Below are 72,089 nucleotides of genomic sequence, written 5' to 3' on the forward strand. Positions count from 1 at the left end.
GCACTCACATTATATACAGTGCGTCCCAGAAGAAACGAAGCCGGGAGTTATCTATGTTTTATCATAACTTCATCACAATTATAATTGATAAATGACACATATTTGTAAAGCTTAGATCCTCCTCTTTCATTTGATGCAACTTGTATAATGCACATTTCACGCATGAGTGATTAAAATGAATTTGAAGAGAGGAAACCAAAAATTCATTTGGCGGACGGTATCTGAATTTCAAAGAGAAAATCACATTTCTAGAAAGTTGAGGTTCTGCCCTTACATATGACACCTCAGTCAGGAAAAATGAGCTAGGAATAAAAAAAGTTCTGTTTGTTTAAAGTGGTGCTTGCATTTCCATAATTTTATTTAACGAATTCGTTTTCACTGGGTGCCTGCCGTAGCAACAAACGGAATTAACAAAAGATTTAACACCGTTTCGTTGACAATCAGCCGTAGACGAAAAAAGGTGATTTTCTCTTGGAAATTCAGATACCGTCCGCCAAATGAATTTTTGGTTTCCTCTCTTTAAATTCAATTTAATCACTTATGCGTGAAATATGAATAATATGAGTTGCATTAAATGAAAGAGGAGGATCTAAGCTTTTCACATATCATTTATTAATTATAAATGTGTCTAAGTTATGATAAAACATCGATATTTCTCGGTTTCGTTTTTTCTGGGACGCACTGTATATGCATACAATGCAAAAGAATGACATGCAAGAAGACGAGATTATGACAATTGATAGGCACCGTTGCACTGTGTAAATAAAATGATATGAATGTGAATAACAGCAAAGCTTTCATTGGGTGTCTGTTTCGTAAAAAGTCATATAAGTGACAAAGTCCAATATCCGTTATAATTATACTATTAACATTTCTGCACTTGTCAATGTGCTGTGAATTTTTTTTTGGCACTTGTAATTGATAGCAAGTCTAATGTAGATAGGGCCTAAAATATTGTTTAGCATTACTCATGGGGTACGAATGACCTTGCTTTTCAATGGACGTGTTAACAAATTGTATGCATCATTTTTTTAACAAAGGTTTCTCATTATGACTCTGAAGCTCACCAGAGGGTTTCCCTACACGCAAAACAATCGTCAGAACATTACACATAACGACAAAGTATGATGTGAAAGCAGTACCTACATCCAGATTCATGTTAAAGATAAAAATACACTCGCTTCATTTGAGCATCGTGTGGCTTTCAAATAAAAGTTTTTAAAACACCGTTTTCCGATATCATTTTGCTATTTTTACGATTCTTCCTTTAGATGACAATCTAAAAACATACTTAGTGAAAATATTGAATGAATCGAGTGGCGGGTCTCTCAATCATGTTCATTGCGGAACTTTTGGAAGGATAATACTTTATATTACCTTAGGACTGAGATTATCTGAATCTGGATTTGAATTAAATAGACAATTGGAAATTATTATACACAAACCAGGGGCGGCAGAGCTTCTTTCAAAGGGTGGGGAGCACCAAACACAGCACTTTCTGGAAAAATAAAAAAGGGGCACATACAAAGAGAATGTCAAGGTGAAATATTCAATTGTTAGACATTAGTATATATCCCTGCATTAGTATTACATTATCCGAGATGACTTCAATGTGTTTGTCTCTCTCTGTTCATGTTACAAGATACTGCTTAAGCATCATACCTTGCAGTTGGGTGTGATGGTCTGAATATTTATTTGTGAGCCAGTGAAGCGAGTAAACAATACCTCGCAGTGTAACAGAAAATGCAAACAATTAAATATAAAGTGGAAAATTAATCCTGATAAGGTCTTAAGCACAATCGAATGATGAGAGGCTGACAAGATCTTCATATGAAACATAGTTATATCAATTTTTAATTCATCGAGCGAGATTTGGGTAAAATAAAAGAACAAGTTACTCTTACCCGCTTTAAATTAGAAGCACATTTTATGTTGAAAGTAAAAGGGGCACATATTCAAAGGGAAAAGCAAAAGGGAACATTATCAGAAGTGAAAATGGGGCACTTCTCGCACCTGATGAGGGGCACACGCCAGAGATAAAGAAGCCATTTGAACTAAAAAAAAAAGGGCACTTATTACAAAGAAAAGGGGACAAGAGTGTTGGGGGTGTCGTTAACTAGTCTACTCAAGACATTTTATTGTTCACTTGGAATGTAATTAAATTGCAATATCTCTTTGCAGAAGTAATACTTATAGCTCGTATTTGAATATAGTATATATTCGCGTGAAACACCTTACATCAAGAGCAACGCACGTTTTGGTGATTGGCACATTTCAAATATACTGTAAGGAATCGAAAACACAACCAAATAAGTAAGTAAAGCATGAAAAGCTAGGGCTCCATGATTTTCCAGCAGGGTGAGCAGAAATTTAAAAAATAAATATGACTACCAAACTCCTCTTCATATATTAGAATGAAAATGGACGGAATAAACATGACTACCGAACTATTCTTCACATATCAGAATAAAAATAATCAAAACAAACATGACTACTAAAATTACTCCTCAGATACCAGAATGAAAATGAACAAAATGAACATGACTACTCAACTACACTTTATAGTAACGAGTGCTTAGTCAACGCTAAGAAACTACTCTTTATACAAAGGATATTTTGGACTAAATAAAGATGTATTTTGAATAACATGAAACAATTTTTTTTCAGATGAACAATTATAACTGTCAGCTAGAACGTTTATCAAAAGTTTGCAAACTGTATTTACAAGCCCGACTTATATGTTCTTACAATACTATCTCGATAAAAAGCATAACTCAATAAAAGAATTCAAAGATAAGGCAATATGCTGAATTCAATATTTCAGTCCATGAAATTGTCCTCACCGATTCAAAAGATTGGGTCATAATCCTTTATCTTTTAACAATGTTAAATCTGAGGTGCACGTGCACATTGTAAAACAACCCATAAAGCAAAGATAGGGTGGGGGAGAAAGAGGAGATCTACTACATACTTAGCTTTAAAACCTCAGTTTATATAGAAGAAAATAGAAGTAAAATATACTGCTTCATTCCGCTTCATTCATATCAGAAAATTATATCACCTTCTGTTCTCCTCCTGTTTGCCTCTCACACCTCCTCTCACAAACTTAGTTAAACACCCTAAACTACATAGTGTCCCCACATACACCCGCTTCTTTCTTACACATTTTCATCTCACTTCCGTGTTTAAAATCTCAAATTTTCCATACTCAATCAAAGCGACACAAAATATCATCTCACCCAAGCTAGACGACTGCTGCTGTTCTAACCTTGGTAATATACATTAAATACGGAGAGACTCCTTCGATAATGAAAGCATACACTCCTAATTTGTGCTTCAGACGTAATCAAGATGGCACCGAGTAGCATATCGTACAACTTCAAACTATTGTGCATTTGGCAGTGATTTGCATCTGCAGTTCCAAAGGCAACTCACATTATATAAATGCATACAATGCAAAAGAACGGCAAGCTAGAAAAAAAGGAATATAAAAATCGATAGGCATCGTTGCACTTTATAAATAAAATTGTATGAATGTCAATAACAGCAGGCGTCCATTGGGTCTCTGGCTCATAAAAAAGTCTTATCAGTGGCAAAATAGAATATCTGATAAATATGCTACTAAAATCGTTACATTTGTCAATTGGCTGTGAAAAAAAATATTATAGCATTTAGGAACTTGTAATTGATAGCAAGTCCAATGCCAAACAGGTCCGAAAGTAATTTTTTTTAGCATCATGGGATGCGAAGGATCTTGTTTTTCAATGGAAATGTCAACAAATTGCATGCATGCTTTTTTAAACAAAAATTTATCTTGACGACTAAAAAGCTCGCCAAAGGGTTGCCGACATGCAAATGAATCGTCAGAACATTACACACAAAGACAAAGTATGATGTGGAAGCAGTACCTACATCCAGATTCATGTAAAGATAGAAACAATGACGAAGATGACCCTATTGACTAGAATTGGTGGTGGTGGTGGGGGGGGGGGGATTTAACGTCTCAATATTTAGTTTTTCCTGAATTGTGTATACATTTAACGCTTAGAGACTTTGGTGATGGTGCTTTTTAAGCACCATTTTTATTATGTTTTTATTTTTATTGTTGGGGGTCCTCTTTTCACGAAGTATCCTATGATAGCGCTTAGAGACTTCGGTGGAAGCGCTTTATAAGTAACGTTTTTATTATTATTATTCTTATTATTATTATTATGATTCTGGTGCACCCTCCCAAATAAAGATGTTCCACCACCACTGAGAAACATTTATTTAATAAGTACTTCCATATTCAAGAGTTTTCATTATAGGAAATAAATCAGCCTATAGCTAGTATGTTTGTCGAAATTATTTAAGCTATATCATCGGAAATACACTCGCTTCATTTGAACATCATGTGACTTTCAAATAAAAGTTTTTAAAACACCGTTTTCGATACCATTTTGCTATTTTTACGATTCTTCCTTCAGATAACAATCTAAAAACTTACTAAGTGGAAATATTGGAATGAATCGAGTGGCAGGTCTCTCAATCATGTTCATTGCAGAAATTTCGGAAGGATAATACTTTTTATTACATGGGGACTAATATTATCTGAATCTGGATTTGAATCAAGTAGACAATTGGAAATTATTATACACAAACCAGGGGCGGCAGAGCTTCTTTCAAAGGGTGGGGGAGCACCAAACACAGCACTTTCTGGAAAAAGAAAAAAGGGGCGCCTAAAAAGAGAATGTCAAATCGAAATTATTCAATTGTTAGACATTGGTATATACCCCTACATTATTATTCAATTCAATTCAATTCAAATGAACATTATTTTCTTCCAAACAATACAATATAAGTAGGAACATAAATTTAATTAAAGAACTTGTATTACAAGGTAGAAGGCGCGAAACCCGAAAAGCAAAGCTTGTAGTGGGTACGCCCGAATACTTTTATCCGAGATTATTTCAATGTTTTTTGTCTCTCTTGTCATGGTCCAAGATACTGCTTTAGCATCATGTCTTACAGTTGGGTGTGATGGTCTGAATATGTATTTGAAAGCCAGTGAAGCGATGGAGCAATAAGTCGCAGTGCAACAAAGAATGCAAACAATTAAATATAAAGTGGAAAAACAATCATGATAAGGTCTTAAGCACAATCTTATCATGAGAGGCTGACAAGATCTTTATATGAAACATAATTATATGAATTTTAAATTCATCGGGCGAGCTTTGGGTAAAATTAAATATAAGTTGCTCTTACTCGCTTTAAATTAGGAGCACATTCTATGTTGAAAGTAAGAGGGGGCACATATTTAAAGGGAAAAGCACACTTATTAGAACATAAAAAGAGAACATGTAAAATCAAAAGGGAACATTATCAGAGGTGAAAATAGGGCACTTCTCGCACCTGATGAGGGGCACACGCCAGAGATAAAGAAGCCACTAGAACGTAAAAGGAGCACCTATTACATAGGAAAAGGGGCAAGAGTGCTGGGGGTGTCGTTAACTAGTCTACTCAAGACCTTTTACTTTTCACTTGGAATGTACTTAAATTGCAATATCTCTTTGTAGAAGTAGTACTTGGAGCTCTTATTTGAATATAGTATATAGCCATGTTTAAACACCTTACATTAAGAACTACGCATGTTTTGGTGATTGGCACATTTCAAATTTACTGTAAGGAATCGAGAACACGATCAATTTATTAAGTAAATCAAGACAAACCAGGGTTCCATGAATTTCCAACAGGGTTAGCAGAAATTCAAAAAATTAAACATGACTACCAAACTATTCTTCAGATATTAGAATGAAAATGAATGGAATAAACATTACTACCGAACTATTCTTCACAGGCCAGAATAAAACAAACATGACTACAAATTTACTCCTCAGATACCAGAATGAAAATGAACAAAATGAACATGACTACCAAACTACTCTTTATAGAAACGAGTGCTTTGTCAACGCTTAGGAACTACTCTATTTACTAGGGACATTTTGGACTAGATAAAGAAACATATTGGATAATATGAAACAATTTTTTTTTCTGACAAACAATTACAACTGTTAGCTAGAACGTTCATCAAAAGTTTGCAAACTGTATTTACAAGCCCGATTCACATGTTCTTACAATATTATCTCGATAAAAAAACATAAATCAATAAAAGACTTTTAAGATAAGGCAATATGATTAATTCAATATTTCGGTCCTTGAAATTGTCCACACCACTTCAAAAGATTGGGTCATAACCCTTTATCTTTAAACAATGTTAAATCTGAGATGCACGACCCTACGTGTGATCAGTGTATGTAATATGGTATAATATTGAAGCCCTAAACAAAAAGTCGCGCTTCAAAATGATCAAGAAGTGCCTCAAAAAAGAAAAATTCTTTGAGTGACCGGTTTTATCATACTGTTTTTTTCCAATAGACTGTGTTGTTATGAAAACCGATTGGCAAACGCCAACTTAGTTTTCGATTTCCAATCATAAATATCTTAATAATCAGACAGGCGATCGGATTGTAGAAATCATGGAGTTCCTGTTTGCATTAAAGGTGGTACCCCCCCCCGCTCAGTGTTATTTAGGGTACGCATATGCGTGTTCCCAGCACCCCCCCCCCCCCCCCCCCGTTTCAGCATACGTCAACTTAGGTCTCGATTTCCAATCATAAATATCTTAATAATCAGACAGGCGATCGGCTTGTAAGAGTCATGGGGTTCCTGACTGACCTAAAGATTTATAATTATCATTGCGGCATGAGCTAAATCCAGGAATTATCAAGTTCCCTTTAAGTTCTAGCTATACCTTTACACGTTACTAACATATTGATAACACCTGTTTTGAACCCAAGGCAACTTATGCCCCTCCAAAACCCGTCTTGGAATCTTGAAAAATGGAAGAAAATTCGTCATTTTTTAAAGTAATCAATGTCTTACTGACATCAAGCTCCTTTATTTTTGTTTGTATATGCAACACAAGGTTACCTCACTGTTATACTGCTGTAATGAGGACCTCTCGACTATCAGCTAACGATGTAAAGTGTAAGAGAGGTGGCAAGAGAGGTTCGTATTCCAGCTCGATGGCAATACACATGGATCGGTGCACAAATTCAACAATGTTTCAAAAGATAAGGAATTGTATGAATGATCACCTCACTCGTTCAAAGGTGAAGCTTTGTGGTGAAGTGTTTTTCAATACGGTGGTTAGTGTAAAACCTAGCTTAAATCCCACAATAGTTCATTAAAGGGCCAAATGACATCGAAAAAAGGTGTATTTATGTTGGTGTGCAGTCCTGCATACATCTCATATGTTGATATGTAAACTTCCGAATTTGTTTCATAGATTTTTTTTATTTTTTGTTTATATTTGTTTTTCAAACTTATTAAGCTCCACCCGAAAGCCTCCAGATCTCATTCCCCTTGTTACATCATCTGTCAGTAATCAATGAGCAAGTGACCTGTAACTTTGCCAAAGTTAACCACTTGTTACAATACCACAAACACTAGCAACAATATAAGTTGCTATGTCAGACAAAGTTTGGCAAAGTTATATGAAGAGTATTTAATAAACTCTGAATTTAATTGAATTGGTATTTACGAAAAGGAATTGGAATTTCGGGAAATATATTCAATGAATACCCAAAAAAAAGTATTTGCCATGATGTCATTAATACGTAAACACATTGACATCTAAATAATCAGAAATACATATATACACACGAAAGGAAAGAGAGAGAGAGAGAGAGAGAGAGAGAAACCATTAGAGATATAAAGCAGGGGGGGGTGGGGGGTTATATAGAAGAAAATAAAAGTAAAATTACTGCTTCATTCCGCTTATTCACATCAGACAATTATATCACCTTCTCTTCTCCTCCGGTCTGCCTCTAACACTTCCTCTCACAAACTCAGTAATACAACCCAAAATACATTAGTATACCCACATACACTCGTTTCTTCTTCTTTACATTTTGATCTCACTTCTGTGTTTAAACCCCACATTTTCCATACTCCATGAAAGCGAAACGCAATATAACCTCACCCAAGCTAGACGTCAGCTGTTATTCTAACCTTCGTAATATAAATTCCAAAATAACGTTGACAACATAGAGACTCCTTCAATAATGAAAATGTACACTCCTAATTTGTGCTTCAGACGCAATCAAGATGGCACCGAGTTACATTTCGTCCAGCTTCAAACTACTGCGCATTTTGCAGTGATATGCATCTACAATTTCAAAAGGAACTCACACTGCTTGCATGCATACAGTGCTAAAGAATGGCAAGCAAGAAGAAAAGAAAATGACAATTGATAGGCACCGTTGCACTGTGTAAACAAAATGATTTGAATGTGAATAACAGCAGGCTTCCATTGGGTCCCTGCTTCATAAAAAGTCCTATCAGTGACAAAGTACAATATATGTTAATATTATATGATACTAAAAGCCTCGCATTTGTCCATTGGCTGTGAACAAATTTGTTTTGCACCTGTAAGTTATAACAAGTCTAATAAAGAAAAGGCCTCCAAAAACTGTTAGCATAAGTCATGGGGTGCGAATGATCTTCATTTTCAATGGACGTGTTAACAGATTATATGCATACTTTTGTAAACAATAAGTTCTTTTGATGACTGAAAAGCTCGCCAGAAGGTTGCCTGACATGAAAATGAATCGTCTTTACATTACACACAACGATATAGTATGATGTGGAAGCCGTAACTACATCCAGATTCATGTAAGAATAGAAACAATGACGGAGATGATCCTTGCATGATAACGTATTAAAAAGAATTTGGGCCAGGGTTCAATTTCACGAAATGTAGTTTGTCCTGTTTTGTGTTCACCACTTTGTGGGGGGGGGGGGGGTTCTAGCTGTTTTCTCGAATGGTCCTTATGCTGGTGCCCCCTCCCCTTTTAAAGATACTCCCCCACCCCTGAGGTACATTTATTTTACCAGCATTTTCATATTCACTGTTCGCTTCAATGGACTTCAAGTGACTTTCAAATAAAAGTATACAAAACACAGTTTTCGAAAAATATTCTACTATTTTTACGACTTTTCTTTCGGAGGGCAATTTACACACTTTGGAACCGTAGCGGAGCCCGGGGCAAAGTGGATCAAACAAATTTTGAACAACCATAACAGGATTACAAATTAAAGTAAAGCAAAACATTTGGTCGATATTTTTACCATTGGACTACCACTAACAATGTTTCTCAAATAATCAGTTTTATTGAGTACTATGAACTTGAAAAAAAGAAGAAAAAAAATCCACTTTGTAACACTATGGAAATATTAAAAATCCATTCTGCCCCGGACCTTCGGGGCAAAGTGGAACACCATGTAACACATCCCACTATGCCCCATCCACTTTACCCCGAACAAGTGAAATTTTACAGACATGCATTACTTCACGTGGGCCAGTGAGCGATGCTACGATGTATAAAGTTAAGCTGAAGCCCATCCATCAATAATATGGCTTTCGTGATAATTCGGCAGAAACACAGTAATTTAGCAGATAATATACTTATATTAATTATCGGTTTTTAAGTATGAAAAACCGATATTTTCCGTAAAAAGTACACATAGCTGACGTGTTCGCGCAACTCGGGTAAAAAAAACAATGCATCATCGAGGCTGTTCACACCGGCAGAGATAGCGCGCGCTAGACCGCGCTATCTCTGCGGTTTTGAAGGTACAACGTCGTTTCGATCCGCCCAACAGCGAGCCACGGCGAGCCAAAACGGCGTGTCACTGGAGCACCTCTTGGGGGTGGTCCACGAGAGATAGCGCGGTCTAGCGCGCGCTAGAAAAAAGGGGGTGCTGCGATAGACCGCGCTATCTCATTTCGGTGTGAACAGCCTCATCGTTGCAGTGTTATTGGCACATGAACTTAGATAGATGGCAGCATAAACAAACATTTACCGGGCGTTTTGACTTTGCCCCGCGTTCCACCTTGCCACGGGTTCCCCTACATGGAGTGAAAATATTGATTGAATCGAGTGGCAGGTCTCTCAATCATGTTCATTGCGGAAATCCCGGAAGCATAATACTTTCTATAACCTGGGGACAAAGATCTTCTAAATCTTGATTTTCGAATCAAGTAGACAATTGGAAATTCTTGAACACAGACCAGGAGCGGCAGAGCCTCTATCAAAGTATGGGGGAGCACCCACAAAAAGGGTACTTTCTGGAAGAAGGAAAAAGAGGAGCACTTACAAAGCGAAATGTCAAACCGAAATTATTTAATTATTAGCCATTGGTATATTATTATTACTTTATCAGAGATGTTGTCAATGTTTTTTTGCTCTCTCTTTACATTTCCAAGATACTGCACTTTGCAGTTGGGTGTAATGTTGGGAATATTTATTTGCGAGCCAGCGAAGCAAGTGAACAAAATGTTTAAGATTTGTGAGGTCGCAGTGCAACGAAAATGACAAAACATTACATAAAAAGTGGACAAACAACCCTGATGGAGTTTTCAGCACAATCTAATCATAAGAGGCTGAACTTAATCTTGAATATGAAACATAATTATATATCAATTTATATTCGAACGGGCTTTGGGTAAAATGAAATAATACGTTGCTCTTACTCGCTTTAAATTAGGAGCACGTTTCATGTTGAAAGTAAAAAGGGGCACATAGTCAAAGGGAAAAGCACACTTATTAGAACAAAAAAGAGCACATGTCAAATCAAAAGGGAACATTATCAGAGGTAAAATTAGGGCACTTCTCGCACCTGATGAGGGGCACACGCCACAGATAAAGAAGTCACTAGAACGTAAAAGGGGCACTTATTACAAAGGAAAAGGGGCAAAAGTGTTGGGGGTGTCGTTAACTAGTCTACTAAAGACCTTTTACTGTTCACTTGGAATGAACTTAAATTGCAATATCTCTTTGTAGAAGTAATACTTGAAGCTCTTATTTGAATATAGTATATAGTCGCGTGAAACACCTTACATCAGTAGTAATGCATGTTTTGGTGATTGGCGCATTTTAAATTTACTGTAAGGAATCAAAAACACGATCAATTCATTAGGTAAATCATGACAAACTAGGGCTCCATGAATTTCCAATAGGGTTAGCTGAAAATTAAACAAATAAACTTGACTACCAAACTACTCTTCAGATATTAGAATGAAAATGAACGGAATAAACATGACTACAAAATTACTCCTCAGATACCAGAATGAAAATGAACAAAATGAACATGACTACCAAACTACTCTTCACATACCAGAATGAAAATAAACAAAAAACAAACATGACTACAAAATCACTCCTCAGATACCAGAATGAAAATGAACAAAATGAACATAACTACCAAACTACTCTTCATGGTAACGAGTGCTTTGTCAACGCTTAGGAACTACTCTTTTTACAAGGGACAATTTGGACTAAATAAAGAAATATTTCGAATTAAAACGAAACAATTCTTTTTTTCTGACAAACAATTACAACTGTCAGCTAGAACGTTTATCGAAAGTTTGCAAACTGTATTTGCAAGCATAAATCAATAAACGAATTCAAAGATAAGGCAATATGATGAATACAATATTTCGGTCCATGAAATTGTCCATACTACTTCAAAGAATGTTAAATCTGAGATACACGGCCCTACTTGTTATCAGTGTATGTAATATGGTATGATATTGAAGCCCTAAAAAAAAATCGCGCTCCAAAATGATCAAGAAGTTCCTCAAAAATGTAAAAAATCTTTGAGCGACGGGTGGTTACCATAATCGGTTTTCCCAATAGACTGTAGTGTCATGAAAAACGTTTGGCAAACGCCAAATTAGGTTTCGATTTCCAATCGTAAATATCTTAATAATCAGTCAGGCGATCGGCTTGTAAAAGTCCTGGGGTTCCTGACTGACCTAAAGGTTTATAATTATCATTGCAGCATGAGCTAAATCAAGGATTGTTTACCTTTAGGTTCTAGCTATACCTTTACACGTTACTGACATTATATTGATAAAAACCTGTTTTGAACCCAGAGCAACATATGCCCCTCCAAAACCCGTTTTGGAATCTTGTGAGAACTTTGAAAAATGGAGGAAATTCGCCAAATTTTAAAGTAATCAATATCTTACTGACATCAAGCTCCTATATTTTATTTTCTGTATAAATGCAACTCAAGGTTACCTCACTGTTTCACTGCTATGATGAGGACCTCTCAACTATCAGCTAACGATGTAAAGTGTAATGCTATGGTCACATTACCCAAAAGTAGTCTGCTCGGCGGCCGAGCGGCGAGTTTTTAACCAATTCTGCCCGGCGGCTGCCCGGCCACCGAGCGGCGGCCGCCCAGGCACCGCTCGTTTTTAGGGCATCGCTCGGTCGCCGCTGAAGTTTTAGCGCGGAGTTAAAATTTGGGCGGCGCCTGCTCACTTTTCACTCGCCGCCCAAAATACGCTCGGTGCCTGGGCGGTCGCCGCCCGGGCACCGACCTAATCGCTGGGCGATGCCTAATTCCAGCAGCGACCGAGCAGGCTACTGATCGGTCGGTCGCTGCTCTGATTTGTGACCATAGCTTTAGAGAGGTGACAAGAGAGGTTCGTATTCCAGCTCGATCCGCAATACACATGGATCGGTGCACAAATTCAACAATGTTTCAAAAGAGAAGTCATTGTATGAATGATCACCTCACTTGTTCAAAGTTGAAGCTTTGTGGTGAATTGTTTTTGTCATTACGGTGTTTGGTGTGTAAAACCTAGCTTAAAGCCCACAATAGTACATTAAGTGACGTTCATGATATGGGCCGAACTACTCCAGACTCACGTCAAGTTTCTAAAACTTATCGTCTTTATTTAGCATTACGTTAAAAATAATGAAATACGGGTTTTTCCTCATTAACAGTGGAACATCGCCATTGTTTATACATATATTTGTGTCTATTAACAATATATTAACATATATTCAAAAGAAGGAAGGATGCGTAGCAGTCTGTACATACAAATATTGAAAACTGTACGGTCAAGAGAACAACAAGTTTGAATAGAAAAGTTTGTATTTTAAATCCAGTAGAATGATACAAAATGAAAGAGATGAATAATTACTAGGATATTAGCATGGAAGTTATGTGTGTTTGCTCGTGCTTGTGTACGTAGAGAGATGGAGTAAAGAAACATTAGTTTAAAAATAATAGAATTGTGAGAACGGAAAGGACGTGTAGAGAGTTCAAGAGATAAGTAATTAGAGTGACTTTTTGTCTTTCTGTCCTTTTTTTTTTCTTTTCTTTTCACATTCAAAATTTGAAATAAAATGCGAATTCGAAAAAATAAGTATAGTGTGCGGGGCGAACGCGAATCCTAGTAGAGAAGTTATCTTTCACAATACATTCCAGTATAGAGAATTAAACCTTAGCACTGTCATTATTCACCATGCCTTTCCAACTATCCAGTACTACAGCACATCCCCTAACCACTGTGTCATACCTTCATAGCTTACCCGAGTATTACAACATTCTAACAGGGTGTTAAATCATGCCGAGCGTTATGATATGGAGGTCAAAAGTGATCGTTTTCTTTTCATCTATTCAATATGATAAGCTGTGCATATCAGAATCTCTCATTGTTCGCTTTCAGGTAGGCACGCAATGGAATTTCATATGAACGGGTTTCCCATGCAAATTTAGATGATATGAGTGCACAAATTAAACGGAAGACAGATACAAATCTCATTTATGTTATCATGACTACTGCGTGAGAACACCTTTTTTGTGCCTGTGAAACTGTTTATTGAGCAATATTAAACGTGACGTCAATGCAAGCTTTTTACAAATGTGAAGAGTCATGTGATGTGTTAGATCTCAGCGCTGTTTTATATATTTTGCTTACATTATACAAAAAAGGTATTCTGATGCATATTCCCCCCCCCCCTCCCTCCCCCAAACAGAAAAGGTGTTAACTTAATAAACATGTCTGTATGCAAGCTGGACTTTTAGGTTTACCTTTATACCTCCTTATCACCACTATTTCTTTCGTCTACTCTCGCATTCAACGGTTTGCCCACTTTTTTTCCTCAGAGAGTAAGAGGGAGGGAGGGAAAGAGAGAGATAATGTTTGTGTCAGAGGGAGACAAATAGAGAGAGAGAGAGAGAGAGAGAGAGGATGAGCTTGATCTTGGATATGTCGGGTTGGACTCCCTAATTAATATTCCAAATAGATTTCCCAGACAAATGTTTGGCGGGTATTTATTTAAATATATTTTATTTGTATATGTGTAATTATTGAACAATTTTGTATAGTGCTAATCAACCTCATCCTTACAACGAGTGAGGAGCTTGGTAATTATGAGCTTTTTAAATTTTTAGTTCCCTTTGCATTTTCTTACTGCACTTTATAGGTCAGGAGATAATTATAGTTGTACTTGCTCTTTCCTACTTTCTTTCATGTTTCCTGTTCATTACTTGCATTCTCTAATGTCCACTCTCTCTCTCTCTCTCTCTCTCTCTCTCTCTCTCTCTCACTCTCCCTCCCCGCCTGTTCAGATACTGTCGCTTAGTTAATCTAGTCGATTACCCAATTATAACTCTACTTCATAGCATATTTATAGCTGCACACATTACAATTGCTCTATTTTTGTTCCCTCCCCTTCCTCTTATCACTCTCTCTCTCTCTCTCTCTCTCTCTCTCTTCTTGTACTACCTTTTTTTCTCCGCGCCTCTCTCTCTGTTTCTACTACATACCAATCTCTCGATCAATTGGTTTCATATGCCATGCAACTTTCTTTCTCTCATTTACAACTTAAATACGCATCAAAAGACAAATATTGAAGAATGGATACACTAACTCTTATTTTTAAAGAAAGAAATAAACACCCATATCTCTAATTTGCCAGAATAGAATACGAAATGGAAAAAAATGAAGGCAATACATAACTAAGCCTATTTTTTTCATTTCAACAATTTTCGCCTTAAATAGAAAAAAGTTAAACATTGAAAATTGATTTAGTCCATGGCAAAAATGACAGAAAACAACGTTAGTTTGATAATATACATCACCATCCAAAAGACGTGACTAAGTTTCGCGAAACCTAGCTCCTATCAGAATCAGTTTGCAGATGAAGACAGAGAGCACGGACATTACCACCAGACCAACTCACATCACTAATATTGATGACACTTAAAGGTAGAGACCAGTATTGGAAATGCCCGAATTTCAACAAACGAATGGAAGCTCTTTATTACCAATCATGTGAAAGAATATGTTTTGACTTATACATGATGATAAAAAATTTGCCGGAAAACCACCTACTAATTGATATATTTGGTAAATTAGTTTATCTATTGGACTGTGAGAGAGAAACGCACATGTCGCGCACGTGTGCTTAGTCCCATATATATCTTTCTGTGTACAGTGCTTGTAATTTTACGAAGACTGGACCAAATTTCTTATCATTTTGATGATTCCAGAACCTTGCAGTACACACCAATACTATATGCTAGATGATCAACCTTTTCTGATCGATTCAACAACGTTTCTTGCACAATGCAATCGCATGACCATAACTGGTCTTTATCTTTAACAATAGGCCTACACATTTGACAAGTATTCACACAACGAAATAAATGTATTACTTCAATACATTACAGGACGTCTATACAAAAATTAATTTTGTTCACATAATATATTGAGAAAACAAAATACATGTAGTTCTTACAACATTTCGGGAGTATCAAAATACAAACGCTCATGAAGCAGCTCATATCTTTAGAAGACAAACAACAAGTTATATTTATCGTCTACTTATAGACGCTGTCCAAGATCTCAAACATATTGGATGTATTGCAATAGCAACAAATAATATATACATGAAAATAAAATCCACTTTGCAAAGTGAATGACTCAGCAAGAGCTGAGAAATAGAAGTAACCTCCTCGTTTGCAGTTGCTAGTAATATATAATTTACCAAACATTATCTTATATTTATTCATTGATTATTATTATAGCCATTACCAGAATAAATGTCAGATTTCAATGAATGAATTCATTTTGAATTAGAACATTATAATACTGTACATCGTACGAGAAGCAATACCTCTAGTGCCACCTCAGGTCAGCTGTGGCATACGGTCTCGTAACTAGCTGCACTGTTAGCAATGGCAATGACCGTGAGATGGCGCTGTGTAATAAACAGTGCGCTATGTCAGCTAAGTCATTCATGTTAAGTATCACGTTAAGGATCGTTCACATATCAAGCAGCAAAACATTTGCGTTTTTTCATGGTGACGTAGAGTGTAAAACGCTAATCATTTCCGTAATTTATAAACAGAGCTCACTGAATGCACGCAGGTACTTTGTTGCACGCATTTGCCATGCATAATTGACACGTATCAAATCGCGGCTGCTTTTTTGCGGTGGCTTACCGCGCCATATCTGAACAAGCCTTTACCTGTTGAATAACTGAAATGCACATGCATAGTACATCCCACACTTTATATATTGGCATACGAGTATACTAGTCCGGCAGCCAAATCCAGATTATTGGCCTAACCTTGTTTTAGGGTCTATAGTTTTTTTTTCAATGGATTTTGATTGCTTAGACCTTCTATTTCAAGAATCCGATTGCTGACACTCTGTCAGCCTTGAGCAATTTAAGATATATGACGTCATACAAAATGGCCGCCAAAGTACATGATTTTTCTTTAAAAATGAATAATAAATATATAATAAGGATTTTTTCTACAATTTTTGGCAGCCAAATGTCTGTATCTCTCTAGGACCATCACTAAAAAAATGTTTCGTGATGTTCCATGGCCGTAGATGACCAGCTTATTTGCATATTTTGAAATAGCGCCCTCTATAAACATATTAATTTGAATAAAATATGTGTGCCAGCCAAATGCCAATTTCTTAAATCTATGTCACGTTGAAATCATATTAAATGCTTTTTTGGGGCAACAATTGCAGTTGTGCTGCATTAATCTTTCATCGTGTTTGGTACAAATTTAGATAGGGTAGGTGTGTGGAATGGAAGACCCTTAAGCACATTTGCATAATTTACATAAACATGAACAATGTTACACATATAGACATTTTTGTATTCTCTTTAGTATTGTTTTCTCTTTATTTGGTAACGAAATTGTGGTCATGATGTAACTGATTAATAAGATAACAATAATTAATTAAGTCATCACCAAAGGTCTCTCATTACCTACATGTGTAGGTAATAAGGGACAGTTACAAATCAAGACATTTTAAATACAATTTGAATGAAAATGGGATTGTTATAGTTCGTTCAAACACTTTTTGAAAGAGATACATGCAGCCAATGAACTTACTGTAATTTTGAAACGATTTTAAAACAATCTGGCCCAAAATATTTCTGTAGTTTTTTGTTTACAGTAATAAAGGTGCTCTCAATTATGTTAAAATACTTTTAGAATAATGTTCTGGCAATATGACTTTTACATTGATCAAACTCACAGCATAGAAACAACTTCTTAAAATTAAATGCATTCAAATTAGAATGGTGTCACATACAACCAAATATGTTTCATGATAGTGCCTTTCAACATGAAATGGACAACTGTGGAGAAGTAGGCCCCCATCTTGGACCTGGTGTCCCCTATTACCTACACACATTTCTGATCAGACACCATTCATAATGTCAATTACAACACCCATTCACAACACACAATGGCCATAAGCTTTCTGCGATGGTTGGCACATTTCATAAATTTCCTTTTAAAACTAATTTTTAAGAGCCACCCCTAAATATCTGCATACACCACAACATTCAGTGAAAATTGTGTTTTTATATCAGAGCAAAATTTTACGATAAAAATTGCTTATCTTGGTCAATTTTGCCAATTTTCTCGGAGAGAGAACGCATTGTAGTCTTCGAAATGAATTGGATATATGCAGTAGTGTTGTCGAAGGCCACATATGTCGCTATATCAATATTGGAGTTAACACGGACAGTGATGGGTTCAAGCTTGGTCTCCAATTCCCTATACCTACCCTACATATGTCAAGAAAAAATGGCTATGAAAGAATTAATTTTTCATCAAATCGGTGAGAAGTGGTTTTACGGCACACATTATTATTCAATTGATAGGCTTTATTTAGGCCAGCATTGCTCCAACGTCAGTGAGTGTGGATAAAGCAGTTGACATCTATACTAGACAGATGCATGATTTTCAAAAGAAATTACCTGGTGGATTCGATGACACAATTTCCAAGAAAGTTCAAACCGTGGCAGCCATGAAGAAGTCAATGTTGGGGTACGGAAGTCTATGAAAAGTTGATCTACTCCAGAGTAATAGGACTGCAGACAAGTTGAAGAGAGGTCAATGTCAAGGACATTTTGTCATAAGAGCTTTCACCAGTCCCAACAGCACTTTTTGATGATTCTGGAAACGAGCACTCCCATTTAAAAGACGGACTTATAGAATTTGACAAAAGTTGAGATGTCAGCCAGGCATGAGACACTGGAACAACCTTGTACAGTCATTGATGGTTGTGCTCTGCTGTGGATGAAAATCTGATGATATTTGCTTGGTGTTCGACAGATCCGAGAGTATCTAGAGGTCATGACGGGTCGAGAGTCTTCCAACTGAGTCCCGCGTCACTGCTGCCCTCCAAGAAACTATCTCTTACTGTTCGTCGTCGTTGTCATATAGATCATGGATCACCCTTGTGACCCGTTTGATGAGTCCTTTTGATCGGCATCTGTCTCCTGCAATCCGGTAGAGTGTCTTCAGTATTTAGAGGGTGGCTAGTGATTTCCCTAAGGTCGTCAGTTCATCTGAGCTTGAGTCTTCCTTTGTTACGTGTTCCTTCAAAGGTACCTTGAATGATAATTTGTCAAGGTTGTCTCCTGATGATCTTATGCTAACGTGACCAAACTATTGTAGCTTGTACTTGTCAATCCAGGTAGCAAGTGGCGGTTGATCTCCGATGATGGACATTAATTGTGTCCATTGGTGTTGTAATCTCTTCATGATATCCCAAGTAGCTTCCTCCAACACCACATTTCAAAGGCAGATATTGCCGAGCTTCCACCCTCATTGACAATCATTGACCCAAGAACATTATATAAACTTGTTCACTTGATCAACTTCTTCTCCATCAACCACTATGCTCTGTTGCATGTAGTTATTTCCACCAATCATGATCTTGGTCTTTTTCACATTGAGGTAGGGTCCAAATTATTCACTTGCATCCTTCACTCTTTTTTAAGGAGTTCTAGTAGTTCTTCTGATGTTCTTGTTATAAGTGTTGTCAGTGGCATACTGAGCAAAAACACTTAGAGGGGCAGAAAAACAATCTGCATCACCACCACTCATACATGTTAGATGCCGGCCCCGCGGAACTTTTTTTTAAAGCGGGGTGGGGGGGGGGGTTAAGTATTTACGATCAGGAAGAGAGGAGCGCAAATTGGCGTGGTGTTCAAGGGGCACAGCCCCTGGAAGCTCAAGGGTTTCAGGCATTTATTAACTGTAAAATGAACATATTTTGATACCTCATTTCACCTCGGGTCACTTTCTTTCTTTCTAGTTCTCTTTAACATACTTTATACAAAAAGTGAGGGGGGCTCGAGTCCCCTGAGCCCCGCTGTTCTGCGGAACCTGACATGTAGGCTTTTAAAGAAGCATATTTTTTGCTTGACTGTGAATTTAGGATTTGTCATTTTCCAACATACGCTTAACAAATAATAATTTACTAAAAAGTGAGAAAAAACCCAGGAAAATCATGTCATTTCAGCAACATTTGTAAATTACTGGTATCGAATATATAGAAAAAACAGTTTGAATTTTGTTTGGGGGTCCAACTGTCCCCAACCCCCCCCCCCCCCCCCCCAACCCTTCCCCATCAATACGCCAGAGAGTGTTGTATTGTCGTATCTTAGGTTGGTGATCGTTCGTCCACCAACAGAAACTTGACAATAAAATGTCTTTCTCATGATGAATTCAGCATAGATGTTGAAAAGTTATGGTGATAGGATACAGCCTTGACGGACAACTTGACCAATAGTGAAACTTTCAGTGTAGCCATTCTCTGTTCTTACTGTTGCTTTTTGGTATTGGTAGAGCGACTGAATGAGTTGAATTATATGTGCTGGAAAGCCCATCTAGCTCATAATCTTCCATAGGCGTTGATGTTGTACGCAGTCAAAAGGTTTGGAAAGATCAATAAAGCTAGGGAGAGAAGTTGTTGAAACGTGTCTCTAGTGTTGCTAACTTCAATATCTTTTCATGATAACAAACTACAGTTGATCGACGTCATAATTATATGCGCGAGTCTGCAGGATGATTGTTTGCTCAGAAATAGGCAAAAGCACAAGCAGGCCTTTACCGTCAAGATGAGGTTCCTGTTGAAGTGATTCCAGGCAGTGATGTCATGCCAAGGAAAGGTCTGTCTACAACATAGTTATGATGAAGCAGGCCTCATCATAGTACAGCAAGCGATTTGAATTGATGCTAATGAGAAGATGTATATTAGGGTCCTAGTGGATGACACAGACGTCTACGTACTACTTTTGCATCATTATCTACATGACGGAGTTATAAAACGCCAATGACCATGGAGACGCCCCTTCACAAATCGAACTGTTATTGATGTTCCTGCCAATGTAGACAAGTTAGGAGATAGCATTCCATCGATGTTGGCAGGACATGCGTTGACGGGATGCGACACTCTTGGGGCATAATTTGGCATTGGATAGGGTACAATGCTGAAAGTGATAAAGCAGAAGTTTCGACTCCCTTAGGACTCAGTTGGCAATGTTGATGCAGCATGGTCATATGTCATCACTCAACCTACTCAATGCTTTGCTTCATGTTATGGACAGTCAACAACCAACTGAATTTCAGAGGCTCGTATCAACGTGTGGCTATCAAGGGTCCGAAGACTAGGAGCTCCAAATACCCCCAAACCTTGCCTCACTACCTCAAACTACTGAAGCGTTTGTAGAAAATGTTAAGAGAGCTCATTTGCAAACATGCGTGTGGAATCACGCATTACAGTCACGACCTCACTTTGCAGAATTAAGTGTTAAATGACACCCTCTTCCGCATGGAATATTTTAGGGTTCCCAACACTTTAGAGGGCTTTTAAACAAATATCAAGATTTTGAAGCAAACTTATAAACGGATATAGTCCTGTATCGTATTGGTAGTTCGTAATGTTTAGGTTAATTTAAAAGAATCTAGTACTTTAGAATACAAATCTAGTTTCTTAACGCTGTCACTTAAAATGGGCATTTATTACCATATGCCACCTCATATCTATGGGACAGAGAGCATAAAATTCAACCGTGTTTTCTTCGAGTATCAAATTACAAAATAAAAATAAATGTGCAGCACAATTTTTACTCACTGTATCTAGTGCATCTGACTCATGACATATGATAATCTCATGTTAGAAATTGGTATTTGGCCATCATTTTGAACTTTGCAAGTTAATGTGTCTATAGAGGGCGCCATTCCGAATGATGCAAATTTGCATATCATTTGTGATCATACAGCATCGCAATTTTTATTTAGTGATGATTCTAGAAAAAAATCAAGATATTTGACTGCCATTTAATGTAGTAAAATGCTGTTAAAACTTTTTATATCATTAATTTTGGTTAAAAAGGGGATTTTGGCGGCCATTTTGTATGACGTCACATATCTCAAATTGCTCAATGCTGACAGAGTGTCAGCAATCGAATTCTTCAAATTGATGGTCTAAGGAACTATAATCCGAAGAAAAAAAAACTATAGACCCTAAAACAAGGTATATCGAGATGGCTGCCGGACTATACAGATAGTATTCATGACGGGCAGAAGAGTACACTGTGAATAGGATGAAATAATTTCAGCATACCCACACTCTTAAAAGACTGGAGTATCAAGGAAATAAATATAGAAGTTCATCATGACAGACTTTCGGCACAACTAGCTTTGAAGGAATTCCCAAAAGTATCAGTTACATAATGGTGCTTCTATGTTTCACAACGAACATCTAAAATATATCTCAATGTATGTATATGTATTTCAACGTTTGACATGATGTATGGATAAATAGGACACTGTAATTGTTACTATTTTGAAAAACACAGATAAGAATCTACAAACTAGAAAATCCTTTAAAATATTTCTCCTTGTAATAAGATGTAAAAGAATGAAATCAAAGGAATGTCTTCATGGAATATTCCAAAATATACAAAGCTTGTTCTCGTTCATATCTAAACAAAATGACAATATATCTGCTCCCGCTACATGTTGATGATTTATTTGGTAGCAATGTCAGCCCTTTTGTAATGTCTGATGCAGAAGAGGGCAACACAAATCTTGCGTGAACGTGAACTATATCATCTTAGATCAGGCTTATGTACAGAATCAGGCATGATACTATTGAAGCCAATGCAATTACTGATGACTTCACTTCAAAGTGCAGCAATATTTAATACATGTATTTTGTATTCATATTTCAGAGGAAAAAAATATATACAAAAACGCTGTGTTGACAACCCTTTCCAACAAATAATATGTTACATAAATTTAAAATTTCATGCAAAACTAAAAATCATTTCAATTTCAAGCGATATGATCAGCAAACACTTTAATTCATGTAAACAAATTATTGCACAGCTAGGCTTAAAAAGATATGCTGATCATACAGTAAACTCATATTACAAATAAAATGTACAAGTAAAAACAAAAATTGCACTTTAAGCAGTGGCAATTGGATATATTTAAAGTTCGATGTGCTATCCTAGAAGTGTTACAATGTACGTCAAGGCAGGAATTATTAATATACATATAAAAATGTATAATGAGACTGTTTTGTCTGAACATACTTCGAACCCATTTGTGATAACCTAGTCGAGGTAACCTAGTCGAATGGTTTGAACACTTATTCTGGAGATGCCAGGGTCTTAGGTTCGATATACCCCCTGGCACACACTATTTCCGAATACATTTTATCAATATTGCCTCTCTCTATATCCAGGTGTTAAATGGGTACCGAGTAGGATGTAAATGTCATTGTAGTTGCAAAATGGCACCTGGCTGGAATGGTCCCTAGGGAGTGCATAATATGCACACATTGTGTGCAGGAAAGCCTGAATCCGATTTCAGGATTAATGATATTTATGTCAAGCTGTGATATCAAACCAAAGTCAGTCTTTATTAAGAAAGTTGGTAAATTGCATTAATACAAATAGAGAAAGGTGAATTCAAAAAAGATATTATTGCACAACCATCATACATCATTACAAAATTGTCTGTTGTTGGAAGGTACATTCAAAAATAAATTAGAGTAAATGTAGATGACCCTTAAACAATGGATATGCGCAGTGACGACTTACGTCAAAATTGCTCTGGTCAGATGACATGAATGATATGAATAGTCCTTAAATATAGTGAGACTAGCAAGCAAATACATTTGTTTATAAATGCTGCAAATTAATAAGCATAATTTTGGACCTGAGGCTGATATATAAAAGAGAGTAGTGATATTCGCTGGCTCTAATTTTGGGGAATAGGAGTATTGACAATTAGTATTGCCCTTGAAAATCATATCGCCCTCATCTTACGGTTCAGGGCAATATTATACAAATATTGACTGCTCATGAGGATGATGGTGTGAATTATCACTCCCAAGGTGGTGTTCATACCGGCCCTTCTATCACCCCCGAGGCGAAGCCGAGGGGTGATAGAAGGGCCGTAGTAGCTATCAAACCCTCTGAAGCAATGATATATCGAAATGCTCCTTGTCCTGTGATATAGTTTTGACCAATCAGTGAATGACAAGCTATGTATGAGGTATATACATTTTGATTTGCCCCCCTGAAGGCCATACCAAAATGGGGAACTTTAATTAAGCTACGCAATCATTATACTCTTATATATATCAATGAAGAGTTACTTCCTAAAGGAGCTAAACCCAATTTTGATTTAAAAAAAAAAAAATTGAGTTATTGATATCAGAACATCGTTTACTTCAGAGCCAATCTTTCAACAAAAGGATTTACCTAAATTTTGCGAGCAATTATAACAAATTGCACCTTCTAATATTACTTTTCCATGGACGCTTGTACAAAATCTGATAAACAATTTTTTCTCTCTGAAGTTACACAAATGGATTTAGCTCCTTTTAGCATTAAACTCTTCATATATATACAAATATAAATATATATCTCATTGGAACAATGTAGACCTAAATAGAGGAGCATATAATTCGCATCTCATGAAGTACCAAATAGCTCATCAGCGAGACGAATTTGGCCAGCCTCCCTTAGAGCACCCTTCAGGGCTTGACACTCTGTGGCCTCGGTTTGCTTCTTTCTCCACTTTCGGAGCATTGATAATGTACCCATGTATGATACATCTGAATACTTCACATTTGTGTCGACATAACGTTGGATATCTTCTAGCTCAAAGCCAAGAGCCTTCCCGAGATCATCTATCTCATCACGCCTTCCAACTTTTCGAGCAACAGTGTTTAGCTTTTCGTCAAAGTTTTCCTTTCTACCTGAAATGTTCCTTAAATAAGACATATTTAAAATAAAGTATGTTAGTATGTTTCCAATTACATGTACTGAAAACAGGGGATCGCAGCACAACATCCTAGCAAATGCTTACATGCATATTAATTTTAACAAAAAACCGCTATCACTTTCCTAGACCCTTATTTGCCTAGACGGATATAGTGCGATGGACACTTTGATTTTGATATAATATCACTTGCACCATGAGTATACAGTGATATTCAATTACATGTACTATAATAATAATTACAGTTATTATATAGCGCCTAACACTTACTTTGTCAGAAGTCTCTAAGCGCTCTACAATAATGCAGCATAATTACCCTGGCTTTAGCAGTGCAACTGAGTGAGCCTCACACTGGTTTCAATTCACAGCTTACTAACATCATTCAATTTTATAAATTGGACTATTATCATAAGATATGTGACCCCAGTTTCTCACAGCGTACTAACATGATTCAATTATTATTATATTGGACTTGAAAAAAACATTGAGGAAATAATGTCCACACTGTAAATTATGTATTTTTTGCTCCAGTTTGATTATCATTTACCTTGCAATAATTTATGTATGTAAACAAGTTGGGTTTTTATTTGCAAATTTGATGGGGGAGGGGGAATTGCCACCTTGTCCATCCCTCCTCCAAAGACATTAGTAACCTGCACATGCTCTAAGCTCAGTCTAAATCTACTCACCATACTGACAGTATTAGTAAACTGAAGGGTAAAGAATGGATTATAACTTACTCCAGAATTTCCCCTTTACTTCGATGTGATGCTTGCAGTGTCTGTGAACTTGATGCACCCTGCAATTGTTCTACACGTTTTTTAAATCAGAAAAAGGTTACTAGTCAAATAATGAATTGTTTTATAAGGAACTGGTAAGTTATCTTTTTTTATAAAAAAAGGTGATCACATTTTACAGTGCATATAAACATTTTGGAATGACAAATTATGGTCCTTCGCCTTTGATCTCGCAAAGATGCTAAAGTTTCATAAGGGTAGTATACATTTTCATACAAGCTTGTAAGGATAACTCTTTTTAAACTCGCATATATAATGCAGATTGAACATATTAATGGCTCCAGAAGAAATACATGTATCTGATGTAAAGGCCGATTTGCTTTATGAAGTATATTTATGAAGTATATATAAAGGACACACTTGTTTCTCTTTGTGATCACAAATTACAGCTTAAATTGCTTCATTCACTTTGATAAATCCAAAACAAGAGAGCTACTCGAGATTACAGAAGGAGAAGCCCGTCGCTAAGGACAACTTCAATTTTATATTATTAGTGTGGTACTGGACCATCTACATGTACCAAGTATTTGTCCTCCCCGAATCAATGGTGATGACCGATGCTGCAAATCACTAATCACAGAGAGAACATAATCGTCATATACAATAATATTACACTGCGGGAACATGCCCACATTTGCATCTGCCAACATTGTCTCACTTTTACACAACTATGAGGTGCGTGGTCGAGTGGTTGCGTCACCGGACTATCGATCACAAGGTCCGCGGTTCGATTCCCGGCGCGGCACTAATGTCATTTTGCAAGATGTTGATCTACATTCGCCACACTCAACCCAGGTGATGTAAATGGGTGCCTGGCATGAATTAATTCCTTGGAATGCTAGAGCGCCGTAATGTCCCAGGTTGGAAGTGCTTAGAGACTTAATTCGCGCTATATAAAAAGCTGAGTATTATTATTAGTAGGCTATCAATATACCTATGCCACGAGTTGGAAGACTGATGGATCTACGAGGAGTTGTAAACTTGAATATACAAGGTAGCTCTTCCAGTGATTGTCCTGTCTGACCTACTTGCAGGGTCACTATTATTCTTTCATCCGGCTGGCTACTCAGGTCCAATACAAAGGACTTCGTCCTAATGTGTCCTCTCCATAATTCGTCATACTTGACAGTCTACGAAATAAAGAACATATAATTACCAAACAGTGTTTTCCTTCTTGTATATACATAAACATCATTTATACAACGGTACATGTGTTGCACTTATTTCCTCTTGCTACATAAATCAAGTAAAAATAAACCGAATCAAACCAAATCAGACGTATTGTTGACAATTGTTTTTGTTAAATATTCATGTGTAGGACAAGCATTTCGAAAGAGATGGAGATTTGAAGACGATGCATGTATTAAACACCGAGTTTGGCTTGGAGGACTGTAGATGAAGTCGAATGTATACCCTATCCCTTTAGCTCGCAAGCATCTCTATGATTGGAATTCATATTGGCAAAAACTTGTTCCCGTTTTAGGAAACAAAATAGTTTTGGGGTCAACGGGGGATAGGCTTATTTAATACATGATTGAAAATTGGGAAAATAATTTGAGTGGTCTGCTTTTTATCACTGAAAAATCGTCATAATCTTTATCATCTAATACTGCATTCACGTTGAAACCGATAATAAACTGAAAACAGGACAGAAACTGATAACTGATTCTACAGACAAAACAAAATATCACATTATCCTAAATGGGGAAAAATTAGTTGGTCTCGAGTCAGTTTGGTAGTGTGACTAAAGATGTGCAACTTGTATAGGATTCATTCACAAATACCTAACTTGTAGTGCCACAGAGAAGAATACCTATGCTTTAATCTAATCTTTTCTTGACTTTGGAAATGCCATTTCATTAAATGTGCCTCTCCGTCACCTTTTACAATAACAACATTGCAAAACTCTGCTGCCTGTGTAGTGACCATCTTCAACGAAAATAGTCACACCAGTTTTTAAAGCTTCTACTAGAAATGAAGACCTTTGGACTCGGTTATTTAGTTAATCCTTTACTTTTCCCTGTATCCACGTGACTCTCTCCAAACATTAATTATGTTTTCTGGTAAGTTTTTCTTTGATTTTGACTTTATTGAATAAAGTAAAATAAAAGCACTACATTGGTTGCCCAGGATCAGCGCATTGCTTTCAAAATTATTTTGATTTTATTTCATTGTGTCCATGGCTCTACTCCACAGTATAATAATATACTTTGATAAATCATTACATTCCTTCCACATGTAGCTAACTGCAGGGGTGACTGTTCATGCAGGGCCTCTGCTGTGAAAAGCTCTACGTTGAGAGATTATAAATTGCAGATCAGTTGAGGAGTTAAAAAACAATCTTTACAAAATCTGTTTGATTTAGCTTCTTTCTTTTTTTTTTCTTCTTTCAGATAGGTTGTTTCCTTCTCTTTGGTAATTTTGTGTAGAAACATGAATGTTGTTATGTGTTATGCACTAGTGCCCCTTGATCATAGGCGCCGGAAGTGGGGGGGGGGCGGGGGGGGCAAAACGCATTTTTGCCCCCCCCCCCCCCAAAAAAAAAAAAAAAAAAAAAAAAAAAAAAAGCAGTAAAGGAGTAAAGATGGTTTGTATTTTTAACCCCAAAAGAACATAACCATAATAAAAACTTGAATTAAATGACATATAAAATTCCATTCAAAGAAAAGTTAAAGGAATTACATTTTCTAAACATTGCACATATAAGGCGGGCCCCTGGATGCTCATGTGACCGTAATTAAATGCATAAAGCCCCAGAGCTTCCGGGGGATCTGCCCCCTTGACTCCTGGACTCTACCCCAATTAGTTAAAGATCCAACACACCAAACTCGCTGCATGGGACTGATCTCGAAAATTATGCTGCAACAGATTGGCGATGCATGAATAAAATGTGTTCATTTCATGAATTATTCTGCAACAATTTTGATTTAAGGGAAATTACAGACACGAAAATGTGTTAGTTTAAGAGAATTCACGCTTCCACCACTCTCTGGTTCTAGAATTAGGTCAATTGGGTCCATTTTGTGACTTCAATTTGATGTTTCGTGCCTACAAAAGATTGCTTACGAACACGACTCGTCACAGTTTGCGAACGAACGGCAAAACAAGGGTGAACGCGTTCGAGAATTCTGCTACGAACGATGAGCTCGTCGATGCGCATGCGCACTGCTTCAAAAGTGACCGCATACGTCGCAGTCCACTAATGAACGTGCAAATCGAAAAGTCCCTAATGGCCTTAAAGAGGGCCCCTGGATGCTCATCTAACCGTAATTAAATACCTAAACACCCCGACCTTCCGGGGGCTCTGCTACCTGGACTCTACCCCAATTAGTTGGCCTGCCAGTGTCACAAATAAAGTATCTAAATATGCTTATCTGACCGTAATTTAATGCCTAAAAACCCTGAGCTTCTGGGGGCTCAGCCCCTTGACCCCCTTCCGGGGCTCAGGCCCTGGACCACACGCCAATTTACGCTCTACCTGATCTTTAATACTCCACTTTGAGAAACGTTCCGCGGGGCATGCATGTAACGTGTAAGAGTGGTGGTGATGCAGATTTTTTTTCTGCTCCGCCCCCCCCCCCCCTTCCAAACGTTTTTGCTCATTACGTCACCGCCCCTGGAAGGTGAGCTCCCTAGAATGTTTGCCCCCGCCCCCTCCCAATCTCAAACTGCTTCCGGCGCGCCTGCCCTTGATCATTTAATTTCAAGAGAATGTGGTGCCTTACAAATCTTATATTATTATAAGTATTGCTGTCAATATTATTTCCATTATTATTATGGTTGTTATATTAATATTATCATCATTATTAATGTGTTCATTATTATAAATGAGAACTTACGGCATCTCCAATTAAATCACGCTCTAAAAAACAAGTCATCATGACGTCCACTTCTGTCTCATTGATGAGAACTTCTGCTTCGGGATGAATACGAGTAAAGCCTACGAGATCTTCTTCCTGTGAAACCATCTGTCACAAAATGATTTAACAAAAATACAAATAATATCAAATGAAAAGAATAAACAGAAAGTTAAAAAGTCAACTGAACGCTACTTATATATCATTTGCAAGGTTTTCTAATTGATTTTAATATTCGCTCTTAGTTGCTCGGAGTCAGAATTATTTCCTATTGTTTTCTCTTTCCTATGTTCTGTTATCTTTTGATCAGGTACTGGTATAAATGCATGGAAATAAATTACGGTTAACTGACTTTTCATCTGGCTGTTTTCCAAACGCTCATAGTGAAGTATTTTTTAATTTACCTATCAAACATTAAGATTCTACACGGGAATAAAGGTATGTTGTAAATGTTGGTGCATATTCCAGGTGAAACTTCTGAAAATGAATCCCAAATTTTAACTTAGAGAAACATATAAATTGATTCATTGAACATCTCTCCTTTCTTCACCTAAGTTAACAAACATTTTAAAGTAAACGAGAAAGACGGTAATCTTAGGAAATTATTTGATCAGCTTTGTGATTCAAGATTTCAATAGACAAGAAATGTTCGATAACATTAAATTATATAACTTGTGATATTCTAGAGAGTTAATATTTATTCTTATGGTAAAAGTTGCTTTGAAACCCATATTTGTGTATAAACTTATTTCCCAAGATTGGCATCAACAAAATGTATTTGCATCAACATAGTAACATTAACTATGCGTTTTACGTTGTCAAATACATTTAGACAATATTCTTGCCTCCTTGCTCCCTTTGATGTCATCATAGAGATGTGCACGTAAGACGACATGATTTCTTTCTTCTGGTAGTCGCTTTTCTGCAAATGGCAGGCAACACATTCGTTTCCCTCTAAAGAAGAAATTCGTCAACGTGAATCTGATGAACGCCCAAGAAAAGTGATTCATCTGCAATCTAAATATATCTCTTTTGATGTTGAAGTTGGGTATTCCAGACTGTGTTAATGGAATTTTTTCCTTTACTTCTGCGTCTAATATGAACAGATATGTAAATAATTAAGTATATTTATTTATATGCATGTACCAAACATAACACCGTCATTTAAATTGAGCTTTTTATGGTATGCATAATGTTGATAATACATTGAACTTACAGTAGGTATTTGCCCATTATACAACTTCTTTATACATGTATTTATATGAGAGGTCCAAAAAAGGCTACGTAATTCATGCAAGTAATCAATCGGAAAAATAATAAGGTACATGAAAAACCCTCATACAACACAGGGTAGCCCTATCATACCGTTCTCCGTGAGGACCCTGCAACCAAATTATTACATGGGTTTAATCTAAGATTGATATGCCTTCCCATATGATCCTTAATAACAGAACGTGTATGTCAGTATAACTAAGAAAGCAAAAACAAACCTGTTAATATAATTATTTGAAAATGTAAATGTAATAAAAGTTATCTAATGATGTGATTTTACTTTGGGAAGATAACCCTTCATGTAGAAAAACTTAAAAAGATTAACAATGTGATGCATTACATTGTTCCTTTATTAATAGGAGTGATTTAACTGTAAGTAATAATTAATGGCACTAAATTGGCTACGTGGTGTAGAGTATAACATCATTATTTGTGTGTACAAAGCGGGAATCCCGTTTGTGTTGATTTTTGTTTTCTTTCACATTGGCTAATCGTATATATATTTTCATCTTTTCAAACTGTGAAGGAGTGGACAATTTGTTTTATTAATTGTTGTCGATTTGAAGAGGGAATAATTATGAATTAAAAAAAAGAAATCTATGAACTGCTATTGGTTAATTAAAAAACCTTCAAGTTGATATCATTGTCATTGAGCTATGTAGTGTGTTAACAAAATATTACAATATAATAACAATAGTGGTGAGTGCGATTGATAAGTACTTCCATACTGTTTGATGTTTCAAAGTGTGTCGGCATGAGGAGCTGCCCCCACCGCTCCCCCCCCCAAAAAAAAAAAATAAATAAAATTAAAAAAAACTATTCTTTGTCACCTCCCTCCATCTGACTGCTTGATAAACTCGAAATGGTAAAGACACATATTTCAACATTATCAAAGAAAGTTAACTGCAAACAAATCCTGCTTCTTATCAAGCTGTGATTATATCGACCAACAATTTAGGTCTCTAAACCCTCAGAAAAATTTTGAAAATGCCCATGAGACGAACTTGCCGGTTTTTCTTGTCCATTATTGAAGAAACAAACATAGAAACGAGTAGCAATTTACATATCCGAATTTTATCTGAAGATTGATTTTTGTGGTTTCGACCCACATTTCCTTTTGGCACCAATGTAGCTTCTTACAAATTAAATTAACTATTTGCACAGTTTTGAAAGGACATAAATTCTTATCTTAAAACCATCATAATTCAATTCATTGCATCGATATTTATTTATTCAAAAAAATATACATTTATTTACAAAAAGCAATGCGTATAATACCGATTATTATAATGGGAAATAGTTTTTATTAAAATTGTGAAAATGGTTTAGCTATCAAATGTGATGAGGGCTTTACTGGGATAATTACCAAATATATACAGTATTCCATGAGTCGCGAATCTCTCTGGTTGCAAGGGACATAGATCCAAGGGGCACAACTGGGGTGTCAATATTGCCTAAATTAATGTTCCAAACCAAAACCCAGTACTTCAAAGTGCATGGTTATTGCTCATATTCTTATGTATGACATTTCTAGTGCCCTTTTAGGACCTAACATTGCTATTAAGGTAATTTTAGACCCCAACATGTGTGAAATTTAGCCAATACGATCATACCAATTCAGCTCCATTTTTAAAAAAATACGGCGACCGTTAATTAATTAATGAATCAATTAAAAATAGCAATACATGGGCCGGCTGGTTGTGTGTAATATAACCAACACGAAAAAGCCAACAACAAAAGCAAACATCGGCATTGGCTGAAATACGACGTAAAAGGCGCTATTTCGTTTTTTTTAATAGCTTTTTTTTCTTCTTCAAATTATCGAATATTTGTGGTGGTACACAAGTATTAAAAATCGTTATGTTTATTTATATTTTCGACATCTCTGGACCGATTTTCATCAAACAAAGATGAGTTTGTCATTTGAATTAAATGTATGTTCTTTCAAATTTGACACTCAGTTTTTCAATATCTCTTCCAATTTGTTTGTGTGTAGTGCCCTCTGCAACAGAACTCAACTATCCCTTTAAACCAATCCAGGTTGCGCTCTTTTTTTATTTCTTGCATCACTATTTTATTCAGAGGAAAAGTTTTGTGCATCCTAACTCGTTTTTGTAAAACTCTCCCACACCCATTCCCATAATCACGATAGACCCGTCTTCTTCCCATTTTCTGAAAGTTCTCAGCATCCCCATCACTATCTGAGTATCCTTCAAATTGCTCGTAAAGTTTTAAAGTTTGGTGCATCAAAGCGAGTCTAAATAAGATAGATATATATGTATGAGCCTCGTCCGTTTCTTGCTGGCATTATGGACAGCCAGGATAATGGCAATATGTTGTCAGCAAGCTATGTTCGCATCAGCTTGATGCTATTATAGCATTAAGCTGATGCGAACATAGTATGCTGACAAGATATTGCCATTAGCACGTTGGATCAAATCCAGGTTTGTTCATTTCTTATTCGGGAGTGATGAGGTGACACCAAGTGGATTTTCGGCACTCCCCTTTGGCATGGGAGGTATTAATTCTAAATTAATTAGGTATTTTAATTAACCCAATGTTGATTTTAGGTTTCACTTAAAAGTTATCTATAAAACTCGATTGTAACACAACAAACACTAATACACTAATTAACGTATATGCATACAGTTAATACACTTATGGGCAAAATAAAATTCTTTTTGTAGAAGTCAAGTCAATAAACTGTAGGTTGCTATAGCTTCGCACTAAAAAGAGGTATTAGACTCTCCTTCGCACACGATATTGTCCCTTTACATGGGCAAATTCCTGGAAAGTAACAATCAAAGAACCTTCTTCAGTTGTGATATAATTTATGGAAAGTAACGTTTTTTGATAAAATTCAATCTTAGGAGGAAAAAAATCACCCCTTCCCCCAAAACTATGTTTTCTACTTATAATTGCGATGTTATTTAGTCCGGATGTTATTGAAATTCATATTAAACTATAAATTAAATTGTTTTTCTTTCATATGACACCAAATTCATGGTGGTTCAAGGTTTTCTTAAAATATTATTAACAAAATACTAATATTCATCAACAACAAAAAACACCTCTGAAATATTGTGTATTATGATAATATCAACATTCACTTTTTCGAATAAACCAGGTGTGCTTAGTTTGTGTGGTAGTGGCAACCCCCCCCCCCCCCCCCCCTCCTCCCTCTTTTCTGACTTTGGCTCTCCGCTTATTAGACGACAGATTACAAATATATATATATATATATATATATTTATGTAAACTATAGCACAGACTAAAAAAGAGCTTATAAAGAAATATTGTGCATATATATGTTATGTTGTACTTAGAGGGTGAGTATTCTCACTCCCCCATGTATAATTGCAATTGATTTGTTATTAAGTAAGTGTTGATACATACATGATATTGTGGCCTTGATTTTTCAAAAAGTAAAATTGAATTTGAACTATTCCGAGGAATATTTTAAAATAACATTCAAATAAATTGCCAAACTTTCTCCAATTAAATTGCTCAACTTTACAATGAGAAAAGCTAACAAGTTTATCAGTCACTCACAATTCAAAGAGTCAAACGTTCTCATTTTATACCTAGTACATGTAATTTTAATGAAAATGGAGTTACATTTCTAATTTTGTTTTACTTATCACTAAAAGGGTTTTGACATTAATGACACTCATCAAATACCATTGCTTCATAATGTGCATACATGTAAAATGTAAAGATGTACTTACCGGGTGAGTATTCTCCCTCTCCCGTGTACAAAACTGCCTTTACACTGGAGTATCGTGTAATCACAGCACAGTGAGGTATTGTGTAAGTCACCGGTAACTTAAGAACTAAGTCATCAGGGGCTAAACACTGTACACCAAAGCAGACTGACATCTCTTCTTTGCTGTTGCCAAGATTAGGAGTATCTGTCAGGACACGAAGAGAAAAGTCCTGTGGCGCTTCGCTATCAATTGCACCGGAAGGGATCTCAAGTTCAATTCCGAAGGAATCTAGCTGAAGTTTGCCACCTTCAACTCCAACTCTCTTAAAACATTCCATTTTGATTGGTTTGACATTCAATTCATCGGGTACTGAAAATCATAAAAGATATTTCCATTAAAACTTTGCTGCAAACTCTCTGCAAACAATAGAATACATAATTGTACTTCAACATTCTAGCAAAAATATGATTATAGAGCCCCGAAAAGAGCAATGCTACTCTGAAGTATCCTTTTCATGATAGAAACAAGTGTAAAAGAAGAATATTCCTACACATTTTTCTTTTTTTTTCTTTTAAAAGGCAACTTTTTCAACTTCTCCTTAACTGTTGCTTAATTTAGACTCTACGTTGTGGGAACAATAAATTGTAATATTCCGAGACTTGTCCTTTTTTGGGGTTAGCCTTTTGCCGAACAATACACAACTTTCCACTGTCTAGAACTACGCACTATAGGCCTTTTTTCACTTAGACACATCTCTGTTGGATACTGTTTTATATTGTTTTACAGAGATTACGCCATCGCTTGAACTACTAACGCTCGAAGTACTCTGGCTCTTTTGTCGTCGAATCATGAATACAGTAAGCATTAACCAGTACAAATTATTCAAATGATTTATTATGATTTATTCTTTGTTTCGTTTCTCTGCCATGTCTGTGAGTGTAATACAAATGAAACAACATATGGCACAAGAGAGACATTTATTTTTATTTTCTTATTCTCCAAATTGATTGATTCTGATATAGTTCAAAGCACGACATTAACCTGTTTCATAGGGCAGACTTTCCATGGCAACTGAATCCTCTTCTTTATCCTCCACTCCTTCTGTAGTGATAGCTACATGTAGTTTAACAGAGTCTGCAAATACAGACTAGCATGTATAACTAAATATAGAATGACCTGCAACCCATGACTCATGCCAGGTCATGTTATGAAACAATGAGTACTTGTACAGGATATGCCTACAAAGATGTCTGACTGACATAGAGCCTCAATAAAGCTATACAACTTAGTAGTTCAATCAAAGCTCTCCACCTGGTCTTTTATAAGAACATAATACCTTCCTCATCCTTTTCGTCTTCTTCCTCCTTTCCTTCTTCCTCAGTGTTCTGGGTGTCTGTCTGTTCTTCGTGAACTTCAACCGCTGATGTGGCTCCAACAAGCTCATCTGTCAATCGGTCAATAATGGACTCAGAATATCAAGTTTCAAGTTTCAAGTTTATCTGTTTCCACTTTATCGGAAATAACACAATTGAACATGATGTACATGGTAATAATTGGAACTAGACATACAATATAGGAACATAATGTCAATGGTAACATTTATGACAAAATATACAATCATAAGTATGATAAATACATTGAAAAAGCTAAATAAAGTGGGAATCTATCAAAAAGCAACGCTTGTATTATGTAGGTCCCGATTAATGGCTGTGTATATACAATAGGATATCCGAATAGACACAAGGTATACACAAAAGCATATGGTTATACGAGGATTATCTTTAAGTGACGTATTTTACTAAACATAGCTTTAACAATTATGAAATAATAATAAAAATGGATCCTTTTCATTTAAGGCTACTAATATAATGATTACAAATTATATTTTTCTATAAAACAGAACAAATTAAAAAGTACACACAGTGCATTAGCATGTAATATTGTAGCAATAACAATTTATGTAAATAATGTTATTTTTCAACTTTAATATAGGATTTAGCACAACTACCTTAAACCGATCTGTCATCAATATTTTTGAAACACAATGACATGATAAGATGAAAGAAAAAATATTGTAATCTACCCAGAATTAATTGCCCTGTTTTCTGCCTTTTGCTGAACGATACAAAACTTTCTTTTTGCTTGAACGACGGATGATATGCCTATTTATACTTAGACACATCTCTGTTGGATAGCACTAGAGAGACTTGTTTTTTATTTCCTTTTCTTATTTTCCCAATTCAATTTCAGCTGATGTTGGCCAAGGCACACCATTAACCTGTTTGAAGCAAGTTTTCCATGGCAACGTAATCCTCTTTTTCCTCCTCCTTTTCTTCATCTTCAGTGTTCCGGGTGTCTGTCTGCTGTCCATGAACTTGGAGCCTTGCCTTGGCTCGAACATGCCTATCTGCAAGATACATTCAGTCAATAACGAACTCAGAATATAAATCCCTTTTATTAAGACTTATAATATGAGGATTACAAATTCCATTTTCTTATTAAACTAAGATCAACTAAAAAAGTACGCAAAGTGCATTTTCATGTAAAATTGTAATTTATTTACAAATGTGACATCTCTAGTTCAAATTTTTATTTTATTTACTACAAATATTTCAAAATTCATTCGTAAAAATATTGTCCGCATTATCTCAACTACTGGCTCAATTATATATGCCACGGTCATTGTGTACCCACATACTGACTGAACACCCACCCCTCCCCTATCCGGCTCATTATAGCAAGTGTGGTTGAAACAGTAGCTGGGTGCAACTAGGGTCGGATGGGCACTCATTTATTTACGTGTTTAAGGCATACAAAACTGTGAAGCGGAGATAAAAGGAAAATGAGAATTTAATTCGTCACTTGACGATTGAGGTGATCTGTCTTTTTTTTAATGGTTTATGGTGTTGATAACAGAAAGATGAAGAACAGGAGAGAGAGAGAGAGAGAGAGAGAGAGAGAGATGTGAGTAGATATAGAGAGAGGTTGTATAGACATGCAAACAATTTAAAGTCTGTGTGAGGGACGTAAAGATTGCATAACATACCTGCATGGGCTGAACAACTAGAAGAAAAAACGGACAACGGTACAACGGGGATACAACATCAATAACGGTACTGGCGCAAATTCACAAAGAAGGTTTAACTTAACCCATGGTTTAAACCCCCATTTACATAACCCATGGTTTAAACATTAGCGCATTATAAGCTTACCTTGCCTTGCGCACGTCATATATTGGACCTCTGACTGTTTCGCTTTTTTGCGCGAATTTTAGACCATAGGTTATGTAAACGAAGATTTAAACCATGGGTTAAATTTCACCGGGAATCGAACGTGGGTCGCCGGAATGAGAGGCAAGTGCTTTTACCAATAGACCTAAATATTTCTCATAGACTTTACATGCAAAGCCGACAAACGGCCTTGGCATAGTCGGAATTTTTTAACTTTCAATTGAAAATTTTGACATGATACCAACATCTGGTCAAAAAACAAAAGAACAATGTCATGTAGATTCATGATGTGAACAGAATTCCCCTTCCATAGACATACAACGCAAATTAAGAAAATTCTGACATGTCGCCATTAATTGAATTTTTTACTATGATGACGTCATCAAAATGAAAAAATGGTGATAACTGATATTGTAGAAAATTGTCTTAACTACAACATATCAACATTTGGAAGATAATCGATCAATATTTACAGAGATACAACCATAAATATGCTGACGTCATAATATGCAAATTTATTTTGAGTTCGAAGGGCATTATGATGATATCATGAAATCATATATCCGACTCATACTCTCTTCAATCATGACAAAAATAGAAAACCCAGAGCATCCTAAAGAGCTATAATGGGTTTTGAATTGACATGTTTTTGCACCTATATGAAATAAGCTCGCGCGCACGGACATTTATCTTGAACGGACACTCGTTCCGTTATTAATAGTCATAAAGAGATAAACATGGTATCAGATTGTTCGGGAAAATAAGGAAAATATCATGAAAATAAAAAAAGAATGGCGATACTATGTTGCGTACGTCCATGATGAACGAAAACGTGCGCGCGGTTTATTGACAAATACTCAAAATGGCCTGAAACGTATGCAAAATGAATTTGAGACGATGCTGATAATTTTAAAATTTTGCGCACGCACTGACGCACGGACGTACGCTTACGTGCGCGTTTATTGACCTGCAATTGACCGGACCGATATTGACCAGGATCATTATAAAAATGAATAAGAAATGACTTTCCGTAATGAAGATATGATCATTATTGATTTGCAGAAAATTACACAAAACGGTAAGGAGCACTGTTTTTGTGTTGTTCCTGGTGACCCCCCTTCTTTTCTGACAAAAACATGGGGGACATTTGATATGATGTGCCCCCCTAAGAAAATTCGTGGGGGAACGTGTCCCCCTGGAATGACGCCCCTGTATAGGTGAACAATCCCCTATTCATTAGGCGCTGGGAGTACAAAAAACATACATGCATAATCTAAATCAACTCACCTATTAAAGGAGTTGGGAAGAGTTGGGTGGATGGGGAGATCCCCCTCGCATTACCCCATGTATGTCGAAGTGGTTCACCTGTGACCTTTAAATTAGGATTCATCCCTGAAATATTTTGGATGTCAGTTTTTGACAGCAGGTTTTTAACATTTAAGATCTTGAGTTCTCCAAGCGAAATCTCTTCCCCTGTGCTCTGTAGTGGGTGACTGATACTCTGAGGACCTCTTTCTAACTCCTTTGACTATGAAATGAAATAGGAAAAAGTGAAAAGGTCTATTGTTTACTGCAAAAAAAGCCTACACCAAGAATTGATAAAATACAAATAAAGTATCCATGATGTGAATTTACATTATAACAAATCATTAAATATATTTTTCAACTTTCTCTTGGATTTTTCCAAGGCAGATGAACTAGTAGGCCTACAGCGTTTTTCAACAAGGGTGCATGAACTGTGAGCCCTTTAGTGGTCCCATATTTACATTAAAATGAAGACAAGGGACCATAAACATTTTAATGGAAGGCGTAGGTGTCCGTGGTGTATATTGTATTAGGCCAAATATTTATTTTAAAAAAATGTTAAGCGTCCTGTTTTTTGGACAAATAGGAAGGAGGAGGCCCCCCCCCCCTTTTTTTTTCTGCTCAAAATGGCCGCTCAAAATGGCCGCTTGGTAAATTTTCCCGACAGTCGGGCAATTTTAAGATGGCCGGCGGCATTAAAAAACAAATCAGATATAGACCATTCTAGCAGTGTTTTTCATGGTTTTTTTCTTTAAAAAAAAAAATTAAAAATCTAAAAATCTAAAAATTCAACAACAAAAAATATATAGAAGCGGGCGGGGCCGCTAAACATGTATATTTGTTAATGGCCTTATCCATGACTCTCCTTAATGGGTTCAGTACATCATAAAGCATATGTTTGAACATTAGAGTCTGTAAAATACATGATTGTTAACACATATGCATTTCCTTTCAGTTACACAGTTAAAAATTTAGTGAACATGTTGTTTAAAAGTTTAAACAACTGTTGATTAACGGGTGACCTGATCTAAGAGTTGTTTAAAATGTTAAGCAACTCGAGTTGTTTAAAGTTTAAACACTTAGTTGATCAACATTTTGAACAACTTGTTTAAAATCACAATTTAAACAACTGGTGTTGTTTAAAGACGGTTGTTTAAAACGGAGCTGTTGTTCAGTGGGGGTTGTTTACACCAACTGGGTTGTTTAAAGAAAGTTGTTTAAAAAGGAGCTGTTGTTCAGTGGGGGTTGTTTACACCAACTGGGTTGTTTAAAGAAAGTTGCTTAAAAAGGAGCTGTTGTTAAATAATAATAATAATATTGGATTCTTATATAGCGCACGTATCGACCTTGCAAGGTCCTCAAGGCGCTCCAACATTACCCGGCTATGCTAGGCTGCCATAGGACATTAGTTCCGCGGCGGGACTCGAACCGTGGACCTTGTGATCGACAGTCCGGCGACGTTTCCACTCATCCACGACACGTCTACAGCTTGGTTGGCCATGATTTGAAACAAATCTTTTAGCCAACGCGCACTTTACTGGCACGTGACACATGACGTCATATGTAAACAACACTGTCTAAAAGCTCTCGTATAGTAAATAAAGCAGTCATTAAATTTTAAACAGCGAATGTTTAACAAAATTACTTTCGTTTCGAGCAACATTGTTTACAATTTGTTCAACTGTTGTTTAAGATAGTGTACAACTGTAAGTGAACATCACTTTTTTAAGCAGCGTTTTTACTGTGTAGGCTGTTATAAATATTTTCAGGGCTCCGGTGGGGGTGGGGGGGGGGGCTCAGGTGCCCCCTAATTATGTACTAGCGAACTTTTGATTTAGGCACCCGACGTCGGCTACTACGAGGTACTAGAGCATGGAGACGTTGCGCAGCTCACGTCCGTTCCCTTCGAGGCAGTGCTTTCGATTTTTACACGACGGTGCTTTCGTCGGTCACGTGACCATTTTTTGAGATTAGGTGATTAAATCAGGTAATAGATTCACAGTGCGCAAAAATCGGATACGAAGAATAACGTAAGGATGACAGAAATAGAAAGTTAGAATGATAAAATAAAAAAAAAACATTAACAAAGGTGATAGAAGAATAAACAAAGGATAGCAAAAGGAAATAAGAATAAAGCAAAGAATAACATAAGAGAAGGTGATACAAGGAAGAAAGAAAGAAAGAAAGAAAGAAAGAGAAAGTGATAGAATAAAAAAAACATGGAATAACATAAGAGAAGGTGATAGAAGGAAGAAACAAAGAATAAGATAAGGAAAGACAGAAAGTGATAAAATGATAAAAACAAGGAATAACATAAGAGAAGATGATAAAAGAAAGAAACATAAAATAACATAAGGAAAGATAAAAAGAGGAAGTGATAGAAGGAAGAAACAAAGAATAACATAAGGAAAGACAGAAAAAGAAAGTGTTAGAATGATAAAACAAAGAATAACATAACAGAAGGTGATGAAACTGCACTCACGTTAACGTTTTGAAGGCGACGGGGATTCACGGAATTTGCCCCCGACTCCCGTTGCGTGATTTGAATGGGAAAGTGGTCCCAGAAGCTCACGCATGCGCAGGGGATAAATATGATGTCACGCGTAGTACCCCACGTCGGGTGCCTAAAATCTAAAGCTCGCTACTATTGGTTGACTTGACATGTACCTTTAGTACATGCATAACACATTTCTAAACGTATTGAGACAGAAAATCACTTACAATAGTCCGATGCTCTTAAATTTGTATGGTACATTTGGCCAGCTCTCTGGTCATATCTTCCATCTTCTTCTCACACTGTATACTAAACTTACTGCATCTTGGAGCTCTCTGGTCATATCTCTCATCCTCTTCTCACACTGTATACTAAACTTACTGCATCTTGGAGCTCTCTGGTCTTATCTATCATATTCTTCTCACACTGTATACTAAACTTACTGCATCTTGGAGCTCTCTGGTCTTATCTATCATCTTCTTCTCACACTGTATACTAAACTTACTGCATCTTGGAGCTCTCTGGTCATATCTATCATCTTCTTCTCACACTGTATACTAAACTTACTACATCTTGGAGCTCTCTGGTCATATCTCTCATCCTCTTCTCACACTGTATACTAAACTTACTGCATCTTTGAGCTCTCTGGTCATATCTCTGATCTTCTTCTCACACTGTATACTAAACTTACTGCATCTTGGAGCTCTCTGGTCATATCTATCATCTTCTTCTCACACTGTATACTAAACTTACTGCATCTTTGAGCTCTCTGGTCATATCTCTGATCTTCTTCTCACACTGTATACTAAACTTACTGCATCTTGGAGCTCTCTGGTCATATCTCTCATCCTCTTCTCACACTGTATACTAAACTTACTGCATCTTGGAGCTCTCTGGTCATATCTCTGATCTTCTTCTCACACTGTATACTAAACTTACTGCATCTTGGAGCTCTCTGGTCATATCTATCATATTCTTCTCACACTGTATACTAAACTTACTGCATCTTGGAGCTCTCTGGTCTTATCTATCATCTTCTTCTCACACTGTATACTAAACTTACTGCATCTTGGAGCTCTCTGGTCATATCTATCATCTTCTTCTCACACTGTATACTAAACTTACTACATCTTGGAGCTCTCTGGTCATATCTCTCATCCTCTTCTCACACTGTATACTAAACTTACTGCATCTTTGAGCTCTCTGGTCATATCTCTGATCTTCTTCTCACACTGTATACTAAACTTACTGCATCTTGGAGCTCTCTGGTCATATCTCTGATCTTCTTCTCACACTGTATACTAAACTTATTGCATCTTGGAGCTCTCTGGTCATTTCTCTGATCTTCTTCTCACACTGTATACTAAACTTACTGCATCTTGGAGCTCTCTGGTCATATCTCTGATCTTCTTCTCACACTGTATACTAAACTTATTGCATCTTTGAGCTCTCTGGTCTTATCTATCATCTTCTTCTCACACTGTATACTAAACTTACTGCATCTTGGAGCTCTCTGGTCATATCTATCATCTTCTTCTCACACTGTATACTAAACTTACTGCATCTTGGAGCTCTCTGGTCATATCTACCATCTTCTTCTCACACTGTATACTAAACTTACTGCATCTTTGAGCTCTCTGGTCATATCTCTCATCCTCTTCTCACACTGTATACTAAACTTACTGCATCTTTGAGCTCTCTGGTCATATCTCTGATCTTCTTCTTACACTGTATACTAAACTTACTGCATCTTTGAGCTCTCTGGTCATATCTCTGATATTCTTCTCACACTGTATACTAAACTTACTGCATCTTTGAGCTCTCTGGTCATATCTCTGATCTTCTTCTCACACTGTATACTAAACTTACTGCATCTTTGAGCTCTCTGGTCATATCTATCATCTTCTTCTCACACTGTATACTAAACTTACTGCATCTTTGAGCTCTCTGGTCATATCTCTGATCTTCTTCTCACACTGTATACTAAACTTACTGCATCTTTGAGCTCTCTGGTCATATCTCTGATCTTCTTCTCACACTGTATACTAAACTTACTGCATCTTTGAGCTCTCTGGTCATATCTATCATCTTCTTCTCACACTGTATACTAAACTTACTGCATCTTTGAGCTCTCTGGTCATATCTCTGATCTTCTTCTCACACTGTATACTAAACTTACTGCATCTTTAAGCTCTCTGGTCATATCTCTGATCTTCTTCTCACACTGTAGACTAAACTTACAGCATCTTGGAGCTCTCTGGTCATATCTCTCATCCTCTTCTTACACTGTATACTAAACTTATTGCATCTTGGAGCTCTCTGGTCATTTCTCTGATCTTCTTCTCACACTGTAGACTAAACTTACAGCATCTTGGAGCTCTCTGGTCATTTCTCTGATCTTCTTCTCAAACTGTATACTAAACTTATTGCATCTTGGAGCTCTCTGGTCATATCTATCATCTTCTTCTCACACTGTATACTAAACTTACTGCATCTTGGAGCTCTCTGGTCATATCTCTGATCTTCTTCTCACACTGTATACTAAACTTACTGCATCTTGGAGCTCTCTGGTCATATCTATCATCTTCTTCTCACACTGTATACTAAACTTACTGCATCTTGGAGCTCTCTGGTCATATCTCTGATCTTCTTCTCACACTGTATACTAAACTTACTGCATCTTGGAGCTCTCTGGTCATTTCTCTGATCTTCTTCTCACACTGTATACTAAACTTACTGCATCTTGGAGCTCTCTGGTCATTTCTCTGATCTTCTTCTCAAACTGTATACTAAACTTACTGCATCTTGGAGCTCTCTGGTCATATCTCTGATCTTCTTCTCACACTGTATACTAAACTTACTGCATCTTTGAGCTCTCTGGTCATATCTATCATCTTCTTCTCACACTGTATACTAAACTTACTGCATCTTTGAGCTCTCTGGTCATATCTATCATCTTCTTCTCACACTGTATACTAAACTTACTGCATCTTGGAGCTCTCTGGTCATATCTCTGATCTTCTTCTCACACTGTATACTAAACTTACTGCATCTTTGAGCTCTCTGGTCATATCTATCATCTTCTTCTCACACTGTATACTAAACTTACTGCATCTTTGAGCTCTCTGGTCATATCTATCATCTTCTTCTCACACTGTATACTAAACTTACTGCATCTTGGAGCTCTCTGGTCATATCTCTGATCTTCTTCTCACACTGTATACTAAACTTACTGCATCTTGGAGCTCTCTGGTCATTTCTATGATCTTCTTCTCACACTGTATACTAAACTTACTGCATCTTGGAGCTCTCTGGTCATTTCTCTGATCTTCTTCTCAAACTGTATACTAAACTTATTGCATCTTGGAGCTCTCTGGTCATATCTCTGATCTTCTTCTCACACTGTATACTAAACTTACAGCATCTTGGAGCTCTCTGGTCATTTCTCTGATCTTCTTCTCAAACTGTATACTAAACTTATTGCATCTTGGAGCTCTCTGGTCATATCTCTGATCTTCTTCTCACACTGTATACTAAACTTACTGCATCTTTGAGCTCTCTGGTCATATCTATCATCTTCTTCTCACACTGTATACTAAACTTACTGCATCTTGGAGCTCTCTGGTCATATCTCTGATCTTCTTCTCACACTGTATACTAAACTTACTGCATCTTGGAGCTCTCTGGTCATTTCTCTGATCTTCTTCTCACACTGTATACTAAACTTACTGCATCTTGGAGCTCTCTGGTCATATCTATCATCTTCTTCTCACACTGTATACTAAACTTACTGCATCTTTGAGCTCTCTGGTCATATCTCTGATCTTCTTCTCACACTGTATACTAAACTTACTGCATCTTGGAGCTCTCTGGTCATATCTATCATCTTCTTCTTACACTGTATACTAAACTTACTGCATCTTTGAGCTCTCTGGTCATATCTATCATCTTCTTCTCACATTGTACACTAAACTTATTGCATCTTTGAGCTCTCTGGTCTGATCTCTCATATTCTTCTCACACTGTATACTAAACTTACTGCATCTTTGCTCTCTCTGGTCATATCTCTGATCTTCTTCTCACACTGTATACTAAACTTACTGCATCTTGGAGCTCTCTGGTCATATCTATCATCTTCTTCTCACACTGTATACTAAACTTATTGCATCTTTGAGCTCTCTGGTCATATCTATCATCTTCTTCTCACACTGTATACTAAACTTATTGCATCTTTGAGCTCTCTGGTCATATCTATCATCTTCTTCCCACACTGTATACTAAACTTATTGCATCTTGGAGCTCTCTGGTCATATCTATCATCTTCTTCTCACACTGTATACTAAACTTATTGCATCTTTGAGCTCTCTGGTCATATCTATCATCTTCTTCTCACACTGTATACTAAACTTATTGCATCTTTGAGCTCTCTGGTCATATCTATCATCTTCTTCCCACACTGTATACTAAACTTATTGCATCTTTGAGCTCTCTGGTCATATCTATCATCTTCTTCCCACACTGTATACTAAACTTATTGCATCTTTGAGCTCTCTGGTCATATCTCTGATCTTCTTCTCACACTGTATACTAAACTTACTGCATCTTTGAGCTCTCTGGTCATATCTATCATCTTCTTCTCACACTGTATACTAAACTTACTGCATCTTGGAGCTCTCTGGTCATATCTACCATCTTCTTCTCACACTGTATACTAAACTTACTGCATCTTGGAGCTCTCTGGTCATATCTCTCATCTTCTTCTCACACTGTATACTAAACTTACTGCATCTTTGAGCTCTCTGGTCATATCTCTCATCCTCTTCTCACATTGTATACTAAACTTATTGCATCTTTGAGCTCTCTGGTCATATCTCTGATCTTCTTCTCACACTGTATACTAAACTTACTGCATCTTTGAGCTCTCTGGTCATATCTATCATCTTCTTCTCACACTGTATACTAAACTTACTGCATCTTTGAGCTCTCTGGTCATATCTCTGATCTTCTTCTCACACTGTATACTAAACTTACTGCATCTTGGAGCTCTCTGGTCATATCTATCATCTTCTCCTCACACTGTATACTAAACTTACTGCATCTTGGAGCTCTCTGGTCATATCTCTCATCCTCTTCTTACACTGTATACTAAACTTACTGCATCTTGGAGCTCTCTGGTCATATCTCTGATCTTCTTCTCACACTGTATACTAAACTTACTGCATCTTGGAGCTCTCTGGTCATATCTCTGATCTTCTTCTCACACTGTATACTAAACTTACAGCATCTTGGAGCTCTCTGGTCATATCTATCATCTTCTTCTCACACTGTATACTAAACTTACTGCATCTTGGAGCTCTCTGGTCATATCTCTGATCTTCTTCTCACACTGTATACTAAACTTACTGCATCTTTGAGCTCTCTGGTCATATCTCTGATCTTCTTCTCACACTGTATACTAAACTTACTGCATCTTGGAGCTCTCTGGTCATATATCTCATCTTCTTCTCACACTGTATACTAAACTTACTGCATCTTTGAGCTCTCTGGTCATATCTCTGATCTTCTTCTCACACTGTATACTAAACTTACTGCATCTTGGAGCTCTCTGGTCATATCTCTCATCTTCTTCCCACACTGTATACTAAACTTATTGCATCTTTGAGCTCTCTGGTCATATCTATCATCTTCTTCCCACACTGTATACTAAACTTATTGCATCTTTGAGCTCTCTGGTCATATCTATCATCTTCTTCCCACACTGTATACTAAACTTATTGCATCTTTGAGCTCTCTGGTCATATCTCTGATCTTTTTCTCACACTGTATACTAAACTTACTGCATCTTTGAGCTCTCTGGTCATATCTATCATCTTCTTCTCACACTGTATACTAAACTTACTGCATCTTGGAGCTCTCTGGTCATATCTATCATCTTCTTCTCACACTGTATACTAAACTTACTGCATCTTGGAGCTCTCTGGTCATATCTATCATCTTCTTCTCACACTGTATACTAAACTTACTGCATCTTGGAGCTCTCTGGTCATATCTATCATCTTCTTCTCACACTGTATACTAAACTTACTGCATCGTGGAGCTCTCTGGTCATATCTATCATCTTCTTCTCACACTGTATACTAAACTTACTGCATCTTGGAGCTCTCTGGTCATATCTATCATCTTCTTCTCACACTGTATACTAAACTTACTGCATCTTGGAGCTCTCTGGTCATATCTACCATCTTCTTCTCACACTGTATACTAAACTTACTGCATCTTGGAGCTCTCTGGTCATATCTCTCATCTTCTTCTCACACTGTATACTAAACTTACTGCATCTTTGAGCTCTCTGGTCATATCTCTCATCCTCTTCTCACATTGTATACTAAACTTATTGCATCTTTGAGCTCTCTGGTCATATCTCTGATCTTCTTCTCACACTGTATACTAAACTTACTGCATCTTTGAGCTCTCTGGTCATATCTATCATCTTCTTCTCACACTGTATACTAAACTTACTGCATCTTTGAGCTCTCTGGTCATATCTCTGATCTTCTTCACACACTGTATACTAAACTTACTGCATCTTGGAGCTCTCTGGTCATATCTATCATCTTCTCCTCACACTGTATACTAAACTTACTGCATCTTGGAGCTCTCTGGTCATATCTCTCATCCTCTTCTTACACTGTATACTAAACTTACTGCATCTTGGAGCTCTCTGGTCATATCTCTGATCTTCTTCTCACACTGTATACTAAACTTACTGCATCTTGGAGCTCTCTGGTCATATCTCTGATCTTCTTCTCACACTGTATACTAAACTTACAGCATCTTGGAGCTCTCTGGTCATATCTATCATCTTCTTCTCACACTGTATACTAAACTTACTGCATCTTGGAGCTCTCTGGTCATATCTCTGATCTTCTTCTCACACTGTATACTAAACTTACTGCATCTTTGAGCTCTCTGGTCATATCTCTGATCTTCTTCTCACACTGTATACTAAACTTACTGCATCTTGGAGCTCTCTGGTCATATCTCTGATCTTCTTCTCACACTGTATACTAAACTTACTGCATCTTGGAGCTCTCTGGTCATATCTATCATCTTCTTCTCACACTGTATACTAAACTTACTGCATCTTGGAGCTCTCTGGTCATATCTATCATCTTCTTCTCACACTGTATACTAAACTTACTGCATCTTGGAGCTCTCTGGTCATATCTATCATCTTCTTCTCACACTGTATACTAAACTTACTGCATCTTGGAGCTCTCTGGTCATATCTCTGATCTTCTTCTCACACTGTATACTAAACTTACTGCATCTTTGAGCTCTCTGGTCATATCTCTGATCTTCTTCTCACACTGTATACTAAACTTACTGCATCTTTGAGCTCTCTGGTCATATCTATCATCTTCTTCTCACACTGTATACTAAACTTACTGCATCTTTGAGCTCTCTGGTCATATCTCTGATCTTCTTCTCACACTGTATACTAAACTTACTGCATCTTTAAGCTCTCCGGTCATATCTATCATCTTCTTCTCACACTGTATACTAAACTTACTGCATCTTGGAGCTCTCTGGTCATATCTATCATCTTCTTCTCACACTGTATACTAAACTTACTGCATCTTGGAGCTCTCTGGTCATATCTACCATCTTCTTCTCACACTGTATACTAAACTTACTGCATCTTGGAGCTCTCTGGTCATATCTCTCATCTTCTTCTCACACTGTATACTAAACTTACTGCATCTTTGAGCTCTCTGGTCATATCTATCATCTTCTCCTCACACTGTATACTAAACTTACTGCATCTTGGAGCTCTCTGGTCATATCTCTGATCTTCTTCTCACACTGTATACTAAACTTACTGCATCTTGGAGCTCTCTGGTCATATCTATCATCTTCTTCTCACACTGTATACTAAACTTACTGCATCTTGGAGCTCTCTGGTCATATCTCTGATCTTCTTCTCACACTGTATACTAAACTTACTGCATCTTGGAGCTCTCTGGTCATTTCTCTGATCTTCTTCTCACACTGTATACTAAACTTACTGCATCTTGGAGCTCTCTGGTCATTTCTCTGATCTTCTTCTCAAACTGTATACTAAACTTACTGCATCTTGGAGCTCTCTGGTCATATCTCTGATCTTCTTCTCACACTGTATACTAAACTTACTGCATCTTTGAGCTCTCTGGTCATATCTATCATCTTCTTCTCACACTGTATACTAAACTTACTGCATCTTTGAGCTCTCTGGTCATATCTATCATCTTCTTCTCACACTGTATACTAAACTTACTGCATCTTGGAGCTCTCTGGTCATATCTCTGATCTTCTTCTCACACTGTATACTAAACTTACTGCATCTTTGAGCTCTCTGGTCATATCTATCATCTTCTTCTCACACTGTATACTAAACTTACTGCATCTTTGAGCTCTCTGGTCATATCTATCATCTTCTTCTCACACTGTATACTAAACTTACTGCATCTTGGAGCTCTCTGGTCATATCTCTGATCTTCTTCTCACACTGTATACTAAACTTACTGCATCTTGGAGCTCTCTGGTCATTTCTCTGATCTTCTTCTCACACTGTATACTAAACTTACTGCATCTTGGAGCTCTCTGGTCATTTCTCTGATCTTCTTCTCAAACTGTATACTAAACTTATTGCATCTTGGAGCTCTCTGGTCATATCTCTGATCTTCTTCTCACACTGTATACTAAACTTACAGCATCTTGGAGCTCTCTGGTCATTTCTCTGATCTTCTTCTCAAACTGTATACTAAACTTATTGCATCTTGGAGCTCTCTGGTCATATCTCTGATCTTCTTCTCACACTGTATACTAAACTTACTGCATCTTTGAGCTCTCTGGTCATATCTATCATCTTCTTCTCACACTGTATACTAAACTTACTGCATCTTGGAGCTCTCTGGTCATATCTCTGATCTTCTTCTCACACTGTATACTAAACTTACTGCATCTTGGAGCTCTCTGGTCATTTCTCTGATCTTCTTCTCACACTGTATACTAAACTTACTGCATCTTGGAGCTCTCTGGTCATATCTATCATCTTCTTCTCACACTGTATACTAAACTTACTGCATCTTTGAGCTCTCTGGTCATATCTCTGATCTTCTTCTCACACTGTATACTAAACTTACTGCATCTTGGAGCTCTCTGGTCATATCTATCATCTTCTTCTTACACTGTATACTAAACTTACTGCATCTTTGAGCTCTCTGGTCATATCTATCATCTTCTTCTCACATTGTACACTAAACTTATTGCATCTTTGAGCTCTCTGGTCTGATCTCTCATATTCTTCTCACACTGTATACTAAACTTACTGCATCTTTGCTCTCTCTGGTCATATCTCTGATCTTCTTCTCACACTGTATACTAAACTTACTGCATCTTGGAGCTCTCTGGTCATATCTATCATCTTCTTCTCACACTGTATACTAAACTTATTGCATCTTTGAGCTCTCTGGTCATATCTATCATCTTCTTCTCACACTGTATACTAAACTTATTGCATCTTTGAGCTCTCTGGTCATATCTATCATCTTCTTCCCACACTGTATACTAAACTTATTGCATCTTGGAGCTCTCTGGTCATATCTATCATCTTCTTCTCACACTGTATACTAAACTTATTGCATCTTTGAGCTCTCTGGTCATATCTATCATCTTCTTCTCACACTGTATACTAAACTTATTGCATCTTTGAGCTCTCTGGTCATATCTATCATCTTCTTCCCACACTGTATACTAAACTTATTGCATCTTTGAGCTCTCTGGTCATATCTATCATCTTCTTCCCACACTGTATACTAAACTTATTGCATCTTTGAGCTCTCTGGTCATATCTCTGATCTTCTTCTCACACTGTATACTAAACTTACTGCATCTTTGAGCTCTCTGGTCATATCTATCATCTTCTTCTCACACTGTATACTAAACTTACTGCATCTTGGAGCTCTCTGGTCATATCTATCATCTTCTTCTCACACTGTATACTAAACTTACTGCATCTTGGAGCTCTCTGGTCATATCTATCATCTTCTTCTCACACTGTATACTAAACTTACTGCATCTTGGAGCTCTCTGGTCATATCTATCATCTTCTTCTCACACTGTATACTAAACTTACTGCATCTTGGAGCTCTCTGGTCATATCTATCATCTTCTTCTCACACTGTATACTAAACTTACTGCATCTTGGAGCTCTCTGGTCATATCTATCATCTTCTTCTCACACTGTATACTAAACTTACTGCATCTTGGAGCTCTCTGGTCATATCTACCATCTTCTTCTCACACTGTATACTAAACTTACTGCATCTTGGAGCTCTCTGGTCATATCTCTCATCTTCTTCTCACACTGTATACTAAACTTACTGCATCTTTGAGCTCTCTGGTCATATCTATCATCTTCTCCTCACACTGTATACTAAACTTACTGCATCTTGGAGCTCTCTGGTCATATCTCTCATCCTCTTCTTACACTGTATACTAAACTTACTGCATCTTGGAGCTCTCTGGTCATATCTATCATCTTCTTCTCACACTGTATACTAAACTTACTGCATCTTTGAGCTCTCTGGTCATATCTCTGATCTTCTTCTCACACTGTATACTAAACTTACAGCATCTTGGAGCTCTCTGGTCATATCTATCATCTTCTCCTCACACTGTATACTAAACTTACTGCATCTTGGAGCTCTCTGGTCATATCTCTGATCTTCTTCTCACACTGTATACTAAACTTACTGCATCTTTGAGCTCTCTGGTCATATCTATCATCTTCTTCTCACACTGTATACTAAACTTACTGCATCTTGGAGCTCTCTGGTCATATCTCTGATCTTCTTCTCACACTGTATACTAAACTTACTGCATCTTTGAGCTCTCTGGTCATATCTCTGATCTTCTTCTCACACTGTATACTAAACTTACTGCATCTTGGAGCTCTCTGGTCATATCTCTCATCTTCTTCCCACACTGTATACTAAACTTATTGCATCTTTGAGCTCTCTGGTCATATCTATCATCTTCTTCCCACACTGTATACTAAACTTATTGCATCTTTGAGCTCTCTGGTCATATCTATCATCTTCTTCCCACACTGTATACTAAACTTATTGCATCTTTGAGCTCTCTGGTCATATCTCTGATCTTCTTCTCACACTGTATACTAAACTTACTGCATCTTTGAGCTCTCTGGTCATATCTATCATCTTCTTCTCACACTGTATACTAAACTTACTGCATCTTGGAGCTCTCTGGTCATATCTATCATCTTCTTCTCACACTGTATACTAAACTTACTGCATCTTGGAGCTCTCTGGTCATATCTATCATCTTCTTCTCACACTGTATACTAAACTTACTGCATCTTGGAGCTCTCTGGTCATATCTATCATCTTCTTCTCACACTGTATACTAAACTTACTGCATCTTGGAGCTCTCTGGTCATATCTATCATCTTCTTCTCACACTGTATACTAAACTTACTGCATCTTGGAGCTCTCTGGTCATATCTATCATCTTCTTCTCACACTGTATACTAAACTTACTGCATCTTGGAGCTCTCTGGTCATATCTACCATCTTCTTCTCACACTGTATACTAAACTTACTGCATCTTGGAGCTCTCTGGTCATATCTCTCATCTTCTTCTCACACTGTATACTAAACTTACTGCATCTTTAAACTCTCTGGTCATATCTCTCATCCTCTTCTCACATTGTATACTAAACTTATTGCATCTTTGAGCTCTCTGGTCATATCTCTGATCTTCTTCTCACACTGTATACTAAACTTACTGCATCTTTGAGCTCTCTGGTCATATCTATCATCTTCTTCTCACACTGTATACTAAACTTACTGCATCTTTGAGCTCTCTGGTCATATCTCTGATCTTCTTCACACACTGTATACTAAACTTACTGCATCTTGGAGCTCTCTGGTCATATCTATCATCTTCTCCTCACACTGTATACTAAACTTACTGCATCTTGGAGCTCTCTGGTCATATCTCTCATCCTCTTCTTACACTGTATACTAAACTTACTGCATCTTGGAGCTCTCTGGTCATATCTCTGATCTTCTTCTCACACTGTATACTAAACTTACTGCATCTTGGAGCTCTCTGGTCATATCTCTGATCTTCTTCTCACACTGTATACTAAACTTACAGCATCTTGGAGCTCTCTGGTCATATCTATCATCTTCTTCTCACACTGTATACTAAACTTACTGCATCTTGGAGCTCTCTGGTCATATCTCTGATCTTCTTCTCACACTGTATACTAAACTTACTGCATCTTTGAGCTCTCTGGTCATATCTCTGATCTTCTTCTCACACTGTATACTAAACTTACTGCATCTTGGAGCTCTCTGGTCATATCTCTGATCTTCTTCTCACACTGTATACTAAACTTACTGCATCTTGGAGCTCTCTGGTCATATCTATCATCTTCTTCTCACACTGTATACTAAACTTACTGCATCTTGGAGCTCTCTGGTCATATCTATCATCTTCTTCTCACACTGTATACTAAACTTACTGCATCTTGGAGCTCTCTGGTCATATCTATCATATTCTTCTCACACTGTATACTAAACTTACTGCATCTTGGAGCTCTCTGGTCATATCTCTGATCTTCTTCTCACACTGTATACTAAACTTACAGCATCTTGGAGCTCTCTGGTCATATCTATGATCTTCTTCTCACACTGTATACTAAACTTACTGCATCTTGGAGCTCTCTGGTCTTATCTCTGATCTTCTTCTCACACTGTATACTAAACTTACTGCATCTTGGAGCTCTCTGGTCATATCTATCATCTTCTTCTCACACTGTATACTAAACTTACTGCATCTTGGAGCTCTCTGGTCATATCTATCATCTTCTTCTCACACTGTATACTAAACTTACTGCATCTTGGAGCTCTCTGGTCATATCTATCATCTTCTTCTCACACTGTATACTAAACTTACTGCATCTTGGAGCTCTCTGGTCTTATCTATCATATTCTTCTCACACTGTATACTAAACTTACTGCATCTTGGAGCTCTCTGGTCTTATCTATCATATTCTTCTCACACTGTATACTAAACTTACTGCATCTTGGAGCTCTCTGGTCATATCTCTGATCTTCTTCTCACACTGTATACTAAACTTACTGCATCTTGGAGCTCTCTGGTCATTTCTCTGATCTTCTTCTCACACTGTATACTAAACTTACTACATCTTGGAGCTCTCTGGTCATATCTATCATCTTCTTCTCACACTGTATACTAAACTTACTGCATCTTGGAGCTCTCTGGTCATATCTATCATCTTCTTCTCACACTGTATACTAAACTTACTGCATCTTGGAGCTCTCTGGTCATATCTATCATCTTCTTCTCACACTGTATACTAAACTTACTGCATCTTGGAGCTCTCTGGTCTTATCTATCATCTTCTTCTCACACTGTATACTAAACTTACTGCATCTTGGAGCTCTCTGGTCATATCTATCATCTTCTTCTCACACTGTATACTAAACTTACTGCATCTTGGAGCTCTCTGGTCATATCTATCATCTTCTTCTCACACTGTATACTAAACTTACTGCATCTTGGAGCTCTTAGGTCATATCTATCATCTTCTTCTCACACTGTATACTAAACTTACTGCATCTTTGAGCTTTCTGGTCATATCTATCATCTTCTTCTCACACTGTATACTAAACTTACTGCATCTTGGAGCTCTCTGGTCATATCTATCATCTTCTTCTCACACTGTATACTAAACTTACTGCATCTTGGAGCTCTCTGGTCATATCTATCATCTTCTTCTCACACTGTATACTAAACTTACTGCATCTTGGAGCTCTTTGGTCATATCTATCATCTTCTTCTCACACTGTATACTAAACTTACTGCATCTTGGAGCTCTCTGGTCATATCTATCATCTTCTTCTCACACTGTATACTAAACTTACTGCATCTTGGAGCTCTCTGGTCATATCTATCATCTTCTTCTCACACTGTATACTAAACTTACTGCATCTTGGAGCTCTCTGGTCATATCTATCATCTTCTTCTCACACTGTATACTAAACTTACTGCATCTTTGAGCTCTCTGGTCATATCTCTGATCTTCTTCTCACACTGTATACTAAACTTACTGCATCTTTGAGCTCTCTGGTCATATCTCTGATCTTCTTCTCACACTGTATACTAAACTTACTGCATCTTGGAGCTCTCTGGTCATATATCTCATCTTCTTCTCACACTGTATACTAAACTTACTGCATCTTTGAGCTCTCTGGTCATATCTCTGATCTTCTTCTCACACTGTATACTAAACTTACTGCATCTTGGAGCTCTCTGGTCATATCTCTCATCTTCTTCTCACACTGTATACTAAACTTACTGCATCTTTGAGCTCTCTGGTCATATCTCTCATCCTCTTCTCACATTGTATACTAAACTTACTGCATCTTGGAGCTCTCTGGTCATATCTATCATCTTCTTCTCACACTGTATACTAAACTTACTGCATCTTTGAGCTCTCTGGTCATATCTCTGATCTTCTTCTCACACTGTATACTAAACTTACTGCATCTTGGAGCTCTCTGGTCATATCTCTGATCTTCTTCTCACACTGTATACTAAACTTACTGCATCTTGGAGCTCTCTGGTCATATCTCTCATCTTCTTCTCACACTGTATACTAAACTTACTGCATCTTGGAGCTCTCTGGTCATATCTCTGATCTTCTTCTCACACTGTATACTAAACTTACTGCATCTTGGAGCTCTCTGGTCATATCTATCATCTTCTTCTCACACTGTATACTAAACTTACTGCATCTTGGAGCTCTCTGGTCATATCTCTGATCTTCTTCTCACACTGTATACTAAACTTACTGCATCTTGGACCTCTCTGGTCATATCTATCATCTTCTTCTCACACTGTATACTAAACTTACTGCATCTTTGAGCTCTCTGGTCATATCTCTGATCTTCTTCTCACACTGTATACTAAACTTACTGCATCTTGGAGCTCTCTGGTCATATCTATCATCTTCTTCTCACACTGTATACTAAACTTACTGCATCTTGGAGCTCTCTGGTCATATCTCTGATCTTCTTCTCACACTGTATACTAAACTTACTGCATCTTGGAGCTCTCTGGTCATATCTATCATCTTCTTCTCACACTGTATACTAAACTTACTGCATCTTTGAGCTCTCTGGTCATATCTCTGATCTTCTTCTCACATTGTATACTAAACTTACTGCATCTTTGAGCTCTCAGGTCATATCTATCATCTTCTTCTCACACTGTATACTAAACTTACTGCATCTTTGAGCTCTCTGGTCATATCTCTGATCTTCTTCTCACACTGTATACTAAACTTACTGCATCTTGGAGCTCTCTGGTCATATCTATCATCTTCTTCTCACACTGTATACTAAACTTACTGCATCTTTGAGCTCTCTGGTCATATCTCTGATCTTCTTCTCACACTGTATACTAAACTTACTGCATCTTGGAGCTCTCTGGTCATATCTATCATCTTCTTCTCACACTGTATACTAAACTTACTGCATCTTTGAGCTCTCTGGTCATATCTCTGATCTTCTTCTCACACTGTATACTAAACTTACTGCATCTTGGAGCTCTCTGGTCATATCTCTCATCTTCTTCTCACACTGTATACTAAACTTACTGCATCTTTGAGCTCTCTGGTCATATCTCTCATCCTCTTCTCACATTGTATACTAAACTTACTGCATCTTGGAGCTCTCTGGTCATATCTATCATCTTCTTCTCACACTGTATACTAAACTTACTGCATCTTTGAGCTCTCTGGTCATATCTCTGATCTTCTTCTCACACTGTATACTAAACTTACTGCATCTTGGAGCTCTCTGGTCATATCTATGATCTTCTTCTCACACTGTATACTAAACTTACTGCATCTTGGAGCTCTCTGGTCATATCTCTCATCTTCTTCTCACACTGTATACTAAACTTACTGCATCTTGGAGCTCTCTGGTCATATCTCTGATCTTCTTCTCACACTGTATACTAAACTTACTGCATCTTGGAGCTCTCTGGTCATATCTATCATCTTCTTCTCACACTGTATACTAAACTTACTGCATCTTTGAGCTCTCTGGTCATATCTCTGATCTTCTTCTCACACTGTATACTAAACTTACTGCATCTTGGAGCTCTCTGGTCATATCTATCATCTTCTTCTCACACTGTATACTAAACTTACTGCATCTTTGAGCTCTCTGGTCATATCTCTGATCTTCTTCTCACACTGTATACTAAGGCGAGGCGTCAAAAATATCGATACCAGCAGGCTGCCGCCTCACGTATTGGCGCATCGAGGCTGCAATTACGGCCGAAGCCTGGCTGGGGCAATTATTTTTCACTTATTAGCCCAGCCGGCTTGCGCCAGGCTGGGATCTGAGGCTCGGTTTCCATTCGAAAGGCGGCAGCCGGCGCATGCTTTTGTTCGGAGACCATTATGATAACATCATGAGTTAATTGAGGGTCCTACCGCCAGCGGTAGCCGGCTGAGCTAATTTAAAAAATGCAGCCAGGACGCACAAGTGCAGTTAGCTGCCGCTGGCTGGTATATTTATTTTTGACGCCTCGCCTAAACTTACTGCATCTTTAAGCTCTCTGGTCATATCTATCATCTTCTTCTCACACTGTATACTAAACTTACTGCATCTTGGAGCTCTCTGGTCATATCTCTGATCTTCTTCTCACACTGTATACTAAACTTATTGCATCTTGGAGCTCTCTGGTCATATCTATCATCTTCTTCTCACACTGTATACTAAACTTACTGCATCTTGGAGCTCTCTGGTCATATCTATCATCTTCTTCTCACACTGTATACTAAACTTACTGCATCTTTGAGCTCTCTGGTCATATCTCTGATCTTCTTCTCACACTGTATACTAAACTTACTGCATCTTTGAGCTCTCTGGTCATATCTCTGATCTTCTTCTCACACTGTATACTAAACTTACTGCATCTTTAAGCTCTCTGGTCATATCTATCATCTTCTTCTCACACTGTATACTAAACTTACTGCATCTTGGAGCTCTCTGGTCATATCTCTGATCTTCTTCTCACACTGTATACTAAACTTACTGCATCTTGGAGCTCTCTGGTCTTATCTATCATCTTCTTCTCACACTGTATACTAAACTTACTGCATCTTGGAGCTCTCTGGTCATATCTATCATCTTCTTCTCACACTGTATACTAAACTTACTGCATCTTTGAGCTCTCTGGTCATATCTCTGATCTTCTTCTCACACTGTATACTAATCTTATTGCATCTTGGAGCTCTCTGGTCATATCTATCATCTTCTTCTCACACTGTATACTAAACTTACTGCATCTTTGAGCTCTCTGGTCATATCTCTGATCTTCTTCTCACACTGTATACTAAACTTACTGCATCTTGGAGCTCTCTGGTCATATCTCTGATCTTCTTCTCACACTGTATACTAAACTTATTGCATCTTGGAGCTCTCTGGTCATATCTATCATCTTCTTCTCACACTGTATACTAAACTTACTGCATCTTGGAGCTCTCTGGTCATATCTATCATCTTCTTCTCACACTGTATACTAAACTTACTGCATCTTGGAGCTCTCTGGTCATATCTATCATCTTCTTCTCACACTGTATACTAAACTTACTGCATCTTGGAGCTCTCTGGTCATATCTATCATCTTCTTCTCACACTGTATACTAAACTTACTACATCTTGGAGCTCTCTGGTCATATCTATCATCTTCTTCTCACACTGTATACTAAACTTACTACATCTTGGAGCTCTCTGGTCATATCTATCATCTTCTTCTCACACTGTATACTAAACTTACTGCATCTTTGAGCTCTCTGGTCATTTCTCTGATCTTCTTCTCACACTGTACACTAAACTTACTGCATCTTGGAGCTCTCTGGTCATATCTCTGATCTTCTTCTCACACTGTATACTAAACTTACTGCATCTTTGAGCTCTCTGGTCATATCTCTGATCTTCTTCTCACACTGTATACTAAACTTACTGCATCTTTGAGCTCTCTAGTCATATCTATCATCTTCTTCTCACACTGTATACTAAACTTACTGCATCTTTGAGCTCTCTGGTCATATCTCTGATCTTCTTCTCACACTGTATACTAAACTTACTGCATCTTGGAGCTTTCTGGTCATATCTATCATCTTCTTCTCACACTGTACACTAAACGTACTGCATCTTTGAGCTCTCTGGTCTTATCTCTCATATTCTTCTCACACTGTATACTAAACTTACTGCATCTTTGAGCTCTCTGGTCATATCTCTGATCTTCTTCTCACACTGTATACTAAACTTACTGCATCTTGGAGCTCTCTGGTCATATCTATCATCTTCTTCTCACACTGTATACTAAACTTACTACATCTTTGAGCTCTCTGGTCATATCTCTGATCTTCTTCTCACACTGTATACTAAACTTACTGCATCTTTGAGCTCTCTGGTCATATCTATCATCTTCTCCTCACACTGTATACTAAACTTACTGCATCTTGGAGCTCTCTGGTCATATCTCTGATCTTCTTCTCACACTGTATACTAAACTTACTGCATCTTGGAGCTCTCTGGTCATATCTCTCATCCTCTTCTTACACTGTATACTAAACTTACTGCATCTTTAAGCTCTCTGGTCATATCTATCATCTTCTTCTCACACTGTATACTAAACTTACTGCATCTTTGAGCTCTCTGGTCTTATCTCTCATATTCTTCTCACACTGTATACTAAACTTACTGCATCTTTGAGCTCTCTGGTCATATCTATCATCTTCTTCTCACACTGTATACTAAACTTACTGCATCTTTGAGCTCTCTGGTCATATCTCTGATCTTCTTCTCACACTGTATACTAAACTTACTGCATCTTGGAGCTCTCTGGTCATATCTATCATCTTCTTCTCACACTGTATACTAAACTTACTGCATCTTGGAGCTCTCTGGTCATATCTATCATCTTCTTCTCACACTGTATACTAAACTTACTGCATCTTTGAGCTCTCTGGTCTTATCTCTCATATTCTTCTCACACTGTACACTAAACTTACTGCATCTTGGAGCTCTCTGGTCATATCTCTGATCTTCTTCTCACACTGTATACTAAACTTACTGCATCTTGGAGCTCTCTGGTCATATCTCTGATCTTCTTCTCACACTGTATACTAAACTTACTGCATCTTGGAGCGTTCTGGTCATATCTCTGATCTTCTTCTCACACTGTATACTAAACTTACTGCATCTTGGAGCTTTCTGGTCATATCTATGATCTTCTTCTCACACTGTATACTAAACTTACTGCATCTTTGAGCTCTCTGGTCTTATCTCTCATATTCTTCTCACACTGTATACTAAACTGACTGCATCTTTGAGCTCTCTGGTCATATCTCTGATCTTCTTTTCACACTGTATACTAAACTTACTGCATCTTGGAGCTCTCTGGTCATATCTATCATATTCTTCTCACACTGTATACTAAACTTACTGCATCTTGGAGCTCTCTGGTCATATCTCTGATCTTCTTCTCACACTGTATACTAAACTTACTGCATCTTGGAGCTCTCTGGTCATATCTCTGATCTTCTTCTCACACTGTATACTAAACTTACTGCATCTTGGAGCTCTCTGGTCATATCTCTGATCTTCTTCTCACACTGTATACTAAACTTACTGCATCTTGGAGCTCTCTGGTCATATCTCTGATCTTCTTCTCACACTGTATACTAAACTTACTGCATCTTGGAGCGTTCTGGTCATATCTCTGATCTTCTTCTCACACTGTATACTAAACTTACTGCATCTTGGAGCTTTCTGGTCATATCTATGATCTTCTTCTCACACTGTATACTAAACTTACTGCATCTTTGAGCTCTCTGGTCTTATCTCTCATATTCTTCTCACACTGTATACTAAACTGACTGCATCTTTGAGCTCTCTGGTCATATCTCTGATCTTCTTCTCACACTGTATACTAAACTTACTGCATCTTGGAGCTCTCTGGTCATATCTCTCATCTTCTTCTCACACTGTATACTAAACTTACTGCATCTTGGAGCTCTCTGGTCATATCTATCATCTTCTTCTCACACTGTATACTAAACTTACTGCATCTTTGAGCTCTCTGGTCTTATCTCTCATATTCTTCTCACACTGTACACTAAACTTACTGCATCTTGGAGCTCTCTGGTCATATCTCTGATCTTCTTCTCACACTGTATACTAAACTTACTGCATCTTGGAGCTCTCTGGTCATATCTATCATATTCTTCTCACACTGTATACTAAACTTACTGCATCTTGGAGCTCTCTGGTCATATCTCTGATCTTCTTCTCACACTGTATACTAAACTTACTGCATCTTGGAGCTCTCTGGTCATATCTCTGATCTTCTTCTCACACTGTATACTAAACTTACTGCATCTTGGAGCTCTCTGGTCATATCTATCATCTTCTTCTCACACTGTATACTAAACTTACTGCATCTTTGAGCTCTCTGGTCATATCTCTGATCTTCTTCTCACACTGTATACTAAACTTACTGCATCTTGGAGCTCTCTGGTCATATCTATCATCTTCTTCTCACACTGTATACTAAACTTACTGCATCTTTGAGCTCTCTGGTCATATCTATCATATTCTTCTCACACTGTATACTAAACTTACTGCATCTTGGAGCTTTCTGGTCATATCTCTGATCTTCTTCTCACACTGTATACTAAACTTACTGCATCTTTGAGCTCTCTGGTCTTATCTCTCATATTCTTCTCACACTGTATACTAAACTTACTGCATCTTTGAGCTCTCTGGTCATATCTCTGATCTTCTTCTCACACTGTATACTAAACTTACTGCATCTTGGAGCTCTCTGGTCATATCTATGATCTTCTTCTCACACTGTATACTAAACTTACTGCATCTTTGAGCTCTCTGGTCTTATCTCTCATATTCTTCTCACACTGTATACTAAACTTACTGCATCTTTGAGCTCTCTGGTCATATCTCTGATCTTCTTCTCACACTGTATACTAAACTTACTGCATCTTTGAGCTCTCTGGTCATATCTATCATCTTCTTCTCACACTGTATACTAAACTGACTGCATCTTTAAGCTCTCTGGTCATATCTATCATCTTCTTCTCACACTGTATACTAAACTTACTGCATCTTTGAGCTCTCTGGTCATATCTCTGATCTTCTTCTCACACTGTATACTAAACTTACTGCATCTTGGAGCTCTCTGGTCATATCTATCATCTTCTTCTCACACTGTATACTAAACTTATTGCATCTTGGAGCTCTCTGGTCATTTTTCTGGTCTTCTTCTCACACTGTATACTAAACTTATTGCATCTTGGAGCTCTCTGGTCATTTCTCTGATCTTCTTCTCACACTGTATACTAAACTTACTGCATCTTGGAGCTCTCTGGTCATATCTATCATCTTCTTCTCACACTGTATACTAAACTTATTGCATCTTGGAGCTCTCTGGTCATATCTCTGATCTTCTTCTCACACTGTATACTAAACTTACTGCATCTTGGAGCTCTCTGGTCATATCTATCATCTTCTTCTCACACTGTATACTAAACTTACTGCATCTTTGAGCTCTCTGGTCATATCTCTCATCCTCTTCTCACACTGTATACTAAACTTACTACATCTTGGAGCTCTCTGGTCATATCTATCATCTTCTTCTCACACTGTATACTAAACTTACTGCATCTTTGAGCTCTCTGGTCATATCTCTCATCCTCTTCTCACACTGTATACTAAACTTACTGCATCTTGGAGCTCTCTGGTCATATCTACCATCTTCTTCTCACACTGTATACTAAACTTATTGCATCTTGGAGCTCTCTGGTCATATCTACCATCTTCTTCTCACACTGTATACTAAACTTATTGCATCTTGGAGCTCTCTGGTCATATCTCTGATCTTCTTCTCACACTGTATACTAAACTTACTGCATCTTGGAGCTCTCTGGTCATATCTATCATCTTCTTCTCACACTGTATACTAAACTTATTGCATCTTTGAGCTCTCTGGTCATATCTCTCATCCTCTTCTCACACTGTATACTAAACTTATTGCATCTTGGAGCTCTCTGGTCATATCTCTGATCTTCTTCTCACACTGTATACTAAACTTACTGCATCTTGGAGCTCTCTGGTCATATCTATCATCTTCTTCTCACACTGTATACTAAACTTATTGCATCTTTGAGCTCTCTGGTCATATCTCTGATCCTCTTCTCACACTGTATACTAAACTTACTGCATCTTGGAGCTCTCTGGTCATATCTATCATCTTCTTCTCACACTGTATACTAAACTTATTGCATCTTTGAGCTCTCTGGTCATATCTCTGATCTTCTTCTCACACTGTATACTAAACTTACTGCATCTTGGAGCTCTCTGGTCATATCTATCATCTTCTTCTCACACTGTATACTAAACTTATTGCATCTTGGAGCTCTCTGGTCATTTTTCTGGTCTTCTTCTCACACTGTATACTAAACTTATTGCATCTTGGAGCTCTCTGGTCATTTCTCTGATCTTCTTCTCACACTGTATACTAAACTTATTGCATCTTTGAGCTCTCTGGTCATATCTCTCATCCTCTTCTCACACTGTATACTAAACTTACTGCATCTTGGAGCTCTCTGGTCATATCTCTCATCTTCTTCTCACACTGTATACTAAACTTATTGCATCTTTGAGCTCTCTGGTCATATCTCTGATCTTCTTCTCACACTGTATACTAAACTTACTGCATCTTGGAGCTCTCTGGTCTTATCTATCATCTTCTTCTCATGCTCCTTCTTCATCTTAGCCATCTCCTTCTGATGTTCCTCCTTTAATGCTTTTATTCGTTCCTGAAGAACGCTATCCATCTATTAAGCAGTTAAAACACAAAGGGGAATATGCTTAGATCCCAAACAGTCACGACCATTAAAGGTGAAAATTAAATAATTTCTTTTTTTATTTCTCAGAGAATAAGAAAACACAATCACATTTTGTATTTTTCTTCTTATTCTCCGAGAAAAAAATAAAAATAAATAGAACAATTAATGTCACTTTTCCTTGAAATATAAATATTCCATTAATATTCATACCACAGAATAAATAACTTTAAAATCATATTATCATCACTAGCGGAGCAATTTTCAAAGCAATCTTAGAATGTTATTAACGTCTTTCCGTTCTTGATTCTCATCATCTTTTTGTGTGGATCTTTTTCAAACATATGAATGTACTTGAAAAGGTGAACATTTAGAAAAGCCATCTTCTTGGATCACTAACAATACCCATCAGTTTGTCCATCCATTTTTCAGCATATGGAATTTGCATCATATTGAAGTGTCGTAGTCGAGTGGTTTAAGCACTTGACTTGAATTTCAAAGGTCGTGGTTCGATCCCCGATACGGCACTAATGTTCTTTGGCAAGGCATTAATCTTCATTTGCCACACTCGACCCAAGTCACCCAGGTGAGGTAAATAGGTACCTTGTAGCAATTAATTCCTTGAAATGCTTGAGCGCTGTAATGGCAGCTAGACTAAAGCCGGGGTAATAAGTAATGCGCCTCGGAATAGAAATAGAAATACCTATAATTATTATTAATATGAATTCATTTGGACCAAACCAACGGTTCGAGTCCTGCCACTTCATAACATTTTGGCAAGACACTAATCTACATTTTGCAACACTCCACCTAGGTGAATGGGTACCCGCTGAATGGGTACCCGGTAGCAAGAAATTCCTTGAATGATTGAGCGCCTTTTTATGGTAGCTCAGCAAAAGCCGGGGTAATTATATGATTGCAGGGCCTCGGTGAAAACATTATTAATACCGATGAAGCTACCTTGGGTTTACAAGACATTCTCTCATCATAGTTATTAACATTGCGGATACTAAATTTAGTAAAGAATATTGAATCTTACCCCAGTTTCCATGTCTCTAACAGCCGCCTGATTACCACGACTTAATCTTCCGTGCATCTCTTTCGCTCCCCTTCTCTCCCCATCCTGATTTTCACGCAGAGCAGATAACATATAAAACCTCCTCTACACAGAGAAATTAAATAATACAGTGGAACCTAATTATAAATAACTCTATAAAGTCAAACATGCTTTAGCGACCACCTGTCTATAGAGACCACATTTTTGTTTCCACTGAAAGTGGTTTCTCATCATTGAAACATGTATTAACGGAACCTGTACAAAGAGACCACCTGCCTTTAAAGAACACTTTTCTTGTTTCAATTGAGCGGTCTTTATATACAGGTATCACTGTATGACAGAATCCTTTTAAAAGAGGGTACTTTTGTTATTCTCCGGTCTTTATATTTCATGTGTGTTTTTTAGTTATTATAATATGTTTTTGTTAAACCTTATTGAAAAAGATACAGGGGCCGTGTATAATAAATAGTTGCTATTATAAAACGTGTTATCAATAACAATAACAAGTTACATTAACTGAAACCGTGGCATTTGATTGGTTGAAAGCAAATTAATCATATAATTTTAGCATTTGCTATTGATAATGAGTTATATGAAACAGGCCCAGGGATCCACATTATAATGTATCAGGTGAATTCTAAAGAGGAAGCTTCGTGGGGGTGATTTAATTTGTCTCAATCATACAAAATAGAACAACAACAACAACAACAACAACAATTGGTTTTGGGGGGAATCATTTCTAGAAAGCGTTTGTTTTAGAATAAGGTTCTACAGTACAAATTATCAAAGGCTTCTAAAGATACAACTTTGTGGGGTTTTTTGGTTTGTCTCAATCATTAAAAAAAAAACAGAGCCAACAATATAATTTCTAAAGAGCATGTTCTTTGGAACGAACCCTTTTGTGTCTATGACTGGTTTCAGTCTTCTTCTTCTCAATTTTGCGTTTACAATTGAATTTAGGAATATACTCAATCTCTCAATCACAACTTGGTACTAAAGAGACTGGATTTTGTGAGTTTACAATTGCATTTAGGACTCTAATCAATCTCGAAATCACAACTCGGTACTGAAGACACAGGTTTTTGTGAGTTTACAATTGAATTAAGGACTCTAATCAATCTCTCAATGAAAACTCGGAACTAAAGAGACCGGATATTATGAGTTTACGATTGCATTTAGGACTCTAATCAATCTCGAAATCACAACTTGGTACTAAAGAGAAAGGATTTCTTGTGTTTACAATTGAACTTAGGACTCTAATCAATCTCTCAATCACAACTTGGTACTAAAGAGAAGGGATTTTGTGAGTTTACAATTTAATTTAGGAATGTACTCAATCTCTCAATCACAACTTGGTACTAAAGAGACCGGATTCTGTGAGTTTACAATTGCATTTAGGACTCTAGTCAATCTCTCAATCACAACTTGGTACTAAAGAGACCGGATTCTGTGAGTTTACAATTGCATTTAGGACTCTAATCAATCTCTCAATCACAACTTGGTACTAAAGAGACCGGATTCTGTGAGTTTACAATTGAATTTAGGACTCTAATCAATCTCGAAATCACAACTTGGTACTAAAGAGACCGGATTTTGTGAGTTTACAATTGAATTTAGGACTCTAATCAATCTCGAAATCACAACTTGGTACTAAAGAGACCGGATTTTGTGAGTTTACAATTGAATTTAGGACTCTAATCAATCTCTCAATCACAACTTGGTACTAAAGAGAAAGATTTTGTGAGTTTACAATTGAATTTAGGACTCTAATCAATCTCTCAATCACAACTCGGTACTAAAATGACAGGATTTTGTGAGTTTCTAAAATTGAAATTAGGACCGTAATAAATTGGGAATATTCACAAATCTGTATACAGCGGGGTCGTGATTTGGTCCATATGGTATTCTGAATACTAACATGAATGTTAATGTACATGTACCATTTCATGATAATTCCTTAAACCGGCCATATTTTCCTCCTGGTAGGATGCTACTTCCTTCTTGATGTTATCCATTGCTTTCCTCTTCTTTTCTTCCAGTTTCTTTTTCTCTTTCTCTCTTAGCTCTCTAACCTCATCTCTCAGAGTCTTCAATGCTTTATCCTTCTCTTCCCTGATTGATATTGTAAAAATGCATAATGAAATTATTATCAGTATCAATATTATCAGTATCAATGTGAAAGGACAAAAGTACTTAATTGAGCCAGTCAATTAAATCAACACTATATATCCACTTTGGAGAGATGTCGTAGTCAAGTGGTTTAAGCACTTGACTTGAAAGGCAAAGGGCTTTGGTTCGACATGGCACTAATATCCTTTGGCAAGGCATTAATCTGTATTTGTCACTCAATACCCAGGAGAGAAATGGAGACCTGTTCAGATGACAAAAGCTTTTGCGTTGGCGATTGCGATATGTCCTCACGGTGACCATATTGTAGGAATATTCTCAGGGATTGGAGATGGTGCGAGTTGTGCGTGAGTGCATCCGACGACCAGGGTAACAATATCTGTAAAGCACTTAGAGACAGTATTTGTTTGTATTAGGCGTTATATAAATACAGATTATGTTATTTACAATAACCATCACTCATATCGGGCAAATGTTCCTGAATGAGATAAAGGGTTATAGGCTCTCAAATTGACCGCAATTACAGCAAGAGTATTTTTGCACAACAGATGCATAATACATAATAGATAAATCATATTTAAAGGTTATATGACATCAGACGACCTCAAATACAACTTTTAACCCGTTGTACAGTAATTGAGTGAGAGTAAAATGCGTGATGTATTGGCTTTTTGCGTTGATTTGTAAAACCACAGACTAAACTTTGCTGCTTTGGAAGTTAATTTTTTCTGTAAAAATGGATCATTTGCCAGGGAGTGGCAACGAGGATGGATTCTTTGAACATTCTTTGTCTGACGGAAAAGAAAATCTGCCTGAGTTTGAAGAGGAACTTGAGGGAAAATATGAAGTTCCTGCTGCTGCTGCTGCGCCTGGATTAGTGCAGTACCACTACAGTCAGTTTGAGCCTTCCTTTCCAGTGAGAGAATTTGAAACAATTCATGTTGTCGGCGTTCGTGATAATCAGGAAGACATCCTTGCTCTTACTTTGAACTCGAATTTGATGTGTTTTTCTTGAAGATTATCTTGCCATTTGTGTAACCAAGTGTCGTGCTGGACAATAGTTATGATCTATAAAGTCATCTATGGAACTCACACTATGAACATGACATAACTATGTCATCGGAATAATATGCTTCTACAGAAGCAACTTACATAAAATGGGAATTATACTGTTACACGTGGAAATTTCAGTAACAGAAAGTAATATTATACAAATGATGCATGCGCATGAGTTCATTATACGATCTTTTCCGCACTCGAGTAGAGGCTGTGTGTATCTATTGCACGAAGCCGTGACCAATCATTTGATTAGGATCTGGGAGTGAGTTGTTATAAAATGACTTATCCTCCTAGGCACACGCCAAATGACATGTTTCATTTATACAAATGATGCACAGGTTTGATAACGTCGGTAGGAATTGTGTGTACAAGGTACGTTTGAATGGTTTGAACCCACGAGGCGCAACCAAGTTTGTTTTAGACCAAATGTGAAAGTACCGCGTGCACACAATTCCAGCGACCCACAAATTAAACCTGTGCCTCACCTGTTTTATAAACAAAAAATCGTCAAAAATACAAGAATCGGTTTTTTTACAGATTTACCAGGTGCATGGCAAAATCATGCTTTCCGGTAATTACAGGACGCATGACTTCATGATACTTATCATGAAATATTTTTTGTTTGTTTTAAATGTTAGTGCAATGGATGAAAACATTGGTAATGACTTACCTTCACATTAGACTATAAACTTTATTAAAAAAAATCAACTAAAACAATTATAGAAAAGAAAGGAAAAAAATGATTTAAACAAAATCATTAAAATTATACAAGAAAAAAAGAATTTAAAAAAAAAAAAGTTTTAATTATCACCAAAAAAAATTTAAAAGGGATATCGGAAGTATCGATTCCCGATATCGTGTGAATCCAGTAAAATCATCTACACGGTAATTGAACAATAAGATTGCAGGGATTCTTCTACCCATCTTATAATCAGTTTTGAGTTATATTATATTTTTATTTGAAATGGAGATTGTCGTTGGTTTCAATTAACAGAGGGTTATTTTTCGCTGACACCAGACGTTATTGAAATACCATTGACGAGTGCACAAGTCTCACAAACAGCAAACCCGTGGTCCCATCAAGCAATACCTTTCATTCTCTTGTAGAGTCTTCGGGTGAGAGAAATATAAGATAATGACTTTAACATAAGGGGGTTGGGTGGATAATGCAAAGCATTACATAAGGCACGTTGTTCATAAAACTGAAGGCTAATCCTAATGATAATCAACACCTGTTAATTAAATAAACACCCGAATTATGTCGCATTCCCAATGAGATCCCATTACTATGCGTCTTTACATTTTTTGGATTAGTTCACAAACCCGATACTCTTCTGTTTCTCCTTGAGTGTCTCCTCTTCTTTCTCCTCCTCCTTAAGCGCATCCTCCTTGAACTGTCTTATCTTGTCTTCAATAAGCTCCAGCTTAGCATCCTCGAGCTCCTTCTCCCCCTCTCCTCCCCTGAAACCAATAATAACACGATGCAAAATCTATCTAATGCTGCATAAATAGCACCGTTATTAAGAATAAAACGAATATCGACATCTATACGCTCCCTCATCAGTTTTTAGAGACTTCTCCTGCTCATTCCATATTAGTACAGCGGATAAGCTCCCCATATAACGAGAATTGTGCACTTTTTAAGAAAAGCATGAAACTTCTAGCATAGTTAGTTTAGACCATAAGATTCATTTTCAGATGTGGAGGGAACTCAGATTTGACCTCTGATGACCCTGAGAGGTCAAATTCAAAGTGGCCGCCAGTTCGCATGGTCTAATGTACAAACACGCTTAACTTTTGAACCAAATAGTCCAGAAAAATATTTAAGGTGTCGTTTCCAACTAAATTGGGGATGCCAATGCATTTGGTTATACTTTTGAGATCGCCAGATTTCAGGGTTTTGCATTTAGGTCAAGGTCAAGGTCAAAATTGACTAAAAATAGCAAGTTTTCAATGTTTACAACAAAACAAATCCCATTTATTTGTCATTTGTTCGCCGTTATGTTCTCGAATTTCTTTAAGAGTGGTTCCCCTGCAGACCATAAGATTCATTTTCAGATGTGGAGGGAAGTCAGATTTGACCTCTGATGACCCTGAGAGGTCAAATCCAAAATGGCTGCCAGTCCCGCCTATTCTAATACACTTAACTTTTGAACCAAATAGTCCAGAAAAACGATTGAGGTGTCATTTCTAACTAAATTGGGGATGCCAATTCATTTGGTAATACTTTTGAGATCGCCAGAACTCAGGGTTTTGAATTTAGCTCAAGGTCAAGGTCGAAATTGACTAAAAATAGCAAGTTTTAATGTTTACCAAAAAAAATAAGAAAATAAAATTATTTGTTATTTGTTCTCCACTATGTCTCAAATATTTTTAAGAATGGTTCCCCTGCATAGTCCCCCATCTTAAACCCTTTCAACTAGTTTATTTCACTAACTAGCACCAGACCATTCTTGATCCAGACCGGTCTTTTAACTGACCATATACATAGCATGGTCAGTGGGCAGCTAGGTAGTATACGGAAAACACCTCAATTCAAGTCGGGAAAACTGCTCCTTTCCATTACTGCTCAATAATAATGGTAAGTTGTTCTTTAAGTTACTTTGTGTTTTATTTGGTTCTAAGTAATATAATGATTAGTTCATATAAGTTTGGTTTGCTTATGGCAAAAATGTTGATGTTCTCGAAGACACATGTCGTTTGATCTCTTGTTCATTTCCCATGTAAATCTCATAAATTGGCGGGAAAACTTTCTCTAACTTTAAAAGTTGGGAAACTATAAGTTTACCAAGCATTGGCTGGTAGGTTTCCAAAGAAAGTTCTCTCTTCATGTTAATTTGTTCGATTATGTTCTTATAAAAGACCAGTTAGAGAGAATTTGATTGAACTAATAAGTTGTATAGCTTATTGAGGCACTGTCAGTCAGGCATCTTTGTAGTCATGTAGTCATGTACTATTATCCAAGTACTCATTGTTTTATAACATGAACTGGCATGAGTCATGGGTTGCAGGTCATTCTATATTTAGTTATAAATGCTAGTCTGTATTTGCAGACTCTGTTAACTAGCTATCACTACAGTTTATGTACGGTTTATGTACAGTTATTGAAAACCAGATGGCTTTCCGTACACATCCGTGACATGACAACTCTCGCTGTAAAACACCCAGATGTACTAGCAGAATTCATGTCTGGAAATTTTGTAGTGCACAAAACCAGCAAACAAATTTCTGCCATGGCAATTGACCAGTGTCATGAGCAGAACGACGCAACAGTGAAAGGTTCTGGAGGAGCTATTGGACTTACTGGCAATCCAGGAGCACTCCGACGCTGGATGGTAGCAGGGCCAGAAATTGCCAGGATCACTACAGAGTTTGAGGAAAATAATGGTTCTGCTCACATTGGACAAAATCACCATGACCAGCAACCTGGAGTGCATGCAGCATTCCTGAGGGATGTTACGGCACTTGTGAAAGTACTGGAAGAGATGGGGAATCCATTTCTAGAACAAAGTCAAGACCTACAAGTCATTGACACAAGCGACATCATGGACACCCAAGTGGCTGAAACGGTGAGAAGGATTGAGACCCTCGGTGAGGAGCAGTACACAAAGTTTGTGACAGAAAGGCTAGAGCAGTGTACAACACCTATTACACAAACACTTT

The sequence above is a fragment of the Strongylocentrotus purpuratus genome, unplaced genomic scaffold (genome assembly GCF_000002235.5).
Source record: "Strongylocentrotus purpuratus isolate Spur 01 unplaced genomic scaffold, Spur_5.0 spur5_contig_812, whole genome shotgun sequence".
NCBI classification, from domain to species: domain Eukaryota; kingdom Metazoa; phylum Echinodermata; class Echinoidea; order Camarodonta; family Strongylocentrotidae; genus Strongylocentrotus; species Strongylocentrotus purpuratus.